This window comes from Hippoglossus hippoglossus, chromosome 12, assembly GCF_009819705.1.
Source record: "Hippoglossus hippoglossus isolate fHipHip1 chromosome 12, fHipHip1.pri, whole genome shotgun sequence".
Taxonomy (NCBI): Eukaryota; Metazoa; Chordata; class Actinopteri; order Pleuronectiformes; family Pleuronectidae; genus Hippoglossus; species Hippoglossus hippoglossus.
The window spans coordinates 13631252-13692500 of NC_047162.1; the positions used below are offsets into that span (position 1 = coordinate 13631252).

The 61249-nt window shown below is 42.6% G+C and overlaps 3 protein-coding genes across 3 annotated transcripts in view; 2 read left to right on the forward strand and 1 right to left on the reverse strand.

Moving 5' to 3' along the window:
- The window catches only part of cercam (cerebral endothelial cell adhesion molecule), a 10622-nt gene extending 4074 nt beyond the window's left edge, over nucleotides 1-6548 (forward strand). Inside the window, exons 8-12 of the mRNA XM_034602548.1 lie at nucleotides 1-70; nucleotides 296-428; nucleotides 748-875; nucleotides 1730-1933; nucleotides 4855-6548. The exon at nucleotides 1-70 is cut by the window's left edge and continues 37 nt beyond it. Of these exons, the coding sequence (XP_034458439.1) occupies nucleotides 1-70; nucleotides 296-428; nucleotides 748-875; nucleotides 1730-1933; nucleotides 4855-5089 (770 nt within the window). The 3' untranslated portion in view covers nucleotides 5090-6548. The remainder of the gene's footprint in view (nucleotides 71-295; nucleotides 429-747; nucleotides 876-1729; nucleotides 1934-4854) is intronic.
- A 1182-nt stretch (nucleotides 6549-7730) lies between these two features.
- Nucleotides 7731-41107, forward strand: sardh (sarcosine dehydrogenase). The gene is made up of 22 exons (XM_034602140.1): nucleotides 7731-7941; nucleotides 9441-9631; nucleotides 9955-10091; nucleotides 10363-10541; nucleotides 11266-11445; nucleotides 12094-12217; nucleotides 12508-12608; nucleotides 14572-14676; nucleotides 18395-18524; nucleotides 19899-19985; nucleotides 23408-23498; nucleotides 23719-23860; nucleotides 27273-27356; nucleotides 27695-27808; nucleotides 28268-28406; nucleotides 30259-30372; nucleotides 31049-31196; nucleotides 35735-35828; nucleotides 38079-38241; nucleotides 38361-38529; nucleotides 38862-38997; nucleotides 40302-41107. The coding sequence occupies exons 2-22, from the start codon at nucleotides 9447-9449 to the stop codon at nucleotides 40428-40430; spliced, it is 2751 nt and encodes a 916-aa protein (XP_034458031.1). The 5' UTR covers nucleotides 7731-7941; nucleotides 9441-9446; the 3' UTR covers nucleotides 40431-41107.
- Nucleotides 41108-43447: 2340 nt separating this feature from the next.
- Nucleotides 43448-58494, reverse strand: dbh (dopamine beta-hydroxylase (dopamine beta-monooxygenase)). Its single transcript, XM_034602147.1, has 12 exons — nucleotides 58126-58494; nucleotides 55812-55958; nucleotides 54157-54414; nucleotides 53572-53748; nucleotides 50342-50444; nucleotides 49184-49350; nucleotides 48879-49022; nucleotides 46820-46858; nucleotides 46202-46261; nucleotides 45881-46008; nucleotides 45369-45528; nucleotides 43448-43692 (listed from the first exon to the last, which is right to left on the reverse strand). The coding sequence occupies exons 1-12, from the start codon at nucleotides 58492-58494 to the stop codon at nucleotides 43579-43581; spliced, it is 1866 nt and encodes a 621-aa protein (XP_034458038.1). The 3' UTR covers nucleotides 43448-43578.
- Between the last annotated feature and the right edge of the window lie 2755 nt (nucleotides 58495-61249).

The window sequence follows — 61249 nt, forward strand, 5'->3', positions numbered from 1 at the left end:
GAGACCGGATGCTGTTCTCGCTGAACGAGCTGGAGATCGACGTCAAGGTGGTGGATGCTGTGGATGGAAAGTAAGTGCAGCACTAAATACAGTGATGACGCGGAATTGGCTTCGGTGGAAAGTGTGTTTCAAGTGTTTCCACGAAGGAAAAAGAGAAAAATCAAAGCAGATACTGAGAGAAAATGGCGGAAAAAAGAAAATTCACCACAGGAATATTGGTTTTCCTGTAGGTTCATGGATCATTTGTCCTTCCACCATGATTGATATAACATCTTGTGTATGTGTGTGTATGCAGTGCACTGAACAGCAGTGATATTAAGATCCTGGGTGTTGACCTGCTACCGGGCTACTACGACCCGTTCTCCGGACGCACCCTGACCAAAGGAGAGGTGGGCTGCTTCCTCAGCCACTACTTCATCTGGAAGGAGGTGAGGGGACACACATGGTTCACATGGGGGTCTTTATGGACATGACTGACAGCTGTGTGTAGGGAATAATAAAATGAATGGGACAAATAATTGGATTCTGTGGTCGGGATAGGGTGTATTAAGATTATACGGGGAGATAGATTGTTTTTTTTATGGCATTCATTGCGATCCATGACATTTTTAAGTTTAAATAAGTTTAATTTAAAGAACCAATACTAAGATTTTACCAGATAGATGATATGCAATTTAATTTGAGTATATTTGCTAATTTGGATCCTGACGTTTGGACGTGATGTGTTTTTTTCTCCGCTCATCTCAGATGGTGGACGAGCAGATGGACAAAGCGCTGGTCTTGGAAGACGATGTCCGTTTCCAGGCCAACTTCAAGCGACGGGTCCTCAGACTGTTGGAGGAGTTGAAGCAGGTGGAACTGGACTGGGACATCATGTAAGACGTCCTTTATTCCCCTGTTGAAGGATGGATAATATAAGGTTATGTGAATACAGTATCCGCAGAAGTCAGAAGAAAAGTCCAGAGATGCAAAACAAATCACTCAGAGCTTATTTAAAGGTCTAAATATTTAGCTGAGTTGTGTACTTGTGTACTACTTATATTTATACAGTTTTGCCACGCTTTTACCTTTTTGGGGGGGTGGATCTCAGTCGTTTTTAACTCTATCTGGATGAGGGTTTTCAGTCATTGGACATCCTGATCTTAAGTTATCAGAGAAACAAGCAGCTCTCCCGGGACGTCACGTGTCGACCAAACAGCGTCCGAGGAACAGCGGATTTTAAAGTGTAACCGTTTTATTCAGTGTTTTAACTGGTTTAGGTCACATGGTCCTTTTGTTATGTAGAGTAGGAGACTTCAGTGGATAATTCGACCCTAATTAAAAAGGACAAATGCTGAGGGGATCCAAATCGGGAGAAGCTGAGTGCAATGAACGCCATGGTGATGAAGACGTTAAACTCCATCTCCTGTTTTTCTTAGTGGCAGAAAAATACACACTGTGTGTTAAAATAAACTTAAACAGTCTCAGGGGCTAAACAAGTTCAGGCATGTATTTGTTTCTCAGTTTCTCTGAGTTAGACTTGAAAGAGCATGGAAATAAACTTCAGACATGATGAAAGTGTTTTGAAACTATCAGCAGGAAGCGGGAAGTGCGCCAGCTTGTTGTTTGTGTGTATTTCTGTTTCCATAACATTCTGAAAGTAGTCACGACACATGTACAGAACAAATGCTGCAAAAAAAAGATCTTCATTCCTTCTCCTTCTTCTTTACCCTCCGTCTCTCTGCTGCAGATACTTTGGCAGGAAGCAGGTGAATCCTGGGAGCGAGAAGGAGGTGGAGAACGTCCATAACCTGGTGTACGCCGGCTACTCGTACTGGACCCTGTCTTATGCCATCTCCCTGCAAGGAGCCCAGAAACTGATCAACGCTGAACCGCTTTCCAAGATGCTGCCCGTGGATGAGTTCCTCCCCATCATGTATGACAAGCATCCCAAGTACGTATGAAAACAGCTCTGAGGCCACTGGCAGAAACCGGCTCGTTTCTTGTACTGATGCATGCACACCTCTTACCTTTTCTTATCTTGTTTTAGTAACTCATGTTGTTCAGTGGTAAACCTTGTCTCTCTCAGCCGCCCTCTGCCCCCAGACATATAAAGTTAAAAACAGAACTCCTGCAAACTTTCCCTATAGCTGCCTAAATTTGTATACATGCTATATATTTAACCTTTTATTGAGGAATAGATTAAAGAGCTATAGTGAAGTCTGTGGTTTCCTTGAGAGGACGGTCATAATCTCTATTCCTGTCAGTTTATTATGCAGCACTTCAAGATAGACAAAGAAACCACATTTCTAAACACATCTCTATTCTTTCAGAACATTTTTCTTTTTATGATATGCAGGTTTCTTGGCTGCATCTCTCTCTGTGAGTGATTGTCTGGACTTGGCCATGTGGAAGTTAACTTTTGTTAACCACAGTGTGGTTGCCAGACAGACGGGATTCAGATGTGTTTGTGGCAGACTTGTGCTGAAAGTAAAAAAATTGTTTTGGGGTATTTTTAGCCATGCTTGTTGCGTGTCTATTGGATGGATTCTGAAAAGAATTTGGTCCATACACGCATGTCCCCATCTTCGTGAATTTGAATAACTTAAACACCAACATCAGGTCAAATTTTGATTTGTCTAAAACTTTGAAGGACGACATGACAGCTCCTCAAAAGTGAAGCCTTTATCACTGCTGCTTTATCACTGCTGCTTTATCACCGCCTGGTATCTAGCTGCAGTATAGTTCATAAACCCCGCCTCCTCCATGGAACTGATTCGTCATTGGTTGAGCGTGTGTATTGGCAGGACCATGCTACTGCGGCTCCACCCCCCTGATCACTACTGCAGAGACAAATGCTGTGTTCCAAATCACCCACTCATCCACTATTCCTTACTTCACTATATAGTGATAACTACATAGAGCACTACATAGTGAGCTCATCGGGAAAATGAAAAAAATGCTTTCGGACACTACTCTGCACATTTTCTCTGCGTGGAATCTATTCTCCATCTTGTCTCTTTTCTTTTATGCACATTTTGTGAACAACAATACAATGTTGTTAGCAACAGCATTTAGCTCCTTCCAACAGTCCCACTTTCTTTCTACATAGTTTTTGCCCTTGTCTCATGAATCCTCACCCAGATGGTTCCACATGTAATCTGTGTTTATCTTTTGTTCCTAGTTCATCATAAAGACATTGTGCCAAATTGTTTTTTAATCTAACAGCTGCATGTTAAAGCGATTCTGAGAGTCTCAGTCTTTTCCCATCATGCCACAGTGATGATGGAGCAGAGTAAGAGAGACACATATGAGGTGCTGCAGACTGTAAGAGATGAAATTGACCCTTGGCTGAGGGCCCTGCAGACTGTAAGAGATGAAATTGACCCTTGGCTGAGGGCCCTGCAGAATGTAAGAGATGAAATGGACCTGCAGGGGCCAAGGGGCCTGCAGAATGTAAGAGATGAAATGGACCTGCAGGGGCCAAGGGGCCTGCAGAATGTAAGAGATGAAATGGACCTGCAGGGGCCAAGGGGCCTGCAGACTGTAAGAGATGAAATGGATCTGCAGGGGCTGAGGGGCCTGCAGACTGTAAGAGATGAAATGGATCTGCAGGTGCTGAGGGGTCTGCAGACTGTAAGAGATGAAATGGACCTGCAGGGGCTGAGGGGCCTGCAGACTGTAAGAGATGAAATGGACCTGCAGGGGCTGAGGGGTCTGCAGACTGTAAGAGATGAAATGGACCTGCAGGGGCTGAGGGGTCTGCAGACTGTAAGAGATGAAATGGATCTGCAGGGGCTGAGGGGTCTGCAGACTGTAAGAGATGAAATGGACCTGCAGGGGCTGAGGGGCCTGCAGACTGTAAGAGATGAAATGGACCTGCAGGGGTTGAGTGGCTTGCAGACTGTAAGAGATGAAATGGACCTGCAGGGGTTGAGTGGCTTGCAGACTGTAAGAGATGAAATGGACCTGCAGGGGCCAAGGGGCCTACAGACTGTAAGAGATGAAATGGACCTGCAGGGGCCAAGGGGCCTGCAGACTGTAAGAGATGAAATGGACCTGCAGGGGCCAAGGGGCCTGCAGAATGTAAGAGATGAAATGGACCTGCAGGGGCCAAGGGGCCTGCAGACTGTAAGAGATGAAATGGACCTGCAGGTGCTGAGGGGTCTGCAGACTGTAAGAGATGAAATGGACCTGCAGGGGCTGAGGGGTCTGCAGACTGTAAGAGATGAAATGGATCTGCAGGGGCTGAGGGGTCTGCAGACTGTAAGAGATGAAATGGACCTGCAGGGGCTGAGGGGCCTGCAGACTGTAAGAGATGAAATGGACCTGCAGGGGTTGAGTGGCTTGCAGACTGTAAGAGATGAAATGGACCTGCAGGGGCCAAGGGGCCTGCAGACTGTAAGAGATGAAATGGACCTACAGGGGTCGAGTGGCTTGCAGACTGTAAGAGATGAAATGGAGCCCCTGCAGACCGGAGTGTTTGGCAGTGACGGCATTCTTCATCTTGTGTGGAAAACTGGCCTGAAGCCAAGCCACTCTCTCTATTCTCTGTCTCTTTCCCCCTCTCTCACCTCTGTGATTCTAATTCAATATGCTTGACTGGTCCTCTAAGAATGCACGACGGCGACTGCACACCACACATCAGTCCTGCTGTCGTCCTTCACGCTTAAAGTAACCGAAAAACAGCCAAACGCATGTATTTTAAATTAGGTTCAAAATAACAGAAATATTAAGGATTAACAGTGAATTGTGGGAACAATTGTAAGAGGTGCACGAATAGAAAATCTCTGATGCAATTTTTCAAACTGTTATTAGGATTTATAGCCTCAAATGAAATCCATGTGATCTCTAACCACTGTTTTCTCTCCACAGTAAGGTCTACAAGTCCAATTTCGCCAACAGAAACCTACAAGCCTTCAGTACACGCCCCCTGGTGGTCCAGCCGTGCCACTACGCCGGGGATCCCGACTGGGTGAGCGACACAGAGACGTCCACGCTGTGGGACGATGACTCTGTACGCACAGATTGGAGGGGCTCCCACAAGACCCTGAAAGGGGCGGCGGCGGCTCCCGAGATGCTGTCAGCTGCCTACAAGGATGAACTCTAGTGCGGAGCTGACGTAGCTGTGCAGAAAGTCGAGGTCAAGAGGTCAGAGGGACAGATGCCCGGAGGAAGGAGCTACACCCAGACTTTATTTGGAGTCGACTCTCTGTCACACCACCGACACGCTCTGTGTCATTTCACCTGGACTTTGACTTTTTCAAAGCGTGTAAGCAAGTGTACGGCACAGGAGGATTATTCTATAACAATGGGTGTTTGCATCTCAGCAAATCAGATGCTTGAACTTGCACAACAGATTTTCCTCGAACAATCCGCCCTTTAGATATTTTTTACTTTACTCAGAAGATCCATTTTTAATATTCTGAGAGTTTAAACAGTCGTATGGCTAAGAATAGCATTTTTACTTGAATGTGTGCCTGTGTGTTTGTGATGATGCATGTTCATAACACTAATTACAGAGCTTTTAAAACAGGAGAAGCGGTTTCACAAGACTGAGGCTCCAGATGCTGCACTGTTCACAACCTCTGGCAAGTCTGGACCAAAGTCGGATACGGTCATCGCTATGATGTCTTTTCTGTCTGTTTATCCATTTGTCCATTTGTCCATATCTTCTATTTGGGACGGTCCAATGCAAATGTAGACTGATTGATCCTATTGAATTTATCCCATTGGCTTCATGTGACTGTGTCATTGGTACAGACTATATGCAGGAAGTATTTAGTTTATGAAACCAACTCATTGAATGTTTGCATTTGTACAATCTAAGCTTTTTAAATAATGTGTATTTTTGATATCAAGTCATTGCTGCATCTTCTTTTTAAAAAGTATGAACTACCCCACATGTATCGTAGCAGCTGTCTCATGAAGCCATCTTGAAACGCAGCCTATAATAACCTTGTCGTAGCATCACTTGGATCCTCTTCGATCCAGGAATGTGTTGACACTCGGTGGCGTGTAATGCAAGTGACTGAAATTACAGCCACCGAGTACATTCATGTATTTGCATTTACGCTGATCTGATTTCACGTGTTCATTAGTCTGTCGGTGTGCGTATGTTACTCCTCCTGCATTTGTCTTAATTTATTTATTGAGCTTTTCTGACGTGGTCGACAGACGAGTCGCGTAACTTTATGAACAACGTGTCACCAAAGTGGAATGTCGTTTCTACCAAAGGCCCCTCTCTCTGTTTTTGAGCGATACAATTGTATATTCAGACTTTATAAAGATAGGATGTGATAAGTGTAAAGCAACTTTTTAAATGTTAATAAAAGTGAGATTTTGCACATTCTTTCATCATCTGAATACATGTACTTACAAAAGTCTGCCACAAGAGGGTGGAATATCGTATTTCATGCAAGAACCAGGAGGATGTGCTGAGCTCATGTTTCCTGGACACATGTAGATTTCCATTTTTTGTTATAGAAACCCTTTATTTTTATTCATTTATTTTAATGACTATCTGTATGATCCATATTTCAAATTAAAGCAATGGCAAACATTGGCTTAAACTTCCTCGCTGCAAAATAAGTCAACTTAAAACCTTAGTGCAATTCATTGTCAAGTATATACTGTATGTAAGTCTGTGCTGGGGCTAATTTCTAATTATATAAGTATATCTAAGTATATCAGTTCGTTCGTTTGACATCATTTAAGTTGAAAAAAATCAAACCAGAAAATCTGTATTAAGCTCTTTAGTGTGAAATGGTTTTTTTTGTGATGTAATATCTCCTTTAATATTTAGTTGGTTTCTCAAGTCATTTGCAACATCCAGAGTGGGCTGTGTATTTTAGACTTAAACTCACAGATGTTACCAGAAGAATGTCTTTTTACATTAGAACATTATTAGCATATGCAGTTGGTGCATGGTGACTCACTTTGGTCTAATCCTTATTTCCCTTTAAGGTTCCACAAACATTTGATATGTGCATGAGGCAGAGACACACATTAACCCCTGGGCATAGCACAGCTGTCTGCACATGAACCAGTTATGTGACCTTATTTCTCTCTGGAAAACTTTCTCTGGGATCAGAGTGAGTGAAACACACACTTAAAGATCTACACGCCTGCTTACGTGTACATGCTACACTTCAGCTTTTTAACCACATGTAATACAGGCCACACAGTTCAAAGGTTGCCTGTCCAGCTCCTGTCCAGTTTGAGGCTGTTTGAAGTGACTGGACAGAACCTGTCCCAGGAGGGGACACAGACTCAGCTGCTCATTGGCTGCTGGTTTGGAGGTGGAGTTAAATGGGGTCAGCTTTGCAAGATGAGAAACTGCATATGGCTCCGAGCATAAGGTTTCGTAATGTTGAGGGTCTTCTCTTTGCACCATTGATTCCCCCTCTGCAAGATCACTCACACACACACACACACACACACACACACACACACACACTACAACCATGATCGCTCTGTGGACCTTGAGGACTTCAGTGGTTTTAACAGCTGCTACCTCATATCCCCCAGCACACACACACACACACACACACACACACGTAAAAGTGAGGACTGGAACAAATTTCCACTTTCCCTTTTTCACTCCAAATACAGTTTATTAAAAACAATCAATGCACTTCAAAATCTGAATTATACATGACTTAATATCAACAAGACTGATACATATTATTACCCAGAGATCCCTCTGTGCACTGGTCTCAGCTGCTGTGCGTGTGCGTGGGGAGGAGGAGGAGGAGGAGTAAAAACAGGAACTACCAGAACTACCACAGCAGATCTCTGAGCCTCTTCATCTCCCACGCTGCACTTTTTAATAAAGGCTCGACCTCTCGGCCATTTTTTTCCTGTAACTCCTTCCCTGCAAACTGTTCTTCTCCTCTTCCTCCTCTTCCTCCTCCTTGTATCGGGTGCGACCGGGTCGGTGTGTGTCAGCAGGAACCGCAGGTAAAGTGTGGAGATCGAACCCGAGCTGTCATGCAACAGACTTACACCACGAGGACGCGTCTGAGTTGTGTTAGGTTGTTGTTTCGTGTGAGATCACATGCTGCGTTTAATGCCACGTCGCCTCCTGCAGCTGCTCTCACTGCTGCTTGTTACTCTGCCGTGTGGCGTTCAAGTGCATGTGGCGGAACGTGTCAGTTTGTTGTATTGTGAGTTTTGTTTATTTCAGGTGTTGTGAACATGTTGTGCAAACTTTGCATCGCAGGGGGGGAGTGTGGGTGACGTCACTGCAGCTGATCTGTCAGTTTGTACTCTTCATAGGAAGAACTCCTCATTTCCAAGCTTCATGTAATTCATTATTTACTTAAACTAAATGTTGGTACATTTTCAAAGTTGGGGCTGCAACAGCTAATCGATTTAGTCGACTATAATCGATTTTAAAAATAGCTGGCATGATCCTGATATCTACAACAGCGTTCTGACTATAGTTCAAACTTAATTTAAGGTATCTTGAATTGAGGTGAATTAAAGTTATGTTGAACTTGAATCATGACCAGTCAGAATTAAATAGTAGGTATCTGAAACTGGAATTATAGTAATAATTAAGTTGCACATGTCTGTAATACATATAGAAAGAGACTAATGTCAAGAACACGAATAAACTGCTGGTAAGGATAAAACAGCTTTAGACTTTTTATCTGATTAATCATTGATGAATCGAAAAAAAAGAATTGACAGATTAATACATTTTTAGAATAGTTGTTAGTTGCAGTCCTAGACATTATATTCTTAACCCTCTTTGGATGACAGACTTGTGTAAGTGGCAGCGCTTCACTGCATAAGAGAAGATAAGAGAACCTGAACTTTCAGCCACCACCAAAATATAGTTTTTTTTCTGCTCAGTGTTGACCAGGCGTGACTCTGTGTTAGATAATGTGTGAGCAAACTAACAGGCATCTCATGTGCAATGTGACGTGTTGTGGGTCCATGTGCATAAAAAAAACTCCAGCATTGACGTTGCTACCATACTTTGTTTTCCCCCCATATCCTCCTCATCACTGTCAAAAGCACAAGTTTGATCCACAAATCCATGTGAAGCTCAACATGTGCAGACATTAGTTATCAGAACAACTCGTAATTATCAGAACAAACTACTTGTTTTATCTTTTTTAGTGATAATGCGACTCGCTGAACCTTGATCTCTGTTTTCTTTTGGGTCGTCGCAGAATTGTAAACCTGGTTGTGGAAATCTAGATATGGGGTTTTCTTGAACCTTATATTGTATCTAAATTAATGCACAACTCCATTTGGCAAAAAAATTACCTGAACTTTGGATTTAAGTGTGACATTGATTCTGCATCCTGTGAACAAATGTGTCGAGGAAAAAATGGGTTTTATAAATAATTTGAAGACTAGCCCTTTTTCTGTGACATTGCATATTTTGTGAAACGTATCTCTGCTGTGTCGCACTTTGTCCCCGTGTAACATCTGACTGTCCACAGGTGACCATGGCCTTCCTTGGGAGCGCAGCTCGGCGCTTGGTGTTGGCAGCGCGCCCCCCCCTCTCTCCTCTGTGCCGGACGAGTGCTCGGGCCTACAGCTCAACGCCCACCCAGGAAAAAAGTGTCCCCTACGAGAAGACGCTCCAACAGAAGGAGGGAACGTCCTCTGGACCCACTAAACCTCTGCCCAGGTCAGCTCATCAGATGGACGGAAGGAGAGAGAGCTTTTATATTACCATAGGATGATTTATGAGGAGGATTGTGTACACAGTGATGCAAAGTGATGGATCAATATGTGGTTATGATTATGGACTGGTTGATGGAGGGCTAATGGTCACGATGACTGAAAGATCGTAGAAGCTCTGAAAACAGACATTTTACTCTCAGTTTAACTAAATAAAAGCTCATTTTGAACCTATTCCCTTGAATAACAGAAAGTATCTCTAAGTGGCGTCGTCCTTGTCCCACTTTGAAAGTCTCAGCTCACCTGTAGCTTCTCTGTCACCCGCCTCAGGTCAGCGGACGCGGTGGTGATCGGAGGCGGAAGCCTGGGCTGTCAGACCATCTACCACCTGGCTAAAATGGGAATGACCAACGTGGTCCTGCTGGAGAGAGACAGACTGACCGCGGGCACCACCTGGCACACTGCAGGTAACCAACTGCAGGAATAAGGTGTGAGGAGTGTGTGTGTGTGTGTGTGTGTACCTGGAAATAATGCAAACTGAAATGCATCCCAAAGATTCTCTAATTATTGTAAAATTAAATGGTGGCCAAACTTAACCTGAACCCATACACCAATTTTAACATTTTTCTCTGAATCCGTCCCAGACCGGCCTGTCTGGCTCTGGTCGTGTATCCACATACTGGACATGCATTATTGTTTATGTATTTCTGTACACCTGCTCATGTCTCTCTTCACCAGGCCTGCTGTGGCAGCTCCGGCCCAGTGACGTTGAGGTGGAGCTTCTGGCCCACACCAGGAACGTGATCAGCAAAGACCTGGAAGAGGAGACGGGCCTCCACACGGGATGGATCGAGAATGGAGGACTCTTCATCGCCTCCAACAAGCAGAGACTGGACGAGTACAAGCGCCTCATGTCGGTAAGAATGGAGATGGGCTTGTTTTGGCCACAGGGAGGAAAAGTGAACTGCATGGTGGGGTAAAGAGATCAGGTTCATCATGGGACACAAGTTTTTTGTTTGGTGCAAGGGTTGATTTGATAGATAGGGCTTTAAAATGTTAAGTTTTTAAAACTGCTCAACATGGCACATGAGGAGAAAAGTCTTTGTTTACCATGATTCACATTTTGCTTGTTCAAAGTTCAGCCAGAAAAAAAAAGGTAAAATGTCAACACCAACGACTCCCAGTTTAGTTTAGTTTTTTTTTAGTTTTTAGTTTTCACTTTGAAACACAAAAAAGTCAAACTTTGACACAGGGTTGTATTACAGAAATGTATGTGATTCCCACTTTGATGCACACATCCACTGCTGAATCTTTGTTCTGCTTGAGATTAGACAAATTAAAATAAAATGGTTGAAATCTTTACTGAAGAAAAGATAAATCCACAGATGTTCATGTTGTTGAAGATCCCCTCTGGAATCTCCAGGGCAGCAGCTGCAGTGAAGTTGTGAAGTTGTGATGTTCAGAGTCAAAGTGGGTTTCTGGCTGCGATGAATGTTTAAGTCGAAAATGATTTTGCAAATTGAAATCTGTTAAATTCATTAACTAATAATCATCAGCGTCAGACGTGGTTACTTGAGATGAATCGATCCTTCTCCGTTAAGACCTGAAACACTGAGACGTGTCATATCCTCTTATTTCTAGCTGGGTAAAGTTTACGGTATTGAGTCCTACGTGCTGTCACCTGCCGAGACCAAGGACCTGTATCCTCTGATGAACGTGGATGATCTGTACGGAACCCTGTATGTTCCAAAAGATGGCACCATGGACCCGGCCGGCACCTGCACCACGCTGAGCAGAGCTGCAACAGCCAGGGGAGCCAAGGTAAACTGCAGTGATACACTAACTAGCTCTTTTCTGGTTGGACCATGAATATGTTTTTCTAACCAACACACAAACTGGTCAGTGAGTCAGGTGAGCTGCTGCTGTGTGTTTTTGTGTGTGTGACAAAACACAGTACAGTTTAATAATAGCATCCTTATCTGAACAAGAGAACTAATCATTAATTGCTGTTTCAAAGAGACAGACTATATTTCCTCTTGAACCTGCATGTTTATGATGGTCCCAGTCTACTGTAATATCTTGAATAATAAATAAGCCCAATATGAAGAGTAACTCAAAGGAAATGTCTTCCAAAGTGCTTTACATAAAAATAATATATATAAGAGAAAATGTCGGTTTTGCATAAAAATGTTTAAGACAAGTGGTTGTACTCGTAAAATGCAGCCTGGAGGATTATGTCTTTTACTATTTGGCTTTTATTCATCATGGAGGCAGCTGCTGTTTGCAGGTTGATCAGTATTCAGGCCATGAAATTAAAAAAAAACCTGTCGTAAAAATAACAAAGTTACCAACAGGTTTTCAGTGATGTCACAATTCATAAATCACCTTAATTAGCCTCACGAAGCTGAAGCCAAATACTGTATCTCCACGTTGCATGAGAATAACTCCACCGTTCTGTCTTAAAACTAGGTGATTGAGAACTGCCCTGTGACCGGCATCACCGTGCGCACAGATGACTTCGGGGTGAAGAGGGTGAAGGCGGTGGAGACCCCCCACGGGACAATTGAAACGTCTTGTGTGGTGAACTGTGCAGGTGAGATAAACTAACTAACCCTCCCAAGACACAAAACATTACAGTTGACGAGGATTTTGGTTTAGTTAGAGATGGAAAAGAAACTTTGAGCTGTGCACTGACTGGACACAGTTTGTGGAAGCTGATGTTAAAGCAGCTTTTCATACTTCTGAGCTCTTGCTGGTGCACGTATAGGAGGTAAAAGTAAGATTGCTTTTGAATCAAAATCTTCATATGAACATGGTCTTTTTGCCAAAACTGCTTCTCTCCTGGATGCAATATGAATTCTTGTCTCTGTTTGTTGCTTGCAGGTGTGTGGGCCACCAAGCTCGGGGAAATGGCTGGAGTCAAGGTGCCTCTCGTAGCGATGCATCATGCCTATGTGGTGACGGAGAGAATTGAAGGCATACAGGTGGGACCAGCCGCCACCCGTCATGTCTAAAAAAACATTAAACTATAAAATCAACCATTGGCCCAGTGTTGTGAAGTGTCCCGGTAGCATGCTGGATGCACATTTTAAAAAAGTCCAAATGTTTTGTATTGTCATTAATATGAGACACTCATCAATATGTTTCCTGGCTGGACGTTTTGTTAAAATAAACAATCACATTAACTTGTAACTAATGAGATAATCGTGCAGTGTAATTGTAAAGCTTGGACTTTAATGTTACTATTGCTGCTTTATCTGAAATACGCCCAGACAAATGTCTACTGTAAGATTTAATTGTCCCTTTAATTCCCCTTGGAGACAGAAATTCTGTCCTGTGTGTGTGTATTACTTCCATGTGAACAATAGGGGGCACTATGGCCACAGATTTCAGACTGTGTGTGTTTGTGTGTGCATGTGTGTAGTGATGAAGTGTGTTTGCTTGTTTGTGTAAGGGATAGAGGCAGATTGATTTATTTGAACACATAAATGTCAGCCATGTGTACGTATTCAGGAGCATCAGTGAGGCCTGTGTGTGCAGCTACACTGCTCGTGCACATGATCCACTGTAATTGTGACCGTGTGTGTGTGTGTGTGTGTGTGTGTGTGTGTGTGTGTTGGATTTATTGAGTGTACACATGCATGACTGTGCTCATCCTCTAGAGGCTGGTGGTTTTAGACGGGCTGTCAGAGCTTCCCCGTGTTATGTAGTTTAAGAGCAGCTTAACCAGCATTACTGCTACATCATGCACACTGACATGAGCCCACACACACACACACACACACAGAATGACACACTCACACACTGGGATGCCACAAGGAAATATGTTTCCATCAGGCCGTGCAACTTCAGATCAAACCTGCCTCGCTGACTGCAGATCTGTGTGTGAATCCTTTAAGTTGAAGAACGTAGCCGGGCCAGCTGACGGTAGCCGGTGTTTGTTTTCATCTGTGTGAGAACACATGAAGGACAGAATGTACTGCAGTGCTCAGTATCGATCACATGGAGGAAGCTGCCTGGCTGAGCCACGCTGAGCCTGGCAGAGAGAAAGGAGCAGTTTGGCTTTTATTCAATGTGGTGAGCTGTTTTTCCAAATGTCAGCTCGCTCACTGGTATTTTGGTTTCTGTACCCAGAGCCAGTTTACTTTGGCATGAACAGCTCTCCGGACAGGATGAGTTCAAATGGCACAACATCCTCCAGGTGTCACTATTCATCGGACACTTGTATCCACACGAGGGTGAATGTTTCCCTCTGTTGTGCTGTTGAAAGAAGATTTCATGGTTTGTCAGCTGCAGTGACACAGGCATAAAGAAACGCTGAGGCTCGTTCCGTTATGTCATGGTATGTGCCGCTGGTGCTGTAGATTTGTAGGTTGTTATGTCTCGTGTTGTTTACACAGTGTGTAAAGCACCAGGCAGCACTGAATAGCACATCAGAGTCTGAGTCACAGCTGCACATTGTCTGCACAGGAGCCATAAAGTGCTCAATCTGCATTTTCTTACTGCATATTTGTGTACTTATGTGTTTATTCCGGGATCAGAGAGAAATGGCATTTCACATTTCACATATGGCGGAAGTGAAATGAAGTTGACTCTGACTTTAAATGATGTAATGGGAACACCAGCTTTTTTAAGGTGATGGCATGATGTGTTTTTACGTTTCAGCAGCTTAATTTTCTGACAATTTTACTTTCAAGTTTAGTGGAGTATCCAACAAACATATGGTGGTGTGGTTGCAGATGTGTGAAAGTCTGTCTTTGTGTCTCATCATCATGAATGAATGTTTTGTAGTTTTAAGACTTAGTAATTTTATAGTATGAAGTTATCATAATAACAGATAATACTCTAGTAACTGAGCTTTTGTCATTAAAACTGACATAACAAGTGAAAACCCTTATCTCTACTTGACAAATTCATGATTTGATGCTTACCCTTTTCTATTTGCAGAACATGCCAAATGTCAGGGACCATGATGCATCAGTGTACCTGCGGCTCCAAGGTGACGCCCTGTCTGTCGGCGGCTACGAACAAAACCCCATCTTCTGGGACGAGGTAAGCTCGAGTGCTAACTAATGATCGACCATCTCGTTCTCGGTCAATGGAGACTCTGAAACCTCACTTATTGACGTGCGTGTGTCTGAGTGAGCCGTGACGTAACGTCTGCCTCGATCGACATAAAATCAAATACCTCAATTAGGTAGCTGAATAAACTTTAATCCTGTTTATATAGTTCTCATTGTCTCTGTCAGTTTGACCTCAGCCTGTTTTTTATCCTGTCTTTCTTTCCCTCGTCTTCATTACTTACTGCTGTATTAACTTGGAGGTCAAACCGTATTCTTTACAGGACTCATGAAACTGTGTGAGTGTGGAAGGAAGTGTTTAATGCTAGTGTAATAATTTTGAATGACTCCATTATAAGTAAAAGTCCTGCACTCTAAATTTAGTAGAAGTAAAAGTGTGAAAGTGCCATAAAGCGCCATAGAGTAAAAGTTTGGGAAATATCCTTATTTGCTTCCTTGCCAAGAGTTGCATGAGAAGAATGATACCACTGTAACCAGTATAGACCGTGTGGTAGCGTTTCTCCACTTCCTCCCCAAAAAATGAGTTCGTGCAGTCAACAATCGCCCCATTCATGACATTTCCCCTGTTTTAATCGCATCAAATAACTAAAACCAAACCATCTTTGAGAAAAACATACGTAGTTTGACTTTTTAGTTTGGACCATGTCTCATCCACTAACATGAAGGAGGACTACTGCAGCCAGCCACCAGGGGGCTATCAAGATGGTTTGACAGTAATTGGACAGTACTTTGTGTACAACACATAAAATTACAGAAGCGCTAATAAAACTTAAAACTACACCTTTCACTTCTGTCTATATACGTAGGGGCCATCTTGGATTTCGAAGTCGGGGGTGGTAAGGTTCCTCCAGCATTTTGAGTCGAAGTTCCGACTTGAGGGGGCGTTCCAGTTGCAACTTCAAAAATTACGAGCTCCGAGGTTTAATGGAACGTGGCTTAATTGTTTCCCCTGTTTCCAGCATATCTAGTCTGATTATATGAAAAGAGGAGGTGGGGCTGCGGCTGGTTTGACCTTCTGCAAAGGTAAAAAAATACAAGCCAGGTCTGAGGCCGACATATTTAACTCATACATTAAGAGAAATGCTAAGAGAACTGAAAATAAACTTCAATACTGAAAATGTATCAACGGCTTTTAAACACTCGCACATTAAAAAGTAAGAGGAAAACATACTTGGAAATGATCTCAAAAAAAGTTTTGTGTAGATTTTTTGGTGGCTATCAGGTGTCTTATTACCTTCACACCAGATATTGAATTTCTAATGGGCGGACTGATGAGCATAATCCATGCTCCAAAGGAAAATGTGTGAACACCCACAAACCTTGTATTTTTAGATTCACTCGCGGGAAAATAACTTTTATTGGAACATTAAAACCGAAGCGTCTCTGTAAAAGACAGAAATAACAAGTGGCTGTGAAAAAACAAATCATTCAAACTGTCCTTTGGCAGCTATTAAAATAAAAAGCAACTCCACAGGCAGTTCTTTTACGTACTTACTGACTCTTTTAAAGAGGGTGGTTTATTTTTTATTCTGTGGATCGATCTTTATAAAAGCCTGTGAATCAACAGGTGGTCTTCGTCCTAATGGAAGTGTACTTTCTCTCAAGGACACGGCTTTTCCGTTTGTCTCTGATCCTGTCCCGGTGCTCCCTGGGGATCAGTTTCTTCACACCTCAGTCGCTCCGGTTTGATTTTATTCCTTCAAATCTGTAGAAAGCAACGTAACCCTTCAACCTGTGCCATTCACAAGTAACGATTTCTAGCTGCATCCACCCCATTCATGTGTGAGAATGAGTTATTGAAATGCAAAGGATTTCAAATAGTATATCAATATCAGAAATCATTTTAATTCTATTAAGATAATGTTGCCTCTTCAATCGTTTTCTTTTGTTGAGATAATGTAAACAATTATAATAAATGTTCAGTTACTGTAAAACGTGGACACAGATAAAATCTTCTCGCCTCTCGGTGACTGGACGACTTGTTCTGTCTTTCCGTCCCGCTGCCTTCATATCTACACTTTAGAGGATTTCTTTGTGCACGAAGCGGCGTCTTTTGTTCTCGCTCTGCAGCTGAGCGTTTGCTTTGATGTTTCGAGGCGGATGGAGGAAGAAAGCGCAGATACAGAAAGGAGAATTAGCGGGGAGACGGGAGAGAATAGAGGAGGCCTACCGAGTGAAGATGAGCGAGATCGATGGCTCGGGAGGGATTGAGAGGAGAAGTGTTGGCGTCCAGGACAAAGAGCAGCGCTCCTCACACACTCCAGTGTCGGTGCTCAGCAATAACGCACAACTCTTTGTTCACATGAAAGCGGGGCTGCCGTCAGCTTATACTTTCCATGTGACATTCAGGTCTTAATCAAGACTGAAAGTGTCACCACTGACATTCATTGTACAGCCACAGGGAAGTGCTTTCAGTTTGCCTACAGCTCCTTTGTGCAACTGCTGACTTTCAACTTGAAGAAATGCTTATATTCAACATATTAGGCATTTAAGGGAATAAGTTGATGCTGTTATCCAGAGCGACATTTGTATAATATGTAAGAGGGAGCTGCATTTCACAATCCAGAGCATCCAGGATGGAAAAGAGCACATGTCAATCCAAGATGGAGAAGGACTGAGAGGAGAGGATGAGCAGATCAGTGCGGGGATACAGGGAGATATACACGTGGCTGATAAACTTGCAGCACAGAGCATGAGGTGGTGAGCTGGACTTACAGATTTTGAGCTCAGCCACATTTGTGTAGGAGGGGGAGAAGTTTGAGGGCGAGGCGGTCTGTGCTGCTCTGCGTGAGTTGCTGGAGCTTACAGCCGAGTTCTGGCCCGGATGAAGAGGAGGGAGTTGCAGAGGGCCCCGGAGCTGGGAGCAAATCAAAGCTTGGACCAAATACTGAGAGAGGAAGGGTTTGATTAGACAGATGCTCGTTCCCTGGTGAGAAAGTGTAGATTCAGAAGACAGGACGTGTTCCAGCTGCAGTGGGCAGCGCACTCACACAGGATCATGTTTTAACTTGATCTCGATCATGTTTTTACTGAAGTCAGTCAAAAGTGATGAGGAAGAGAGAGAAAAAGGAGCTTATCAGTCTGTGAGGTGGGGCACCTGCATTGGACATCACTGTAGTCGTGTGGATTCATTTTATCAGGAGGAGCATTTTTCTGGGATTTGTGTTAATTTTGAATAAAACTAAAAACATATACAAATATGAATGAAGTATTGGTAATGCAAACGTACAGCATTAATAAAATGTTTGCAATGTCTTCTTGCAGCAGAATACACAGGTTTTCACAGGGTATAAAATGTTAGGCTTTTTAAAGTTTAAAGTCTTGCATCGTGCTTTAAAATTAGTTTGTTGGTTCATTTGAAGTTTTTTTTTCTTTTTAGCAGCAAAGGTTTAATGAGAGAAATGTCGACATGTGGTAGTAAAAATACCAACAAGACCAACATGCAACTGATTAGTGAGATAACGTGGCATTTTCCGGGTTATCCTTTACTAGGCTACTTGACTTTATCTTCATTTATGGGTTCAAGTTCAAGTAATTCTTGGAATCTGAGGGTGAAAGTTCTTTTATCAGGGTCTGAAGAACTGAACATGCTCAGACCTGCAGAAACCCTTTGGATCATAAGTATTTTTTGTTAAAATGTAATGAAATAAACAAGAAAGTCACATGTTTGTCTGTGTTTTCTTTCCCAGGTGTCTGATAAGTTTGCCTTCAGTTTGTTCGACCTGGACTGGGATGTATTCACGCAACATATTGAGGGTGCGATTAACAGAGTCCCCAGTTTGGAGCAGACTGGCATCAAGTCCACTGTCTGTGGACCAGGTATGTACACACGCACACATTTCCACAGAAAATCCTGTCGACCCTTCTTGTAAATTTCTGTAACATTCTGCACGACGGCAGGTGAACAAGCAACTGCAATGGCACTTTTTAAATTGGACACATTCTAATTTAAAGGTGGAACGCACCCATCTGTAAAATATCGTGTTCACCGCTCCCATACTTCTCATGAATACCTAAACCATGTGTCGATGTGTCATGTTTGTAGAGGAGATAGTTTGATTAGTTCAAGCCCGACTCCTTGTCCAGGAAATATCATGTCGCAAAGTTGCCCCAGCCGATCTGTCGCTGTGCAGCCTGAAGAGTTTCAGCATGGAGTCGAATTTTTCCTCATCATATTATGATGCAGCTGTTTGGGTTGTGAGAGAGAGAGTGAGGGATTCTGTGAGGTGTTCTGAGAAAGACGGAGAGAAAACAGAGGGTGGAAGGAAGGAAGGGAAGGAAAACTTGAGCTGTCTAACGAAGTGGAGGAAAAGTTGAGACGAAGGAAGGAAGGAAGGAAGGAAGGAAGGAAGGAAGGTAGGTATGTATGTAAAGTTGAGATGAAGGAGGGAAGGAAAGAAAGAAGGAAAGGAAATTTGAGACATAGGAAGGACAAGTTGAGACATTTGAAGGAAGGAAGGAAAACATTTATTTATTGAAGTGTGTTGAATTCACATTAGAACACAACCCTAAGTGATATATATTCACAGTGAGCTTACTGAGTCCTTGACTTCTTTACTTAGGAAGAGAACAGCCTGAATAGAGAGGAACTCTTCACCATGATCCAGGCATTACGAGTACGACGAGTATCATCTATATGTCCTCAGGAGGATAGAAAAATGATTAAAATACCACTTGGGGAAAGTTTTGATGCTGTTAACTTCTTCAAAATGTTTTCCTGTGGCACATTCAGCAGGTAATTGAATATGGCTGATGAACCACTTACTCTGTACCATAAAACAAACACACGTGCATTCAGGACATAAGAGAGAGTGCATCTGGGTATTTTTAGCCTCAGTGAGTGAAGTACTTGACCTTGGATCTTCTGCTCTTTAAGTTCCATTCAATAGCAGAACTTAAGTACTTCTTTATGCTCCCTGAACATAAACACTCGTATTTTACCCAAGCAATTAATAACTGAAGCTGCAAACATAAACCTTTATTAGAGTTGGTGTAAATTGTATTTATTTGAATACTCCTTAAACGTCCACATTACACAAAATAAAGATTTTAAAATCTAATAAAAGTATTATTAAGCTGCTTTCAGACATGCACTGCACTGAGATCAGTTCACCTCTGTGTTTACCTGGTGTGACCTGCTTTTGTTTCCCCTGACGCCAACAGAGTCTCTCCCTCTTTGTGTTTTGTTTTCAGAATCGTTCACGGCCGACCATAAGCCGCTGATGGGAGAAGCACCAGAGGTCAGGGGTTTCTTCCTGGGATGTGGCTTCAACAGCGCGGGTACGTGCTGCCGGGGCAGAGGGATGGAGAGGAGCGTAGGTGGAGGGGGATTTAAAAGAAACAAAAGAACAGAAAGAGAAATGAAGGGTGCATGATGATACCAGAGGGTAAAGACATCTCCGGTCGAATTGTTTGCCTCATAATCTTTACCTAAAACAAATTCTACGTTCTATCACTCACTGCGATGTTCTTTAAAGTGCTTGGTTATGAGCTTTCCCTTGAGGAAACGCCGAAGTGATAGAGCTAGAAAGGTCAGAGGAATCTACAGGGGCTAAATAAACAGGACCAAAACAAGCACGGAGAAGTGGTCCAAGAGTGTTTCGACCCAGCAGCCGCCAATCTCCGTGGACACTCAACGTACAGATGAATAATGGAGTGCTTTCGGAGTCCAAGGAGGACACACACACACACACACACACACACACACACACACACACACACACACACACACACACACACACACACACACACACACATTCACATACCAACAACATCCCAAGTCACTTTATTACTTCACTCACAGATGAGCTTACCTCTGACATTACAGGGGGAGGAAAGCGAGCGTCTCGGCAATCTGCAGAACGCAGATAGAGGGGGAGTAAAGGGTAAAGTCATCGCCATTAGTGTTGGGAGAAAGCTTTCTTCTGCGAATGACTCCAGGGGTCGAGATAGGTTTTATGACAATCGCTTGGGAGGTGCCGGGAGGTGGAGTGGTAACGAGTCAGCATAAAGTGGTTTCAACATTCACACAAACACCGAGACCTTGGATCTGACTTTTGACGGATTCTTGCAGTTCTTGAGACCTTCCTCCTCCCTCTCTTTCTTATCTCCCAAACATTTTATATCTCATACTTTTATTTCTTAGACATTAAACAGAACACAAAAACAGATCATTTTGATTATTGAGTCATTGTGGCAAAAACAAATGAACAAAGCCACAAATGTACCATTTCATCATTGTAAATTTAATATTTTTTTGCTGGGGTTAGTTTCGGGTTTCCAAGCAATCACTAAAACTTTGTCCATGACGAGCCTGGCAACCTTCAGGCGCTGACTCTTGGCGTCAAAAACACTTTTTAACTTGGGAGTGCATTTATTTATTGTGATTACGGTTCTTTAATTGCGTTTAACTGCTGCACCTCTGACCCAGCAGCATCACCATCATGCTCATAATCACAATAATGAGCACCTTCCCCGGTATAATGGCGAGCCGAGTTCTTTCATCACATTAGAAGGCTCAGGAAATTGCCCGTATCTAAGGCAGTGCTCCACGGAGGCTGAAAAAAGCCATTGGGTTTTGTGGCAAAATGCGTCTTGCTGCTTTCTGCAATGAGACCAGATTCTCTCATCTAGTCACAGTTGTGCTGGGGTGGAGGACGCAGAGAAACATGGGGAGACATGATGGCAGCGAGGTGGTTTGAAGTCGTTTGTAAGTTTTGTAGAAACAGCATCAATTTAAATGTGCTGTTGCCTCAGATTTGAATACAGTCAAACAACAATGACAGTTGATTTAATACCAACAAACAATCACAATGGTTTGTGTTAGTTAGGGCTGAAAATAATACTTTTTCAATATTCAAGATTAATTGATTTGTCTGTAAGATACTAAGAAAATTAATATTAGGGCGTATTAAATTAGAAATATGTTTAATTTAGTTTTTAGTTCTATTCTAGACTATGAATATGGTACAAAATAATGAATTCCTTAATATTTTAAAGGACAGTAAAAAGAAGAAGAATTTACAATTGAAATAATTATTAAATTAAGTAATAAATGTAGAAATTACATTAGAAATACCAATTTTTTGTCAGGCATTTAAAAGGGCAATTTCGGTTCCCATTTTCTTTTCCTTTTTAATTTACCCACTGTTTTTTCTTTTCCCATTAGCTGTTCAATCTGCTCAGTCACTTAGCGTCTCCTTTAAGCCTCTCTTTTAGCACTGTTTAGGTGTCTACATTTCTTATCACGCAAATATACACAGTATATATGATTACAGGGTCGCTGATGACAGGGAAGAATAAATACAGCAATCTGCCTTTTCTCCGTCTTTAAAACCATCTTGTTTGTTGGCAACATCGCTGTCAATTTCAGAAAAGAGGCAGAGAGCAAATATCCAACGACAATCTGAGAGCGACGCAGATGTGCGAAGAGGGAATGAAGGATAATGACATAGAAAGGAACAAATGTTTCCACAGCATCAACAAGCAATGATGTAGTGAGACACCAACAGCAGGGGAGGAAGAGGGGACGTTCGGAGGCGGTGAAGGAGGGATGACAAGATGCGTGGAAGGAAGCATGAGGGGTTCGCACGCAGATAAACGCTCGCACATGAGCGTGGTTATCTCTGGTGACATTCATCAGTGCCACCTCGCCCTGCTGGTTGTCTCCACAGCATCTTTGGACAATTCCATCATCTCCTTCTTTCACTGTCCTCCCTCTGTCTCTCCCCCATCCATCCATCCATCCCTCCATCCATCCTGCCCGTCACTCAGACGTCCACCCGGGCTTTACTAGGAGTGACAGTGCCCAGGATTTAGTGAAGTGATAAGAGATGGAGGGAGATGGATGAAGGAGGGATGCAAGGACACACTGGTCATGATGCTGTATTTTAATTCTATACACGCGCACACACACATGATATATACGCAGCAACACAAAACTAAAAGGGAGCAGCTATATAACGCAGCTGTTTGGGGTCTGGATGGATTGAATTCCCGGTGTTGCTGTGTGAGTGGAGATAAAGCGACTGCTGCAGCCGCTCTGTGCAGCTGATGAGGTCAGTTGGCCCAGGGGCAGCTGTGAGCGGGGGGGTCAAATGATGGTACAAAGGTCAAAACAATCCCCTTTAGGTCATGTGACATACAGAGGCTGTGGCCAGAGGAAACAAATCTGCTGCGGTCATACTCTTTTTATTCAGGTTGTTCTTCTGATTTCCAGAGTAGTGTTTGTGCAAATACCAATTATTTTCATTGTCATTAAATCAATTTCTTTCTCTGGACTGATTTATTTTATCATTTAAGTTTAAAAATATCAGAAAATAGTGAAATGTGACCATCACAGTTTTTCAGTCCAAGGTGACATCTTTTGTTTTGTTTGACATTCTATCAGGAATTTTCCTTAAAAAGACAGCATTACAATGATAATAATGATAAGTTAATCATAATTAGAATAATATTTAGAAAATAAGAATATTTTGTTGCAATTCTAATAAAAATAAATATGTTAAATTCAATATTGGATATACAGAGAGATAAAAAGAATAATCCTCATGTTCAATAAACTCAAACCTACGTCAGAGAATAAAAACAAGAGCGATTAAAGTCACAATTTTAGGGGGAATATTATACCTGCGTTAATATTATACAAATATAATAAAATGCGGCCGGCAGTTTGTGTGACGTTGCTGCTCTGTGTGTGTCAGGCATGATGCTGGGAGGAGGCTGTGGTCGAGAGCTGGCTCACTGGATCATACACGGCCGCCCTGAGAAGGACATGTACGGATACGACATCAGGTACATCAGTGCACTCAAATATCTTATAAAAACACAAATGGTATGAGCAGTGGCAGCTACAAACCCTTTCTATCGGTTTGGTGTCACTCCACACAGCTGGACATCATTTTGAGCCTTTGATTTTTATCAAAGAGCAGCAGGAAAACCTGAATAATAGCAAAGCTTCAATGTGACTTTTAATGAGCGCTGATCTTTTGAATTCCCCTCCCTCCTGTCTCAGGCGTTTCCACAACTCGCTTACGGACAACACGCGCTGGATCAGAGAGAGGAGCCACGAGTCGTATGCTAAGAACTACTCCGTGGTGTTCCCCTTTGATGAGCCGCTGGCCAGTCGAAACATGAGGAAAGACCCTTTCCATCAGGTACGATGAGTGGTTTGATCTCCGCACTTAAACACAATGTGTCTCGAGGAGTCCGAGGAAACAACCCGAACCTACGGCTCTCAGCTGTGAGCTACTCTGACTCTTCAGTGGCTTGATGAGTCATTTGGTTCAGGGCAGCACAGGTTTCAATTGCAAAGAAATCTCTTGAAAAGGAGTGAAAAGAAGGATGAAGGAACAACTCATGTTATATTATTAGACACATTTTTATACTTTGGGAAACACAAACCTTTGTGCAATTACAGTAGTACTTTAGGTTGAAGGGTGTTCTTGGTTATTTATATCCTGAATACACACATTAAGTTATTGAACTATTAATGTCAAGCAAGTCCTGTATGTGTCCTAATTACTCCTGATTAGTGTTGGTGTTATTGTTAAAGTGTAAAGTGAGCGCCGGTCAGCGGGGGAGTGACGAGGGAGGCACACGACACAATACGGCTCAAAATGAACGTAGCGGAAACCCGACAGTTCATTAGACATGTTAGATAATAGATACTATTCTTGTGCTTCTCTGTGAAATGTTATAAAACCATATTAATGCATATTTGTCTCAGATCTGATGAGCATTACATTTAACCTTGGTTTTATCCAAGCACTTTCAGTTAAGTAAGAAGGGATTTTACTTTATGAGATAAAGTGCTGTGAGTGTGCTCCCAGGATTTAGACAGACACCTGTTGGAAAGGTCAGTACGTCACAGGACCAGTCATCTTTCAGCATTTCCTGTATTTTTAGAGGTTGCATGACTCACTTCTTTTCTCTCTTTTACCGGTTCGATTTCTGCTCTGCTCTCCTTCAACCTTTCCACTCGCTCTCGCTCTCTGTCCTGTTTTTTTTCTTTCTGGCCTTTACTCATGTTTCCTATGATATTCTCTCATTATCACATCTTCGCCCCAACACAATCCTCTCTTCCTCTCCTCACCCTGTGCGTTTCTCCCGCTTCCTGAGGTCTCTGTCCTTGTTACAGTCTGTTTTTCCGTGAGAGAAGAAGGTGTGCCGCTGTTTCCTTCACTCTATTAGCCTCTTTAACCTCACTGTCTGGTTGACTAATTGAGGCGGTGATGTGGTGACGGAGCAAATCAACAGATTAAACGATGCAGAAACCCGGGCTCGAACATCTGTATGCACATCTGTACAGAGAAGACGATAAATAGAGGCGATGAGGGAGTGTAGCTCTCCGTCACCTTGTCCTGCCTCCCCCCTTCCTCTCTCTCCCCCTCTCTCCCCCTCTCTCCTCTGGTCGGAATTCCAGGCAAATATATTCATGCATGAGGCATTTACCAGTGTAACACATCCCCAGCAGCTACATTTATTAATGCGATCGCTGCCAACATGACTACAAATGATAGACTTAGCTGCCGTAGCCCGGCCCTGGATGTCGCTCAGCTTCCTTTCTTCAGCGCGACACAATGTCTTAATGGGACTTGCCACCATATTAGATGCATTAATTAGCCATGCTTTCCTGTTGCAGACCTCTGTTTGATATGGTGGGTGGATGTATTTTTATTTTCCATTATTGGTGTAAAACCATCTCCTCATAGACGTTTAAAAACCAGTTGCCATTTGGAACTTAGCTCTCAATGACCTTCCTCGTATGGGGCATTAACATGCATCGTAGGTCACAAGTGGAAAGCACAAGTATGTCAGAACACACCTGACGTGCGTCTCCATGTGCTCGAGCGACCACTTCAGATCGGATCTCACTTCCCCGCTCGATATGCAAATACTGTAAACACGTACATCATTTCTGTTTGCAATGCATTTCTTCTTCCTGACACAGGAATGAAAAGTAACAGAGGAAGAAATGATGCATTTTCCAGGCAAACCAAGTTATCCAAGATGTTTGGCTCTGCTGTTTTCTGTCTTGGAAGAAGCCAGTTTACACAATTTAAGAAGAATGAGTCTGAAGGAGTACATACTTGTATCCGTCAGTGAAGCCCAGGACATAGTGTGCACACTGTTAAAGAACGTGGCAGCGTGGATTACCTCCGACTGTAGTCTGAGCGATCACATCTCAATGGCTCCTCAATGCATTTTCATTGCTTTCAAACCTGTACTTAGTGCCGTCCATTTATGATCGGATCACAAAGGTGCAAGTCAAGGCCAGATTTGAACAAGGCCAATAAATCATTCCAATGAATCGCAGCATGCAGCGTTATTCGGATCCATTGTCCTCTTCTGCATTAACACGACATTTAAAGCACAAAATTCCTGCTTTTATCACAGCTTTCTCCAATCGATTAAGTGCAGGGTCAGCCATTATCATGTTACGGTTAATGTAATCACGGCGTCAGATTTAATGCGAGCCGGCTACAGAGCGGAGCACTCAGGTAGCCAGACTGCATCTCGAAGGAGAGCAGAGTCCCTGAGAGACTGGCTTTGTCCAACCCTCAGCTGCAAGCCCATTAGCCCCTGCTAATCACTCATCGAGGGCCATCACCTAGCAACTAGCCTTCCTGCTGCTGCACAGCCTCAGATAAATGCAGGGGGTGGCACAGCGAAAACAGAAAAACACTAGAAAAGTCTGATTATTATCTTTTTTTAAAGAGCCTTTGTTCGTGATTCCTTGCTTGCATGTAATCATGACAGCATATGTTATGGCTAAGTATTCAAGAGGATTGATTGGTCATGGGAGCTGTTGAGGTATACTTTTACAAGCTTTATATTCACAGCTCAAGCAGGCGCATCTCTGACACTCACACGTTTCCACCACCTCGGTAGCAGGAACAGTAAATATAGCTCAGTGTGGGTAGGTTTGGCAAGAGACAGCTAGCTGCCTGCTAGGAGGAAAGCATAGCAGAACATATACCTACCAACTGTGGGCGACTGTCAGTTTTAACAAGGAGGACGAGCGCTGAAATATCTAATATTAAATACTTCAGCACGCTTCAAGAGACCAAGTATTAACAGGCGTCCTATATTTGCAAGGCTTTGAGCTAAAACAGGGTTTTTATCATCACTTCTCATCAGTTCCTCCCTTGTAAGATTTTTAATAGTTGGGAAAGTTAATTTGCATGTAGTGAACAAACTGCAGAGAAAGACTTTTATTATCACCCGACTGCAGTTCCTCTCTGACTGTTCAGTGTGGTAATTATAGTTAGTTCTATCAACTGTAAGTAGCCACAATCATTATTTAGTGCTTGTTTAGAAAACAATAGTCAGAATGCCCTCATACTTAATATCTGTGGTTGCTTGTCAGTGAATGTTTTCTCGTTTACAAATATGAGTGACGATACAAATTTGTGGACTTTTGTGAACATGTGCTTTTAAATAGAAAAATAAAGCATTTGCATTCGTTGGGTTTGTTCCAACATAAACACTGAAAATCAAAGCTTCTCATCCTTGTGTATTTTACCTCTTTGTGTGTGTGTATATGTGTGTGATTGTTTGTTTTAGGTGCTGATGGAGCAGGGATGTGTGTTCCAGGAGAGACATGGCTGGGAGAGACCTGGCTGGTTCAACAAAGATGGGCCTGCGCCTGTGAGACACACACACACACACACACACACACACACACACACACACACACACACACACACACACACACACACACACACACACACACACACACACACACACACACACACACACACACACCCCATGCACGCGATTGATTTATTTACTTCCATATATTGACAAAAGGCACTTGGAACGGCATGCTAGTGTTTTCTGAATAGGACAGGTTTGAACAAGCTGACTGCCAGTAATGGACAACACTGACTTCTCTACACTTAATGATTAACGATAGATAATTAATAATGATTAACCTACTACTCTCTATTATCTCTTACTGTTTGTTTGTCTTTGTTATTGCACAGGTTAAAGACTATGATTACTATGGAGCTTATGACATTCAGAAGAATGTGAACCACAAATACAACGATCTGCTGGGGAAGGAGTACACCTTCGGTTTCCCCCCACATCACAACGTGGTGAGCATAAAAGTGTGTGTGTGACAATGTGTGCGCTGTCTAGTAGACCAACGTTCATTAACTGGATAAAAAATATTCTGGCGGTCAGACGAGTGTGAAGGTTCCCCAGAGACGAGCGAACGCGTGTCCTCATGGGAAATAACGGCCCTGGACGGCAGACAGGGTAGAGGAGTGTAGTCTGTGAGTTTTATGGTGCGTGAAGGAGTTTGAGGGGCAGAGCCAGGCTATCTCAGCAGCTCGGAGGACAAATCACACAGAGAGACGATGACAATCTTGATGTAAAAAAAACCTCGCTATAAGTTTTCCCTTTGATATATAAGTGTCTTGATGAATGCTGCCTTCAAGGATCGAGCTCCAAAGATGCGCTGTCATTGTAGAAAACTCACGTTTGTTTTGATTTTTTTCAATGTCATAATTGGACCTGTGTCGTGATTTTTCCTTTTTTGTCTTCAAATGCAGATGAAGAGCGAGTGCCTCTCATGTAGACACGGCGTGGCTGTGTTTGACATGTCCTACTTTGGAAAGTTTTATCTCACCGGACCAGATGCCAAGAAGGCGGCTGATTGGCTGTTCACTGCTGATGTCAACAAGAAACCAGGTCAGTCTGGCTGCTACCGATACACACACGGAGCGCACACACCGCACGCACAGGCACAGACAGATGGAGGAGGAGATTGACTGACAGAATGAAGAGGTCCAATACACGGATAGAGAATCTAAACAAGGTGGAAGCACAGTAGGAAAACACTCCAAGCTTCCACACACTCTCAAAAATACCCCTTCTGCATGTATAATATAATATAATCGCTTAGTGACGCTGGTGAAAGTGGTGGCAGGGGAGACTTCATCGCCTGATCTATTTGTAACTTACCTGCCCACTCCCTGCAGTCACAGACGTGTCGGGTATTCAGGATCTAGATATCTGTCAGTTTGTCTCAAAGAACTGCCACAGAGCAAATTACTGCTCTGCACAAGAGATGTGGGGGACGCTGGTCTCAAGCAGGGCGGCTTAGTCTTCACGCCCAAACAGTGACATCACTTCTGGAGCCAGAAAAGTTTCCCTTCAAGCTTTAAGATCTAGTGTTCAACAAACTCCAGGAAATGTGACACCCTTGAAAACAAAACATTTCAATCGCCACCTGGTGGCTGGCTGCAGTATAGATCATAAATCCTGCCTCCTCCATGTTATTGGATGGGACATAGACCAAACAAAGTACACAACAAATGAAGTTTTCTCAGAGATGGTCATTCTAGGTAGTTCTTATCACACTGAGGAATTTTAATCAGTTCCTTGATGCTAGAATGCAATGATTGACAGCTGAGACTGACTCACGATTGGTTGGGTGCATGTATCGATGGGACCTCCGACCTCCAACAGCTACTGCTCATAATCTGGCTCCAAATCCGGGAGTTGAAGTGGAGAGGTGTCTTCCATCTTCCAATATGTGATGCTTTCTGTGAGGGACTGAGCAGGAGGAGTCAGAAAAATAAGTAAAATATATATATAATTTGTTTTGAGCTGATAAAAGAGTTCAAAAGAACAGAAACATCCACTTTAACGTGTAGCTTCTTGAAACAGCCTTTATTTCTCTGTCACTCCCTCTTTCTGTTTTCCAGTTCTTTATATTTAACAATTATACGGTTGATTCTTGCTCAAAGAATATTTCAAATTAAACTTCACCAACACAATAAGCCCCTATTTTCTTTGATTCCCCCGACAGAATGAAACTATGTTATCAGTCATTCAGTCAAATGAGAGATGACAGTCACGTATTAACATGTCACTTCATCCATCAGCTCCTTTGGCCGATGGGAATACGCACACGTTACGTTACGCTCTCGTAATTAGACACAGACTTCATTCACTAGTAAATTATGTTGAGGACGTCTTCTTTGTGAATATCTGTGTTAATTGATGCTCTCGGCCCTCATTGGGTTTTAATGTGTTCCATATTTCAGTCATTTCCTCTGTAACCATTGTTCAAAAGAGACGAGGTTCACGTGTCGTCAGGGCGACTGTCTCTGTTCCCTGGAGGCAGAGAGTGATAATGATTGCTGCCTTCAAAAAATGTATAAATAACAAAGCCGCGAAAGAAGTTTAAACAAAACACAAAAAAAATCATAATTGTTCACGCATGAGATGCAGGAAAGCACAGAAACTAAAATACTCTCAAAGACTCAGTTATTAACAGAAAAATTACCCCAGATTCAGGTTCATTTTTTTTAAATTTCAAGATTGCTGTCGACTTGGTTCCAAGAGAGCACACACTTGAAATTGGCCCACAAATTACGCCTCTAGAATTAAGTGTGTGTGTGTGTGTGTGTGTGTGTGTGTGTGTGTGTGTGTGTGTGTGTGTGTGTGTGTGTGTGTGTGTGTGTGTGTGTGTGTGTGTGTGTGTGTGTGTGTGTGTGTGTGTGTGTGTGTGTGTGTGTGTGTGTGTGTGTTTCAGGCTCCACTGTGTATACTTGCATGCTGAATAAAAGAGGAGGGGCGGAGGCTGACCTGACAGTGAGCAGACTGGAGCCCGGCGCCGCCATGCTGCCCCTGGCACCAGAATCCAACGGTGAGAAACTGTGTGTGTGTGTGTGTGTGTGTGTCTGTGTGTCTCCATTGTTGTATCCTTTCCTTCTTATTTCAATCTGCTCAGCACCTTGAATCTACCTCTGTAAGTGAAACGGGCTTTGTAAATAAAATAGCCGCGCCTTGCTTTGTCATTCCGTCGCTGTTGTCTTTTGTCAGCTGTCGTATTTTATTCCTTGTGGGATTCATCATTCTGTTGCAGATGTATTGTTGTTTTATTCTGTGCCCTTTGTTGTTCTGTCTCCCGGCTCATCTCATCAGTTCTCCTGTGTTCTTCATCAGTACTAAAGTTAGATGCAGATCCATTTGTTTCACTTTCTTTAACATTGTGGGCATTTTTGACATTTTTACTTTCCTCAGTGAATAATTCATCGATGTTAATGGGAGTTGTGCACTCTGAGTGTGATTTTAGTTTATGTCTTCTTAAATATATTGAGGTGACACAGCTTGTTTAGACAAATATATTGTATAATATATAAGTGCATTTTAATGTTAAATGTTTAAACCTCCCTGTCTCCATTTCTTTTGGAAGAAATTTACATACTGTTGTTTTTAGTTTGTCGTTCTGCTGAAAGGTTTTCTGTCAGATGCTCCATCTTTCATTGTCTCTGTCCCACTCCTCTTAATCATTTCCTTCCTCTCCCACCCCCCCGCTCCAGGTGATGCATACTACCTGGCCATCGGAGGCGGCGTCGCAGAGCACAACTGGAACCACATCAGAACCGTTCTTCAGGACCAAGGTTTCCGCTGCCAGCTGACAGACCTCTCTGAGGAGATGGGCATGCTCAGCATCCAGGGACCGAAGAGGTGGGACAGTAATGGAGGAGTGGGAGGGGGAGATGGCTTCGAATGAATGGGAAACGGTGACGTGATTTATGTTTCTCCAGATTTATGGTCTTAAGACGGGTTGTGATTCACATCCTGGGCACAAGAGGGAAACTGAATATACCAACTACTGGACCCATAAAAGCAGGTTAAGTGTCTATTCTCAAGATCTGGAAATAGACATAAGAGGAAAGTAGAAGGCCGGGTTGACTGTGAACAGAACATAGAAGTAGGGAGGTTCAAGGTTAACTCTGCACTTCGACGTCAGCATCTGCTGTTAAATGAGATTAAAAGCGAGTGATGCTGATGTTAAAGGTTTCTTAGAGCAGTTTAGATTAGACGTTTAAGACAAGAGACATTTTGTCTTTTAAATAAATGTATGGTGCGGTTGTATGGATGTATTTTTAACCAGCTTTCAACATGGTTTCAATTTATTTCTTGTATAATAACTTATTTCTGCCGTCATTTAACTGTTGCATCATATAACCCCACAGTGGAAACTGGTAACCCTGCTAACTACAACTAACCCTAATCCAACCTGAAGCTGTTCTCCGTCTCAGAGCATGAGCTTCAGCATGTTATTAGCGTGGAGACTGATGCATCACATTACCATAATTAAAATGAATCCTACAGAATCACGTCTCAACGCCTGCACTGTCGGCGATGCTTATCCCCATGTGTAAACACTGAGCTAATTGTCAAATACCGTTAATCAAATATTTTTAAATTAGGTGTAATTATGCGGCTTAGCAGTGATTCAAAGTTGCAGATTTTATGATCCTTTAATGTGGACAACCAGGGATTACATCTGAATACCATCAAACACTGGGTTTATCAGAGACTGTGGTGTGTACAAAGCTGCTTGTTTCCATTGGATGAGCCTCTGGATCTGTGGTACAGGAGAACATCTGAACGAGGACTGCAACTCTCATGGCATTCTGAATTTATTGATTTATCATTTTGTCTATAGACGGTCAGGAAACATCACAATTTTCAGATATCTTCGTCACATGTTGTGATTTGTCCTCAGTTTAGTAACACAGAAGATAAAGGGAAGCAGCAGCGCCTCATGTGATGTGAAAACCACAACACAGTATCATAGTATTACCTCGGTTTGCTCTGTGTATATATTAATATAGTATAGTATGAATATTAATACTAAATATTAAATATTAAAATATGTAATTCTTTAAAAACATGATGATATTTAAAGTAGAAGCAGTTAAACTTGTAATTGTTCCTAATTAACTTATTTATTAACATCTTCTTAATTTTCTCTTCTTTCAATACTTTCTTACTGCTTTTAGCTCCAGTTTTGTTATTTTCTTATTCTTGGAGTTTTTCTCAGTAAATGTCTTTAACTCACTAATCAAATAACCTGATCTTTGTTTATCACCAGCACCATCATGTATTGGTTTCCTCATCTGAAGATGGTCTTTCACGTTCGGACAGAGGCAGCACTCCGAGCTTGTCACTTTCTTCTTTCTTCCTACAGTTTTCCTTTGTTCTTCACTCAAAGTGCAAGCCGGCCACTTTTACCTCTTCCCGAGCTCATTCTCTGAGCTCCTCGTCTTCTATCTTTTTCTTCCCCTCTCACCTCCTTCCTCCTCCTCTTTGTTCCTCCATCTCACCAGCAGCAGGGTTCAGGCCACTCTGTTCTCTGTGTGGGCTGCGTCTTCTGTTCTCCTAAGTTTTCTTGTCTCTTAGTCCTTGTGTCTCTAGATTTTTATCCAGCTCTTTCTCAGCCTCCTCTCCCCGCTCTTCCTTTATGGCTCTGCCGCCTGTTCTCTGTGCCCTCATCCCCTTCTTTTCAAAATATCTCTATCCCTCTTGCTTTTGTTGCTCGCATCAAACCACAAATCAATAGATCAAGAGGTCGCGGATTCTAAAACTGAGACCAAAACGTCCACAATCTGATATTGTGATACAGGATTTAGAAACTGCGATACTCTAAAACCCAACCCTCTGCCACCACTGCAGGTTCGGCCTGAACTCATATTACCTTCACCAAGTTTTTGTTTTGTTTGTTTGTTGTAGTTGGAATGATTACAAGTTCACGGACTAAAGACTGCATGGACAGTAAAAACTTTACGGATGATTGCGCTGCACACAGCTATATAATGCAACTACTGTTATTATGATTAAACATTTGCTTTATTATGAAACTGTGGCAGGACCAATTAGAAAATGACCCGCCGCCACAGTCTAGATTATTAATGGGAAACCCTGTTTTGACATGGAGAGGTATGCATTTGCCTCGGCAGAAGAATCCATTCTAGTTACTAATGTAACAAAACAAATTTTTTGTTTCTCCCTGTAGGGCGAGCCATATATTTTGTAAATATTACATTTGTTGACTTTGGTCCACTCACGCCCACAGTAAAACTTAGGTTAGTTTAATAAGCTCAAGACGGATGCCAACCTAGAGATCGCAGACCTCAGGGTAAATTCAATTCAGCTGTGTCGGTACATTATGGATCGCCCCAAACCCAAAAAACACAAACAAAAAAATCCAGGTTTGGGGCGAACCATGGATTTGTAGAATTGTTGCACCCCTATTCATAATAGATACACACACACACACACACACACACACACACACACACACACACACACACACATTACGATGCTGATTATGGAGCTCATTGAGTTCTCTAGAGCATCCAAAGCATACTCCGCTTCTGAGTGTCTGTGTTTGCGTGCATGTGTGTGTGTGTGTGTGTTAACAAGATTGGCGTCTCTCTGCACAGAGCTGTAATGATTCTCAGCTCCTCCATATTGTCTCCACCAAGTACCAATGTTTGGGTCTCATGAAGCAAATTGATCTCTTTAAAGCTCGAGAGGAGAGAGGAAATTACAGCGTTTATGGATGTTTGTCGGTGTTTTCCTTCCCAGAAACGTCTGATTCCAATTCTCTGGAGAGGGGGATGTCACTAAACTCAGCAGACTCCCTCTCGCACAGCTTGGCAGTGCGGTCCAAAGGGCAAAACTGGTGCCTGCTTGGTTTGATGTTTCACAAACCTAATTTCCAAAAGTGAAATTATGTGATATCCTTAAAAACAAGCCACGTGTGTTCGTATCCTTCCTCGGATCCAGAGCTGAGACACATTTAATTAGCAAGTCAGTGAAACAAATTGGTGGTTGCAGGACCCCTGTACCACACACACACACACAAACACACACACGCACACACACACAAACAGAGAGAGCCATTCACTGATTATATATAGCTAATTGGCCTTGCTCTTGGGTTCTTGAGTTCAGTGAACAAAGCCTTGCATGAGGGAGAACAGAAACCGGAGGACAGCCTGAAGAAAACATCAGACTGTGAATCATCCCCACATGGATGCCTGCACACATCCATATATGCAAGAAATGTTTTATTCACATATAAGAGACCGTAGCGGCATACGCACATTTCTTCATCCACATCAGTTGCTCTGTAGAAAGGAGGACACCCACACAGATACACACACACACACACACACACACACACACACACACACACACACACACATGTGCACACAAACGTAACCTGTACCCTTCCCCAAATATCTTCAACCCTGGCTCTCCGCCACGCTGCTGCAAAAATATCTTCTAGAAAAGGCCCCACGCACTGTTTTCTCTAGCAGCCCACTCACAAACATGCAAGTGTGCAAGGAGCAAAGTAATCTAAACTTAGTCCCTTTTTCTGTTGACTCATCTTTATATAATATTGATTTGTGTGTGTGTGTGTGTGTGTGTGTGTGTGTGCGTGTGCGTGCGTGTGTGTAGGAGAACTGAACTTTTTACAATATGTTTTGTAGTCATTTTTTCTTGAAATATTCAAGGTTTTTATTTAAAAAACAGATGATTATTTTTCTTAAAGTTCCAGTATTGACGATGCACAGTCTGATAAACCACAGATACAGACTGAAGCACTCTGAAGGGCATTAGTCAATTGTTAAATAAATTATGCAACTTAATACCAGATCAAAAGTACGTTAAAGGTCGTTAACTGTAGTTTGTGGATGTAAAGTGATGTTACATGAAAGAATTCGTTTGTGCCTCTGTGTCGGCATTTCGTTTTTCGGGTTTTCTGTCCGTCCCATTTTTGTGAACATGATATCTCAAGAACTCCTTGAGGGAATTTCTTCAAATTTACTACAAACTTTCATTTGGACTCACAGATGAACTGATTAGATATTGGTGGTCAAAGGTATCAGTGACATCATGTTCTTGTGAACATGATATATCAGGAAAGCCCTCAGGGGACTGTTTAGCCTTGTGAACGCTTCATCTTAAGAACTTCTCAAGAGAATCCTTTCAAATCAGATTCACTGATTTAGATTTGGGTATTTAAAAGTCAAAGGTTATATGAATCTGCAAAAAACGTTGTATTTCATGTTCCAAATGGAGATGCCGATGTGATGCAAGACAAATTTCAGATGTGTCTGATTTTGTTTTATCGATCGATCATTATTAGTTGTATTGATCTACTTTAAATACACTGATTTTCTGTGTTTTCTGTTTCTGTGCAGTCGAGAGGTACTTCAGGAGGTGCTGGACACAGACCTGAGCAACGAAAGTTTCCCCTTCTCTACCCACAAGGTTGTAAACGCAGTAGGACATCAGGTGAGACACACCACACACACACACACACACTTGATGCCTCAACTCATTTCTACATTAATTGGATGTGGTGCATTTGTCAGCTTCATAATAACCCTGTCACTGCTTGTTAAATAAAAAAAGCATAGTTAATTAAAAAATACTTTTATGCAAATCACACACTGTGGAGTGAAAGTGTTTTATTATTTCAAAGGTTCAGTCGACAGGGACTGATGACATGTCTGTGGTCTCACTCTATCCACGGTTTTTGTTTCTCCACCTCTTTCCAATTTCAGTTTCTTAAAATTTTTGCCCCTCAGGTCGATCAGCTCGAAACAAAGTTTGTCTTGCTGTTGTTCACCAGCAGCGTGGAAATCACATATTCATTAAAAATACTTCGCAATAACAGGAACAAAAATGCTGAGAGGTACCGAGGCTCAGCTTCTCGAGCTTGACCTCCACAGTGTCTCATGCCTCGCATCAAAGAGCATGTTGTTCTGGCACGTGCATCAACACATACTGTGCGTACACACACACACACACACACACACACACACACTGGGTCTGTCTTAGTTGCTTTTGCATGAATTATGCAGCACTCCATTGATGGCAGTCAGTATCTCCTCACAGCTCTGCAGGAGTGTGTGTATGTGCGCGTGCAAACTGTTTGTGTTGTGTTCTATCCCAGCTGGTTGCTGGCCTTGTCCGGGTGACATTTTAATGGCTGCACTGCTGCGAGAACAGTGCTCGCTCTGCCCTTTGCTCCACTCATAGCTCATTAGACTCTCTCGCTCTCGCTCGCTCTCGCTCGCTCTCGCTCTCTCTCTCGTGCTGGTATGAATGTTAGATAACATGATTTCACGTTGGTTTGAATTGTTTCGTGCTTGTGTCTGTGCTGTGTTTGTCTTTTTATTTGTCCATCTGGAAAATCCACAAATGACAGTGGTGCGAGAGGCGTCCGTGTGTTTTTAAGTCTGTGGCTGGCGTATGTGTATTGAGTGTGTATTGTGAACATGCGCAGGCTTACATGTACTGTCCTCTCCAGAGTTTCATGGTGTCCATATGGGGCCCAGGGTGATCCTTGGCTGGCCAGATGGCCTGGCTGTCACAGCACCCACTGGGGAAACTGTTGGAGAGAGTTTTTTCTTTCCTCCTCATTTTTCACTCACTTCCACATTTACTTCCCCTTTCCTCCTCTCCTTTGTTTTCTCTTGTCTTTCACAAACATATACATTTTTGGGCATTTTTCTGGTATTTGTCAACATGGATTTTATTCTCATATTTTTTCTATTGTGATCATAATGGTCTGACAAGTAGAGAAAATACTTAAAAATCAATAGAAATAAAAATTCGAACCCTAATCATTAAATTTGAAATTAAAAACTGAAATTTCTCCTATAGAAATCCAGGTGGATCCTGCTCTAGCTGTCTGAATTGTCTGCCATGGAAATGTGCATTCACTAGTTTCTCTGCGTTAGAGTTGGTTCAAGCTCAGAAAAAAAATGTTTGTTTGTGTCTTCAACTTTCCAAATTGAAAAAATAAGTTTTCATTGATTTCCTCTTTACTCTCGGGAGAGGCTCTAGCTGTAGGTAAAGCTCCACAGCTGCTCGTCAGTTCATTACAGCAGCTACAGGGATTTCCAGGGGACGACTTTCTGTGTCTACCTTCTGGGAGAAAGATTTGAGATGATTAAACTGAGGTATTAAAAAAAAAAAAAAAGCTGTGGGAGACTCGTGCTCCAAGATCTTTACAACAGAGATGTTGAGTCATCATGGCCAGTATAGGATGTCAAATACTCAACCTTTTCCTTTCGGTTTTTATTTTAGCATCTTTTTCATACCTTCAATATATCTCAATCTTTCTCTGTTATCTTTTCTTGTGTATTTTCTGTCCCCTCCATCATCGTCACCTCTCAAACCAAGAAGCATTGATCTCTTTGACGACTGAAAGAATTTTAGACACGTTCATTTCTAAACATTTATCTTATCCCTGCATCAATTTTAATCTCGTTCTCTTCTGCTCTCTGGATGTCCGTTTTACTTTCCGTGCAGCCGCACGTGGAAAGCGCTGTTTGTATTAAAATGCATGACAAGTTAATCTGGTCCTTGAAGATGAAGACTCTGTGTGTATGTGTGTATGTGTGTGTGTGTATACTGTATATGTGTGTGTGAGCTAGAGAGAGTGAGCACAAGCAGAGTGGTGGCAGCTTGGTCCTCTGCATGCTTTTTCCTGCGACTCTCTCTGAGCCTCCTCTCTCCTCCTCCCTCGTGCAGGTGCGAGCCATGCGTCTGTCGTTTGTCGGGGAGCTCGGCTGGGAGCTGCACATTCCCAAAGACGCTTGCCTTCCGGTCTACCATGCTGTCATGGCTGCTGGTGCAAAGCACGGCATCATCAACTCGGGCTACAGGGCCATCGACTCGCTCAGCATAGAGAAAGGTAATAAGGTCATGATAAGTGCCCCTAATAAACAGATCAAGCTGAGTTCTGGTCTTAGCTGACAACTCAATCTCCTGTTATTTAGTTGTGTGCTAATCATGTCGTCCTCTCGTAACCAGGCTACAGACATTGGCACGCTGACCTCCGCCCGGATGACACCCCCTTGGAGGCGGGGCTAGGCTTCACCTGCAAACTGAAGAGTTCGATCCCGTTCCTGGGTCGCGATAGGCTGGAGGAACAGAAGAAGGAGGGGCTTAGGAGGCGCATCGTTTGCTTCACCATTGACGAGTCAGTGAAGTCATGAGATAAAAAGCACTGGATAGAGAGATGGGAATGGAGTGAAGGCTTCTGTAACTGATATAACTATAGCTGGAAATCAATTTGAGAACAGTCTCATAGATCAAAAGCTTTAATATTAATGCCTTTACTAAGCTTAATGCATATATATTCTGTATATGAGTGTGTGCAGGAGAAAGGCTGCGGCGATGGAACGCTAAATTAAACTTTAAATGAGTTGATTTTGTGAGTGTGTGAAAGAAACAGGGCATGTGTGGTGTGTGTTTTAATGTAATTACATTTTCCCTTCTCTCTCGCTCTCTCTCTTTCTCTCTCTCTCATAGGAAAATACCGATGTTCGGTCTGGAGGCCGTTTTCCGTAATGGAGTTCCTGTCGGTCACCTACGGCGTTCTGATTATGGCTTCTTTATTGACAAAACTATCGGTTATGGATATATCCGCAACCCTGATGGAGGAGTGGTAATGTTCACTTTTGTTATTTCTCATTTAGTTTCATATTTAGCCTCATTTCTCTTCTGTTTTCTTTGTGTTGCTCTGCTGATAATAACGCGACAGAACGTACACAACATAACAGATGGAACAACAGACAAGATGGCAGGAGAGATTATAAGTTATTTGCTGAAGTTGCGTGTTTAACGAACAAGACATTTTTTGAAAATGTGAAAAACATAAAACAATACGTCGGTATTTGTCGAGCTTTTAGACCCGTGGCTCTGAGAAGGAGCTGAGTAGGTGTGTGTGCAATATAAATGTTGTGACCAGCAAAACAAACTCTCGGCTTTGTCGACTTATTTAGTTTGGAAAATACACAAACTCAACACATGCACAAAGACACACACACACACACTCACACACACTAAAGTCAAGAGGAAATTAATTAATCCCAGTCGATTTTGACAACTGGCATCCAAACACTTGATGCTGCTGTTCTTGCAACTACAACCCACTAATGATGACATTCTAGGTTTATACGATGGACTGCTTCGACACATAAAGACTAAAAACCAGGATATAGAATGAACTCACTTTCATTATAGAAACCTGGTATCGGTTTGCATGCAGCAGGGTTGCCTTTAACAATCAGGGCTTGGGAGGATTGTGAAGGGAACAATGAACAAATCCATGTAACTTTGGATCCTACCTGGACTTTGATCTCAGGTTATCGACGTGTAACAAGTGTGTGTCCGTTTATACTGAGACAAAAGCATCGCTGTCCATCCTGGCGTTCCTCTGCAGGAAGCTCATACGACTGTAGATGTTTTATTTTGTCCCTGAATGAGATTGTCATCTGGACAGAATCTGTGAACACTGTGCCGTTCTCTCCAAAGGCTTCGCAAATGGTGGCAAGGGAGAGATGTGTGTGTGTGTGTGTGTGTGTGTGTGTGTGTGTGTGTGTGTGTGTGTGTGTGTGTGTGTGTGTGTGTGTGTGTGTGTGTGTGTGTGTGTGTGTGTGTGTGTGTGTGTGTGTGTGTGTCAGTGACAGTTGAGTTGCAGAGCTGCATGGAGGGAAGAGGGAGTCAGTCAGTGAAAATTACCTCTCTGTGTTACGAGGGACCTGACATTGACTCATGAGAGAATGAATTGCTCACAGTGCTTTTCGAACTCCCGTGTCATCCTCTGGTGTCAAATTCGAACACAGTGAATTTGTCACTTCTTGATTGCTGCCGCCGCTGTTTTAATTTCCACCATCTCCTCATTCCCCCCCGAAATTAAAATTCCGTCCTCTCTCTCCCTTTCATTCTCTCTCTTCCTGCCTCTATCAGGTGAGTGCTGATTTCATAAAGAGCGGCGACTTCACCCTGGAGAGGATGGGAGTGACGTACAAGGCCAAGGCCCACCTCAAAACTCCATTTGACCCTGAGAACAAACGGGTCAAGGGCATCTATGCTTGAGGACCACAGATGAAAAAAACAAACAAACTGAAAACAAACACATTCTGGTTGGAGGATGAGGCTGAGAGGGGAGCAGCTGATTCTTCTCTTCTCTTTCATGGATGGTCTGAAATCTGTATCGCGGTGTTGAAGAGGTTCTGAATTGAGTCTGTTGTGTCTGAGTGTTTTGTTGTCTTAAAGGTGATTTAAGGTCTCCGCTCCAGGTTATTGATGCCCACTCTGGATTTGTGAGGTTGGTAAATATGTCTTGTTATCTCCTGTAATCAGGCAGCAAACACAGCGGTAATTCTGATTCCCTCCCATGATTATACTGTAGGTGCAATGGTGGCAAGTTCTACATTAACTACACCATCTGCTGGCTTTGTGACTATACCACAGCTAATAGGGCTGAAAGTGACAGATGTGTATGCGTGTATGGAAGCTCATTACTGCCAACATGAGAGAAAAAAGATCCTTTAAGCCAATATAATGAGAAACTTTCACCAAATAATGGTTTAGTATCTTCAAATAAAGAGAAACTTTCTCAAAATCTAATCATAGGGTACGATCATACGTACACGAATGCAGGGGAATTTCACGGGTTCACCAAAGTTGAACTAATTTCTTCCTTTTTGTCCACAATATATTTGATCCTATTATGGTGCTGTAATCTCTCGTATATTTTTCCTGTGAGACCACAGAAAACTATATTAGGGAATACATCAAGTATTCCCAAACTACTACACCGTTGCCCTGCAGGTGTCTGGAGTGAATTACAATGACTGATGTTTGTGTGGATAGAAATGAGTGTTACTTGCTCGTGTGGTGTCTAAATGTGCGGCTGAGTGTTCATCAGAGGTGGAGGAGCAGGTAGAAGAGAAACAGCCCGAGGCGCAGAGAGGAACAACCAGGGACTAAACACAGCTGAGGAAGAATGATGACAGGAAAAGACTTCAGTTAACAAGAAGCAGCTGTTGATGTTAGCATGCTGGTACATTGTACCAAGTTAAAAAACTCCCGTTTGTCTTATTTTCAGTCAAAACCAATACTTTGTGTATCTGCTTCACAGTATTCTCTGTAAACAGATTATATACAGGCTGTGGCTGAGAGTTGAGATTCTTCTGGTTTCCGTTTCTAGTTTGACCAATCCTGTTTGAGCAGGCTTTGATCACCCGCAAGTAAAAGGTCGGCGTGGAGAGCGAAAGAGGCGAGAACGCATATACCAACATGAATCAGCTTTTTAAGTTACCTGCCTTCATGTGCAGGTATTGAGCCAAAATGCCGTCCGGACCTCAAACACCTACAAAAAGTGTGCAGAGAAACATTCGACCCGTGTTTAACTGTAAACAGTGTTTGGCAAATGGAAGATTAAAAGTCTTGCCCCTGAATTTCTGCTGTTTAAACAAGAAGCCTTGAAATATTGGCTGTTGCCTCCAGAGGCGAATCCATCATCAGACGAGAGCCGATGGCCTCGACCTTATTTCCAACAGTATCTTTAAAACTGTGAAGCATCTACGTGGTGTGATCATTAAAAACCACATGAGCCTGATTAGCAAACACTTATCATTTGAAACTATGAGCTTATTAAAGTGGAGCGGTGCTGGGTTCAGTGGGACTGAACTGTAGGTCCGGGGGAAAATCACTTATATTCATTGTGCTGAATCAACAGCCTGAGTCAGTGCAGAAACTCTTTCTATTCTGAACTGTTGGTGCCTTTACATGTGAACTGTTTGTGTTAATAAGTGATAACAAGCTTGCTCCTAATTGCTCCTGTTTCAGTGTCGACAGGAGAAAGTGTGAAAAGAAGAAAACACTAGTTTATCGCCTTGTTAACTGATTCATGTCTTAAATCCTGGTGCTGGTACATGTACAGTAATTAAAGCTATTTTGGTATTTCTTTGTGTTTACATGAGTGTCTTACGAGTCAACTACAAAATGTGCGTCTGTAGATTTTGTTTTGACACTTGATATTTTATTTAATTCTGGATTGCATTTTCCATCTGTGTTTACGTTAACGCTCTTCAGGCCAAAGAAGAACCGACGCTCGTTACACGCGCTGTGTGAACATCAGCTGAAAACAGTGGTAGAAACTAGAGGAAGGCGTCTGTGTGTTTAACTCGCCTCTCAGATGTGTGTGTGTTTCGCACAAAATGTTTACTAATGTGGAATGATTCATGGATTCTGCCCAGACGACCATTAATCACTAGAATGGTTGTTCTCAGGAGTAGCTCAGGTTAATAACAAGATTTATATGGGAAACGTGAAACCTACTGATAAACACTATCACCACTGGTTCTCTACACCACATGTTTCTCCTCGCGCAATTTACTTTCTCTTCTTCCCTCAGTGTGACGGTGATAATAAAAGCGGGGCGAAGTGCAAACAAAATTATTAATTTCCCTTCCCTGAGCTTTTTAAATATGTTTTTTTCGAAATGTTGCATCCTTGTTATTTCTGTCGTGTAACAGTTTGACCACTTTAAAAGACAAACTGATCAGTGGCTGGTTGTGATGACCAGTTACATTATGAACTTAATGTTAATTTAGGGATTGATTCTGTCCGAAGCCATACATGTGTTAATAAATGCCTTTTTAACTGCCAACATTTTTGTGACATTATTGAACACATTAAAAAAATATACAAGGACACACAACAGCATGTAGAAAACGACATTATATATAAAGTTATCTCATGTACAGTATGTATTTGCCATATGTGTATTTATTATGCATTTATTACAGTTATTGACAGTAACAATCTTTCATGTTGGAATAATGTTTGTCATCAGCAGAATCATGGGGAAGGAAAAATAACACAAATGTGAAACATAAGCTAATTAATTTACTTTTACATAATGTTAAATAAGCCAATAGCAATGCTTTACAACACTTCTGTCCATAGCACCAATTTGCTAGTCACACATATATGTCCGTCCCACTTCGATCTGAAATAATGTCCAGCTCCACTGCTGTAAAACATGACACATGAAAATGCACTTTTTCATTAGCTTGTGTGTGCGGACAGTGGGCGTCTTTATAATAAGCATATAAATACAGCATATGTCAGAAAAACCCGATAGAAGCCTGCAGCTATTCCCCCAAACACAGAAATAAAACCGGGACACATTTATCTTGCAACAGGTTTGGGGCCCTCTCCCCCCAGACTGGGCTCACACTGGGGGTGTCAGGGGTCGGCTGGTGGGCAGTGGTCCTCCTTCGCAGGGGTACCGAGGTTTTTCCAGGACCTCCGTCACCACCGGTAAGGGCTGCTTGTCCCACTCTCCCTGGAGAGACACATATATTTACGATGGTTTTGACGTGTGATGTGTTGCTTGGTCCTAAATATTTCAAATAATGACAAAAATAAGCACCGTCCTTGATATTTTCGACGGCTGATTTTATTGAGGCAATTGCGCAGCTGTCGGCGGGCAGTATATCCATCATTGTGCATCTTGAAAAAACACACTCAAGGACACACTTGTGTGGTGTCGAGTGTGTTTTTTATGGGACAACAAAGGCAGCTTCCTCCCCTTTTTTTCACCAGCACCTCTTCCTACATACGTTATTACGTCCAAGGTGATTAATTCCGGTCCAGTGGTTCTCCAGTAAGTCAGTACATTTATGAGTCACTTACACAGATGATAGAATACAACCTTGTTTACGTTGTGCCGTGTTATTTATGGTAATGACTCACTCTGTGTGTTTTTCTGATCATAATGTCTCTGCAGATTTTATGCTCATGCAGCGACAGCGAAAGCAGTCGTGCATCATTAGCCCCCCCGGTGTTGCATTAGATACCTGTTGTACGTGTGTGTGCTTCTGCGTGTTCATAGCTACATTTAGATATCGACATTAGCTGAGAAATCTCAAATCGTTGTGTTGTTCTTCGCGCCTCTCCAGCTCAGCCTCTCTTTATTTGAGTAGGTGGCTGCCTGCTGTTGTTGATTTCCCTGTTGACCCTCACTAGTTTTAGCATCGTACCTTTCTCGTTGTCCTTTCCACCTTTTATATATTATACGTCTCTCAGTATCCCCTCGCAAAAAGTGCCAAACTGTGAATGCTGCATTTTGTCGAGAAAACAAAGACTCAAAGCTGGACGGCTGCATCACTTTAAATTTATTTCAAGCATGATGGATTCCCCCCCCCCAAATATCTTGAAAATGGTTGTGTATACAAAATGCCTTTCAGCGGCGACCCCCTCGCTGTCAGTTTATTTAAAGGCCGCCCACATGGTTGAGCTTAAAGGCCCTGGAAACATTTTCTCTCCAAACTGACTCCGCTCCCACATTAATGCAAAGTTTTTCTGCCAAAACCAGACGGGTATTGGATTCTTCACATGACACATCTCTTGTCCTGTTTCCCTTGTCTGTGCCTGGTCATTTGGAAAAAGTCTCATCATTCTGTGCAGCATTCAGGATTTAGCAATATCTTATCAAAATGTGAGGATGGCTGCTGGAAGGTTTGTGTGTTGCCAGGCCACTGTGAAGATAGTTGATCTGTTTCCCCCCCACCCCACAAACACATTACACATTTAGTAAGTTCCAGAGAAATCCGTATGTGTTTACTCCATCTTTTCAGGGGCTGTGATAAAAACAATAAGTGAAAATGAGTCCTCACAACATACTCATCAGGGTATATAATGATGATATGATATTTATGTATATGAGCACCTGTGTTTTGCCTGATCTTTTATATACTTATTTCCAAACCTAAATCATGTAACATTATGTTTTCTAGTTCTGTCTCGATGGATCAAGCCAAACACTTCCTCGTCTAAGACAGAAGTACACGAACCTGTGTGTGTATGTGAGTGTGTTATGTCTGCTCAGCCTTGTCTGACACTCTTGTCCAACAGATGTCCACTCTTGAACTGGTTTAATTGGGGGCTTGACAGTCCATTGAAGTGTGTGTGAGTGTGTGTATGTGTGGAAGGGGGGGGGGGGGGGGGGGGGGGACTTACAGGAAAGAGGCGTGCGGTCGACTGGTTGCAGTGCATCGAGATGGGGGCCGTGCTGTAAAGGGAGTCGAGCACTTCTCCAGTGAAGGCATCCCACTGTAGCTGAGAATACTGCTCCGTCACACTAACCTCGCCGCACACACACCCATCATTCCCCTGGAACCTGCAGGGAGGATGGGATGGCGTGAGCAGAGGGAGGTTGAAGGAAAGTCGATAGAAGAGGGAGGCAGAGGGAGATTGAGAAAAAGGAAGGAGAGATTGAAAGAAAGCAGTAAGAACAGTCTCACTTTAAATAAAGCATCTGGCTCTCAAGATTAAAAGAAGTAATCACCACTCGGGTCCCTGGGAGTGAAGGATGCAGAGGGGGAGGGATGAATGCTGAAAACAAAAATTGCTTAGTCACAGGGGAGATGGGGAGGAAGATGGGGAAGGAACCGGAGGGAAGGATGGACGAGGTGGCTAAGCAAAGGATGTCAGGGAGAGAGGGAGATTAGGTTTTTGGATGTGTGTGCTACCTGTTAATGAAATTAAAGTATTTCTGCAGGTATCCTGGGTCAACGTGGGTTTTGCAGAGCTCCAGCTGAGTCCGAGGGTAGTAGTGGATGTAGTTGACGCACATTTCATCCATGATGCTGAAACCGCCCTGAGGAGACATGCGAAGGGAAGGTGAAGATGAGGAGGGGGGGCAGATGAGAAGGGAAGGAAATATGGTGAAGATGCAGACGGAGGGAGGAGGATGAAGGAGACGATTCAGGGTTATTCTGTTGTGCTCAGCGCTTCAAGGTGAACTTAAGCATTATGAAAATAGTGCTGTGTAATGATGGTGTGCCGCTCACCACTGTGGGCCCGCTCCTGTCTTCTGTGTTGTAAGTACACTTTGTTATGAGCACGTCGCCCTGCAGGACCGAGCACAAACACACACACACACACACACACATACACACACACACACACACACACACACACACACACACACACACACACACACACACACACACCAGCAGTTCACCATATTGTGAGATCCGACAAAGAAGGCTGCAGATAAATTGAGGTTACTGACAGAGGATTCATTATTTCCAGAGAGCCAGTGGCCAGTTCACTGCTGTTCCACAGAATGTTGCTCTGTGAAGCTCAGCTGCTGCGGTTTTTTATTTTTTTATCTGATCCGTCCGTGGGGAGTTTTTTTCTATATCGCAGCACTGATTTTACAGTCTGTCCCTATTTCAACTCAATTTAAGCACCTCACACAGCAGCAAGGTGTTCTAATGCAATACTTTAAATGCAAAGGGAAAAAATACATCACCACCATTCAGGGGAGCTCGGCGGAGGTTATTGCAGAAAAGTTACAATGTTTTTATTATTGTCTGAAAGTAAAATCTGCACAGAAGAAAAATAAAACAGCTGCTGCCTCTTGTTACTTTCAAAGCAGGCAAAGTCATCAGCTTTATACTTACGGGTAAAACCTTTGTCATCTTCCTTAGAACTCGGATTGTCTGTAAGAAAGAACACAGGTGTAACACATTAAAAGGAAAATATAGAATTTTTTTTTTATATATAAATACTTAAAACGTTGATACATCATCTCCATTTTCTCATTAATCTTGAAAATATTGTGGTTTTGTTCATGTGCTCTGTTCCACATCTGATCCCTCACAACTAAACCTGAGGCCGCAATCTGTGAACTACTGACAGGGATTTGTCGTTAAAGTTTTTCAATAGTCAAAATGGACTTCCTTGTTAGCGCTAGATATATTTATGCTATGCATTTCCCCACGTAGCATTTTAACTGTGTGTGTATTTGGACATTTTGCTTTTAACACATTTATTTCCCACACAGTGAGATGAAACACCGGTTGCTTTTGATGCTTTCCTTGGGTGCAGCTTTCATTAGCTGTGTGTGTGCGTGTCTGTGTGTGTGTATGTGTGTGCGCGTGTGTGTGTAAAGGCCTATTAGCTTTGCTGAAAATGGTTTATGCTCTAATGATACCACACAGGTTCACTCACATTAGTCCGACATCAACGGCAGCTGGAGATTTTATCAGGCGGTCGAGCAGATGTCCTTCTCCTCTTTCACTCTATCTCACACTCTCTCTCTGTAAGTGTGTGTGTGTACCTGCCTTAGGATGTTGTGCATAAACAAAACACAACAGATGTCAACTGCTGTTTCTTAACAATGTTAATAGTTGTTTGGATGTTGTGTAGATGGACAGGGAGGGTTCACGCTTTGTGGATGAACCTGTGATATAATTCTGTGCTGAAGCATAAACTCATGACTCTATGTCTGTATTCGCTTCACTATAGAAGACCTCAAACTTTCTTAATCCTGCCAGGAGGCCTTTGTTTCCATATGTGTTTTCTTATCGTCAACACTTGTATAAAGGTCATATGCAAGAGTTAGTTTCTTATCTCTCATGTTTTCTGACCACAGAGACCAAATTGAGTATTTTAGCCAAAAGGAGAAAGAATGATGCAAATGTGAATGTTGGCAAAGGTGAAATATTCTTCCAAAACCGCTCTATTGATATTCTTATACATATTTCATCTTTCTTAAGGTCAGCTAACGCAAAATTATAAAACCTTCTATGAACTGATCCTACGAACAAGCACCTTTTTGTCTGTGTGGCCAATACTTTCTGTGGCTCATCCATGTGCTCTATATAAACTATTAAATACTGACGGACATGTTCCTTCGTTACGACAAACAGAGGCTCTGTAGTTTCTCCTGCCGAGGAGGTTGTGTTTTCACTCCTGTCCGTTGGTTGGTTGGTTGGTTGGTTTGTTTGTAAGCAGGATTACGCACAAACTTGGTGGACGGATGATTTCTTATCAGCAGTAATTCATGGATCTTGAGGGAAAACAAATCGGGCATATTTCGGGGACCGGTATCTATGAGTGTGTGTAATTTGGTGCAGCTTTCAGTTTGTACCACTCTAGTTTATTCTGAGTCAATATCGTGCACCGTCCATGCTGCCAGAAATACTCACCAAAGCACCGTGCATGTGTACCACTGCACCGCTGAGAGGACACGTTTTAAACACGTTCGTTCATTAGAACCTACAGTGCCCTGCTGTTTGAGGGAATAATTAATTCTATTTATAGACTGATATTATACGTTTTTTTATCGGTCAATTTTAATTATCACATTCACAGGAACCAATGGGCAGACATTGTTGGTTCTGGTGTTTCGAGGGTGTTTCTTGATGATAAGAAAACACGGCATTGTTTTGTTTTTGTGTAGCTCGACTTCTTTACTGCTAAAAACTACAATAACAGTGCCTTTGCTCAAGTCATGAATAATATAAAAACACCTCGTCTATAACAAAAACACCACCGACCTTCAAGAATTTGCTCGTAATATTCAGCGTATTCTAGTTATAGAAGCCACAGGAAGGAAATCGATGCAGCAGTTCATTTCAGGCGCTGTTCATCCCCTCTCTAATATAAGATGCTTTACACAAAAGTAGATCTGTGCACCGAGCTCCTCTGGGTGAGCTGAGCTGTGCTGCTGCTCACCTGGTAGTGTGTACTGAAGTGCTGGTCTTCCTGCACCACCTCCAGCTCTTTGCCTCCCCTCACCAAGACCGTCCGCACCCCACGCCCCGCCAGGTGGGTGTGCAGCTGGGACGCAAATATATAGATTCCTCCTGAAGGCAAAGCCTGAACAGACAAACAGAGAAAACAGTCTTTTTTCCTCTGCCAAGCTCCAACCAAGACGTTTGTGCTCCAGAGACACAAAACTTCAAATACGAGGCACCGCAGCTGAAATGTTTATGCGACATTTGAACCATAAACGATGCGATGAGATTATGTATACGTACTGCCTGGGTGCACTTGGAGGTGCAGTACCCGCTGAGGTAGAAGGAGTGCTGTTTGGGTGGGATAGCCATGATCGGAGTATAAACCAGACCAAGCTCCATGATCCCTGCGTCAAACCGCCTCAGGCTGGGGGTGTAATGCAACCGTATCCCTGATGAGTCACGACGGCCTGCGTGCACATTATCATGGAATATTAAAATGCAGTCTGTTTCTTAGTGGATCGTGTAAAAATATATGACAGAGTGAAACCAGGCGATGAATAAACGAAAATAAACATGCAAACTGGGGTGAATCGGTTTATCTCGGGGGCAAGTTTAGATTTTTTAAAGATAGAATGAAGAAACATTTCAGAAAGTGTGTAATATGTCTTCTCCATCTGCTGCTGGTCAGCCCACATGCATCTGGTATTTAATTTATGTAGAGAAATACAGCGAATACAGAATGTGTAATGTCTACACAGGCCAAAATATCACTGGAGTCTGTCAATATTCCTAAAGCATTAAGGGGTGAATTTGATCATGTTTTTTAAAACGTTATTGAGGTTGACATTTTTAAATTGAGAAGGAGCCCCGGTGACCTGGAGGTTAAATAAGCACCGCCCCCGTTGGAGTCAAGCTGGAGAACTTAGTTAAACGTCTTCTGTCATTTTCCTCATTTCATCTCTTGAACACATTATAAATGTCTCAGAAAACAAATTTCAATCGATCACAGAGCGATTTGCTGTTGCTATTCTTGGGGCTTGTTTTTCAGAGTCAATGATCTTTTGTTGCCTCGGCTCGGAGCCTCTTTGAAGACAAGCAGACACACAGAATCTTACCAGAAAAACAACAAAACTCTGAAACAAGAGAGATGTGCAGAGGATTGGAAGATGGTATGGAGGAGATGTGCATACTGTAAGGTCAGATCAGGACGAGACGAGTCTGTAGTGGGTTTTTTCCACCCGACATCAAAAGGTATATCTGTAAAAATTTTAAATGAATCGCTCTGTTGAAGAGAAGCCCGGGGCTCCTCGGGTGAGAGACTCCTGCTGCTTCTGTATGTGTTAGTAAGAAAGAGTGAGCTGAAGACGGAGCGCATGTCTGTGTGTGTGTGTGTGTGTGTGTGTGTGTGTGTGTGTGTGTGTGTGTGTGTGTGTGTGTTTACACGTGTACTGTATGTACCAGATATAAGGAGAGGGTTGTGATAATGAACCTCCAGACGAAGAAACCTTGAGGATCCTGGTCCACCCATAGGCATCCCTGCATCAGGAGGGTAGTAAAAAGCCTGCAAGTGCACAGACACACACACACACACACACACACACACACACACATATAAATTCAGGACACACACAATTCATTAATCCTCTCATTCATGCGGAGTTGCTTTGAAGTTGTAGCAAAGGCTGTTCAAATATCTTACAGATGATTCAGGGCCGTGGAGTGAAAACCTTTTTAGATTTCATATCCTCCTTCTGATGACGTGTGGCTTGTTGTTAGGAGACATGTTACATTTAAGAGAGGGGAAGCCACTTGTCGGGTTTGACAGATGTTCGGATGTTCAGAAAATCTGCAGCGGAAATGTGGATTTCTAACTTTTTGGTCCACTTTTCTGTTGTGTGTATATTAGAAGCTGATTCGTGGAGATAAGCAGCAGGTGATGCTAAGTCTTGTATTAGCTCAGGCAACGTTGTGGCCACAGGAAACAACATAGGCCCAATGTTTTCATCCGTTGCCTGGACAGTAAGTTTGAATGATATCCATGTCGTGGATTATAAGACTGAAAATTAGATTTCAAAGTGATTATGATTCAGCAAACTAACGTTTTAAATCACTTTATTCTCCACATCAATTATTTACATCAAATTAGTTTGAGACCATTTGGGAATCAATGTTTATCAATGATTTCTATGTCGTGAAAACTTTGTATTCTAGTATCTGCACCCACCCTGTGGGACATTGATTGAATTTGTGAGGTACGTTTTCTTTTTCCTCGTCTTTCACTCCTTGGATTCAGATTTTTTTTTTCTGCTTATCAAAGCAAGAAAATCATTTTTGCGTCACCGCCGTCCCCCTGGGTGTCAAACCTCCCGCGCTGTTTATCGAGGAATCTTGATTTGATCCTGGTTCACCGCCTGTTTCTGAGAGAGGCCAATCTTAAGACTCTACTCATGATACCGTGTGTGATGGAAGAAAGAATTGATTTATTTAATCTCGCTTTAATATGAAATAGTGAAATCCTCAGAGACTCGCGTTCTCCCTGCTCACACACACACACACACACACACACACACACACACACACACACACACACACACACACACACACACACACACACACACACACACACACTGCTTTTCTTCTGGTGCCGGCCTCTGTCTTTGCATTCTGTCAGCGTCCTTTATTATTGTTTCTCTCCTCCTTCAAACATCCTCAACTCTGCTCTCCCCTTCCTCCGTTGTTTCCACGCCGGCCACGTTTCCCCTCTGATGCGGTGCCGCGGAGAATAAAACAACACTATTAAGAGGTGATGAAAGAGGCCTGAATATTTCCCACCTAATCTTGTCTTCGCAGCTCACAGCTCACAGAAGGCATCTTTACTTGTTTGTGTTCGGCCGGCAGATAATCCAATCGGAGTGGGGCCCGGCTGGCTGTGATAGAAGCAGCGTGCCGAGCAGAGAAATATGGTGACAGGCTCGCCGTTCCCTGTCCTCTTTGCTTTATGCGACTAGCGGGCGGCCTGCTGCTCGCCCGGTCAGCCGGCTGGTCGGTGGCCCGGTGACTGGCTGTGATTTAAAGCCTGATGTGTGACTGACTGAATGGATGAACAGGTGCTCGTCTCCAGTCGGGAGCTCGTAACTGTCCGACCCTAAAAGACGACCTTGTACATTGTCTATCCGAGCAGCTCGTTACAACCCATAGTTACTGTTTGGCGGCTGAGGAAATTATGACAGGAGGAGAGGAGGAAGTCAGAGGACATTTTTATACAGCTGTAGTTCAAAATGATAGTAACCTAACCATGGTAAAATAACTATGACCTTTCTCTAATCCACACCAAACAGGGAGCTTGTAACCGTGTGTTCATTATTGTAACCAACAATGACAAAGGTCTGGTTCGCCTGTTGAGGCCTTAATTCCTGAAACACTCATATACTTAAATATTCTCCCTATACAGATACATGTATAATTAAAATAAAATACATGCTACTAATCTTTGATTATATTTAGCAATGTTTTCTCCCCTGTCCGTTTGTTTGTTTGTTTGTTTGTTTGTTTGTTTGTTTGTTTGTTGGTTGGTTGGTTTGTTACCTCCGCCAAGGTGGTTATGTTTTCAGCCCTGTCCGTTTGTTTGTTGGTTGCTTTGTATGTTTGTTTTCGATTACTCAAAGACATCGGATGTGCTCCGGGTCACGGAAGAACCCAGTACAAGATGTTTTTTTCAATATTTTCCCTGTTTGCAGCTTGATTTCATTTAAGGGGACTGTTGGGCCTTGGCGGAGATAAGCGCTCTACTGAGTGTCATTCTAGTTTGTTTGTTTGTTTGTCAGCAGGATTATGCAAAAACTGCTCAATGGATTTCCATGACACTTGATGGAAGAATGGGACGTGAGCCAACAAAGAATCCATCAAGTTTAGCTTTTTTCCGCTTTCTTTAACATTCTTGATATTTAGGGAATTGATTCAGATCCAAATAGAAATCTGGATCCTGCAAATTGAAATGTGGCTTCATTTTGGTGTTTTCAGCAGCTGTACAGTGACAAATGTGACAAAAAGCCTGTAACAATCACTATGTGTAGCTGAGATAATGTGGATTGAGAATGGAATTAACAGTTTATATGTATATTTAATAGTTTTAGACATATGTCCAAATGAACATGGTTGATTTGGTGCCTTGGCAGAGGTTTGCGCTCTACTGTGTGTTTTATTCGATTTTGTCTCTGTGGACCTAGTGTTTGGTTGATCAACTATCTGTTCGGCAGAAAGAATGCGGCCACGATGAAGCCTTTTGTTCATTGCAACCTCTGTACGTGCGTATCTGGATTCATTCATGTGTATGTGAGTGTCCATGCGAGCAAGTATTTGAGAATCTGCATGTGATTGTGCTTCCCACACGCAGACTGTCTCCAGGCTCTTAATAAACTTGTGCCACGTGTGGGATCAATGTTTCCTGCTCACACATCGTCGAGCAGATATTACTCTCGTAGGAGTTTTTGTTTATCTCTTATAATAGATTCGAGGACTGGACCAGAATCAAGCTTCATCCCAAGCCCCTCTCTTTCAATTAGACTCTCTGGTCTGCACACAGTAAACCTGCATGGCATTTGTGTGTTTGTCTGCGTGATAGTCTGAGTCCTCGTGAAGACAGTAGTATGAGAGGACGTGTGCGGTTGTCTGTCTGTTTCCCATCATACCTCAGCACCCATGGCCCATGCAGCCAGCACGTGGCGGCAGGAGTTGAGCTTGCCCGGCTTCATCTTGTCATCACAGTCGCCGCTGTACTCGGGAACATCGGGGACATCCGGGGAACATTCAAACACCTCCATGTGATGCACAATGGCCTCGTTACCTGGAGTTACCATTGACTCATACTGACAGAAACACACACACACACACAGGAAGAGAGAGAGAGACAAGTGAATAAGAGAAAGTCGTGTTGTTTTATGTGTTTTTACCACCACTCCTACAAGCTGAGGCAGTTACAGGCTTGTAAATAGAAATTAACAATCACTAATTGGTTATATAATTTATAACATGCTGATGTTTCATGCTGGATCTGTTCTGTAAATATACCACCTTAGCTCCTTGGTGAAAAACTACAGATGTGAGTTAACGTGTTAGAATTTGATCCATGTTCCTTCTGTGTAACCGTGACACTGCAGCTCATGTTTTTCTTTCCACCCAGCTGGGAAACACGGAGCAGTGAGAGCTGCCTGCGCTCCACCTCCATCTAAAACACCCGCTCTAAATATACTCCATGTTCATTATGACGTTCGCACCATGACAATGTGGTTCTTGGGCATGTTCTCCGGCAGCTTCTGGATGAAGCACCAGTAGGTGGTCTCCTGGTTTGGTATGAGGACATTTGGGGACAGGACATCCAGCGTCTGCAGGCCTGGGGGCAGGGTGGGGTCCAGGGTGTCGGGGCGCAGCATCAGCACCCTCTGAATCCCCGTGTGGATGCGGGACAGGTTCAGCTGCTCCAGTGAGGCGAGCGGTTTATCCAGGAAGCCATAGATGACGTGCACGGTTCCCTCCTGTCCAGAAACAATAAGGAGAGAGAGGATGTTTGATGGATACAAAGCAGGGACGTGCATTTCAAACTAATAGATTTTTTATTAACAGAGAGAACTTATTGTGTTGTCATAGCAATGAGCATCGGTTTTGTGTCTGCAACTTGGCGGCCTGACACGGTGCCATGGAAACCATAATTATGATAACGGATGCTCCAGTGGAAATTGTGCTGATCATTCCGACTCTGTGAGTATGTCATGTCCGCACCTGAAACCACGAGCTCTGCACGCACAGGGGCCTCATCGCTTGTTTATACGCACCAAATACAGCAGATACAATAGACACGCACCTTCTCACTCACACATGGGAACCCGTAGAGTTTACATACGCTGTGTTGATCTTCAGACTGCACACAAACCAACACACTCTTTTCCTCCATCTTTATCTGACTGTCAAGCTCAGTCGGTTCAGGACTGACAGACCCGATTTCTCAACTTGAGGCCGTAGGGGTAATTTCCCAGACTGCATCCTGGGTCGTGTGATTCTGTTTTGGAGCAGTTTCCTGCTTTGTTTTGTGTCACGCACCTTTTTCCTTCCGATTCAGATCCACACCTCCTCGCCTCATGTGCGTCTGATGTGTTGCACCTGTGTCCTCTGCCTCTGTATTTACTCTCTGTGCTATCTCCCCTCGGTGCCAGTTCATCTCTGTTCCCTGCCACTGACATTGTATTTTTGTTCTTTTGTCTTTAACATTTTCTCGTTTTTTGACCCTAGCCTCTGCCTATAGCTTTTTATGGATTTGTCTGACTGCTCTCTTGTGTGCTGGAGGTTTTCACTGTTGTTTTTGTCAACCTGGCTGCAGCTTGAGTCATGCTTTTGAATTCCAGGCATAGCATACAAACATAGCATGCATAGGACTTTTAAAGTGCTTTACATGTAAAATTAATAAAACAAATAAAGCAGAACATTAAGCAGAAAGATAGAAACAAATAAACAAAACTACAGGATTCTTATTGCAGTGAAGTATCTGCTGCCTAATGTTTAAAAAAAGAAAGAGCTAATTCCTTCTGTTAGGATGTCCTGCACATCATCATCATTTTATAGGATTCTTCAGTCATCAAGTCCAGTGCCGTGTTTGCTCTACAGCAGTTTTACAGCTCAAACGAGAGGAGCAAACTTAACGTGAGAATAGAGGAGCAAAGTCACAGCTATATCAGATATACGTCTTTTTGTTGTCAGAATAACTTAGAGCCATTATTTGTTCACTCTTTGCAAAGTAAATATGTTTTTAAAAAGTGGATTTTGTTGAATAGAGAGAAACAGAGGCCAACCCAAATATTCCTGAGCAATGCACACTGCAGAACTTGAGTGAACAAGTCCAAGAAATCATCTATATTCAGTCATAGTCACACACACACACCTCGATGAGGTAGTCTCTGGGATCACAGGTGCTGAACGGCCGTTTGAAGAGCAGGTAGAATCCGTCAGGTTTCTGTTTGGCTTCGAGCAGCTCGTAGTCCTGCTGGCTGTCCAAAGAAACGCGACCCTCGCTGTCGCTCCACGCATCCTACGGGAAAAGACACACATGCTATGAAAAAAATCAAACAGGTCATGAGGTCGATATTAGACGGTGGTCAGTCCTCTCTCGAACAGCTCGATTACACAGGTCAAATAAATGTCACCTGACCAAAGATATTGTTTGTTCATTTTAAAACAAGTAGAAATTGACACTGTTTAATTTGGCCAGTTTGTCAGTGGTTCGTGATACGAGTTGTAGAGAGAACGCAGAGTGTGAAACCTTCCCAACCCGGTGCAGAAGATTCGTCTTCTCTGCCAGGAGGCTTTGAAACAGCTCAGCCCTTCTGCTTCTGTTCTGTTTTATCACATTCATATCTGTCCAGAATAGCACCTGAGATCTGTATTTCTGTCTCCCTCTCTTTCCCTCTTATGTAACTGTTCTGCACAAACTGCAAAGATTTTGAAGGTAACAATTTTGAAAATACATACAGACTGTATATATATATATATAAAAAGAAAAAGATGTGGGCAGTATGTGTTATGCGTGTTACATGCCCATGTGGAGAATACATAAATTACAACCTCAGTAGATAGAACTGAGAGACAGTGACCATATTAATTTTAAAAAATGGCACATTCTACAAGCTGTCCTTCTTGTAGGAGGGAATTTCATGCCAAAAGATTCTTGGTTTGTCTTATTTAAAATGCTAAGGGCCCATTAGCTTCAGATAAACTACAGAAGACCTTTTCACTCACCACCTGCACCGTGGACTCTCCCCTATACCCTGTCTCTTGATTTCAGTTGGATTTTCACGATTAATATTTTGAGATACAGGTTAAAAAATGTGGAGTCATCCTCTCCAACCCGCACCAGCTTGTTATTTCTAGTCCAGGTCCTGAGCTGGAGTTTTTATTTCAGCTGCAAATCCTGCAGCGCATGACCTCCTGAGAAATGATCAGCATGTCTCGTGTTTTACTGTGGAATCTATTGGTTCTCTCTATAAATACTTAATATTGATGTAAATGTGTCACTCTAATATGAGAAAGGAAGAGAACAAATACTATATTTATATTTCTGGTTAAATCCTATGACACATAATGCAAGAATTCAAGTCGTCGGAGAATTCAGTTGGTGTTCCACAGAGCATATCTAAAACGTTCCTGGCTTTGTGTGTGCGTGTGTGTGTGTGTGTGTGTGTGTGTGTGTGTGTGTGTGTGTGTGTGTGTGTGTGTGTGTGTGTGTGTGTGTGTTAATCTAATTTTACCTTTGATTGTTATAGGTGACTATTAAAATGGTAATACTTAAAAATATGCTGAAAAGCTTCAAAATAAAGCTGAAAATAAAACTAAATTTCTAAAAAAAATAGAATTTAGTGGAGGAATTACTGTACTTGATTAGAGATTTAAATATAGTTGCCTTGTTAACATGTTGTCTCTATGGGAAGTGTTTCATTCACAATGTTATACTATTGGGTATTTAGCTGCATGTATTAAAATACTGTGAAGGCCTATATGTGCACAGAGAGCAGGAGCAGTGACGGCACACATTCTATATACATATTATACAAGGTCTCTTTACCTGCATTGAATTTGTATTCACTGAGCTTTCTGCTTCTCCTTCATTTCCACATTATCCTATCGCAACACTCAAACAATGGGTAGAAATGCAAATGAAAAACAAGGTAAATTGGATTTTTGTTTTAAGATAAAGGTTTTTTCCAGAAAAAAATTATCAGCAATTTTCAGGAAAATGTATTTGGATTTATTCTGAAAGGCCGCGGCCTGTATCTGGCATTTTTACTCATCTTAATCAGCACAGGATACAATTTTGATATGCTAATGTGTGCTAATGATTCCCAGATGAACTTCAGCTATTTGTGCAGTCTGACTGATTTTCAATTAGCAGGGCCCGATAACATCCTTTAGCGACTACGTATGTGATCACGAAGCGAGCCGCTCGCCGGCTCCTCGGGCAAAGACACCAATCTCACGCCTCGGGGACCACAGACAGACGAGGAACGGCGAGAAAAGAGAATCCTCTGCTTCTTAAAGACTCTCATGTAATCCCTGCTCATTTATGAATTTCACAAATGAACAAAGAGAGAAGTTTAGAGATTGTAAGAAGTCTTTTTTACACTCTCGGTTTAGAAACTTGACACTGAGGTGAATCTTGCGTCAGTCAGACTCACAGACCTACAGACAAAAGGCTTGCTTACCCCAAAGAAGCTCTTGGTCCCAGAGTCCCACAGCACCACCAGGTCGGCGTTGGTCAGCTCCCCGCGGTCGGACATCCCCAGCACCACGCCATACCTGAGCTCTGCAACCTTCAGCGCCATGAACACCTCCTGTGTGGCATAGCTGATGTTCCAGGACAGCTGGAGCTCCCCGCGCGGGTCAAGGGGCACATGGAAGGGCATGGGCAGAGGTGGCAGAGGGGTAGAGGAGCTCGGTTTGAGGTCGGACACGTTAACGGCGTTGGTGGGAGCCTGGTAAGAAGCCACCAAGATGACCATGAGGGCAGCCAGGGCGGTGAAGTACATGACGGTGATGTCCTGGAGGCGAAGGTTCCTGCTGAGGATTCTCATTCCCCCAATGACGGAGCTCAATCTGCTTCAATGAGCATGTGGTGAACAAAACAACTTTCCAGAATGTATTTGGGGTTCAATCCAAAGTTGTGAGGAAAAGAACAACGCTGTAGTTCTGTATCTGCTCTGCGAACTCACTGGTTCTAACCTTGTCAGCTCCGCTCTCCTTTTTCAGCCACAGCAGACTCAGTATCTTCTCCCGTAGTGATCAAGTGAGGTTTACTCTTTTCTTCTCATGTTTTCTATCCTCTCAGGCCGTCATTTTCTGTTAGTTTCTTCAACTTTCCAGTCTTTGTCTGTGTCCAAGCCGCTCCTTGCAGTTATTGTCTCTTTCTTCTGACCAACTGCTTTGTCTCTCGTCCTGTCTCATCCCTTCAACTGTTTTTTTAAGAGACCCCTCCCTTCTGACTTGTCTGTTTTTATCCTGCCTAATTGCATTACATTTGTTGAGGGAAATTGGATTGTATTCTTTAAGCCCTGGGGTCAACCATGATTCTGCACATCTGCCAGCCCATAATTGATCCAAACTCAAACATGGACATTATCACGATCAGTTTCAACTAACGTTATCGCTCTCTCTGTCTTTGTCTTTTTGTGCTTTGGCGAACATGTATCACTCATTTCCATTTTTCCCCAAAAATATATTCCAAGCACCATTCTTCCTCTTTTGTCTTTTTGATTCAAAGTGGATTTAGGGGGCAGCGAGCACTTGCAGGGCTGTAAACAAGGCATTAATGTATTAGGCCGTTTCCTTAAGCCAGCGCCTCAGGCAGCGAAGGACCTAATCAAACTGTCAATTATTGCTTTCAAAAGCAAGAAGGACACATTCAGGTTGGTTTCAAAGGTTAGAACAGCCCCTGTGGAGAAAAAAAACCTGTGTGCTTAAGTCTGTGTGTTTGTTTTTGGTGAAAAATAGGTTTGTTACATCGGACAAATGGATTAGGAAGAGATTATTAAAGAGAAATCAAATATTGTTCTTTAGAATCTCCCCCACAGATGAGCCTTAATCAAAGTCGGGTGAGAATGCAGAGGGAATGATAAGAAGACATGGTTTTGTTCCAGGCCAGATCAATAGTTATAGTTTGTTTTTGATTTGCTCCGAAAGTATTAAAGGAACAAGTCAAGTGGGAAACATTGGGAAATGTGTTCCAGTTTTGGAAAATTCACTTGGTGGACACAGAGCAGAATGTGAGTGTGCATAGGTGAATGTCTAAAAAAATGGTAAAATTGTGCTGCACTTAACCTTTCACTAAGTCTTAATGCTGTTAGAGTTAGAAGAACCCCTGCACACTTAAACAATGTTATTTTTAAATGATGATGACGTTCTGCTAGGTGAACCCTCTGTTTCCACTCATTATGCTAAGCTAAGTTAACTTTCTCTGAAATAACCTTATTTTTACAGGACAGGAAAAAGAGTCTTAAGGAGATGACCAAAACAGGTCGGCCATCATGATATATTTCTATTTGTTATTATGTTAGTATGTGATTTAACCACATGTGCTTACTGCTGGCGGAACTAATTGCCCCCTGGGGTTAAAAATAAAGATACCTTGAAACTCCAATCAGGCGACCTGATCAAAAAACCCTCTTGAACCTTCCCTCCACCTGTTGTTAACCTTTAATTACATTTCTGGTTCATGAATATTTGCTACATTAACAGTTGTTAAACATATTTAAGCACTTGCATCCTGTTTTTGCTGCTTCTGTCACTCGTGTCCTCACAGGTCAGAGCCGACCTTTTTGACCGAGTGAATGTGCTTAGAAACACACAAACAGACCAGGTTATTAATCACGTCTGTTTATTCAGCATTTTCAGGACAATGTCACACAACCAGAGAACAACATCATCTTGCCTTGACAGCAATTTCCAAACCGACACGACATGTAGTTGAGTTTGATTCCAAAACACAACATTTTCCTCTTGTACAAACAAATGTGTCCCTGTACAGTCGATCTGATCATAGCGAGGTACATTTGTATTCCTCTGAAAACTACTGTAACAGGGCGCTTAACATAAAACAGGAAAATATTTAATACAGAGATAAAAAAACGAAAACAAAGTAAAGCCATCATGACATAAAAATTGAAGATCAGAATCGCCAAGTAAGTTAACAACATAAAGGAAATAAGCTCTGGTGTTTCGGTGCAAAAATAATAAAAGAGATAGTAAAACATAAGAAAGATAAGGGAAGTTCTGCCAGCATGTAGGTTTAATTTCAGCTGATCATATCTGCAGGTGATTTCAGCGATTCTTCTTCTTTTTCTTCTTCTTCTTCTTCTTCTTCTCTGCCTGAATGAGGTGCTAATCCGCTGGAGAGTCTTTGGTTGGACTGAAAACCTGCAGCTGCCAAATCCCCCCCCCCCCCTCCACACCCCTCAGTGAATTAAGTCACAAGACATCAAGTATAAACACATACAAAAAATCATTCCTGGATCAGCAGGTGCACATGGGATTTGAGAAGATAATGAAAGGGAGGTAGTCATGGGAACATTAGAATTAAAAAAAAATGAACACTCCTGAAAATCAACTTCACACTGAGCTGCAGGTGTAGTCCACAAACCTGTGAGAGGGGTTCCACACACATCTCTGTCTGATCACGTCCATCTTCCAGTTTACAGGAAATTCAACCTCATTTCGTACGTCGCTTCTGCACATTCACATCCGATTCTACAGGGACGATTCAATAAATGTCCACTTTCTGTGAATTCATCTTTAAATGAGCCGTATGGTCATGGAGTGCAAACTCTGTGTTTT

Excerpts from the sequence above, each read along its gene's own strand:
- sardh (XM_034602140.1), top strand. The coding sequence starts at position 9,447 with ATGGCCTTCCTTGGGAGCGCAGCTCGGCGCTTGGTGTTGGCAGCGCGC. Across the intron at positions 10,542-11,265 it reads AGTACAAGCGCCTCATGTCG|CTGGGTAAAGTTTACGGTAT; the intron begins GTAAGAATGGAG and ends TCTTATTTCTAG. Across the intron at positions 30,373-31,048 it reads CCTGGCACCAGAATCCAACG|GTGATGCATACTACCTGGCC; the intron begins GTGAGAAACTGT and ends CCCCCGCTCCAG.
- dbh (XM_034602147.1), bottom strand. The coding sequence starts at position 58,494 with ATGAGAATCCTCAGCAGGAACCTTCGCCTCCAGGACATCACCGTCATG. Across the intron at positions 50,445-53,571 it reads CATGGGCCATGGGTGCTGAG|GCTTTTTACTACCCTCCTGA; the intron begins GTATGATGGGAA and ends GTGCACTTGCAG. Across the intron at positions 45,529-45,880 it reads TACTTTAATTTCATTAACAG|GTTCCAGGGGAATGATGGGT; the intron begins GTAGCACACACA and ends TCCTCCCTGCAG.